Source organism: Myxine glutinosa, chromosome 2 (assembly GCF_964187855.1).
Source record: "Myxine glutinosa chromosome 2, kmMyxGlut1.1, whole genome shotgun sequence".
Classification (NCBI taxonomy): domain Eukaryota; kingdom Metazoa; phylum Chordata; class Myxini; order Myxiniformes; family Myxinidae; genus Myxine; species Myxine glutinosa.
This window is the reverse complement of record NC_136262.1, coordinates 119,050,935-119,119,554: the sequence shown is the minus strand read 5'-3', so window position 1 is coordinate 119,119,554 and position 68,620 is coordinate 119,050,935. Positions and strand designations below refer to the sequence as shown.

General features: G+C 46.0%; 2 protein-coding genes and 1 long non-coding RNA gene across 3 annotated transcripts in view; 2 read left to right on the top strand and 1 right to left on the bottom strand.

The window, feature by feature from the left end:
- LOC137412244 (uncharacterized) overlaps positions 1 to 606 on the top strand; it is a 7,320-nt gene extending 6,714 nt beyond the window's left edge. Inside the window, exon 3 of the mRNA XM_078772628.1 lies at positions 1 to 606. This exon is cut by the window's left edge and continues 1,451 nt beyond it. Within this exon, the coding sequence (XP_078628754.1) occupies positions 1 to 574 (574 nt within the window). The 3' untranslated portion in view covers positions 575 to 606.
- Positions 607 to 29,738: 29,132 nt separating this feature from the next.
- Positions 29,739 to 38,403, top strand: LOC137422573 (zinc finger protein 706). The gene is made up of 2 exons (XM_068109296.2): positions 29,739 to 29,887; positions 38,035 to 38,403. The coding sequence occupies exons 1-2, from the start codon at positions 29,753 to 29,755 to the stop codon at positions 38,128 to 38,130; spliced, it is 231 nt and encodes a 76-aa protein (XP_067965397.1). The 5' UTR covers positions 29,739 to 29,752; the 3' UTR covers positions 38,131 to 38,403.
- Positions 38,404 to 44,384: 5,981 nt separating this feature from the next.
- Positions 44,385 to 48,067, bottom strand: LOC144890649 (uncharacterized). Its single transcript, XR_013622349.1, has 2 exons — positions 47,767 to 48,067; positions 44,385 to 47,734 (listed from the first exon to the last, which is right to left on the bottom strand). It is a non-coding gene; the product is annotated as an uncharacterized LOC144890649 (long non-coding RNA).
- Positions 48,068 to 68,620: the final 20,553 nt, after the last annotated feature.

Here is a 68,620-nt window from a genome sequence, read left to right as displayed (position 1 = left end):
TGGACCCGCTGAGCCCACCTTTCGTGGACATGCCGAGCCCGCCTTTCGTGGACATGCCGAGCCCGCCTTTCGTGGACCCGCTGAGCCCACCTTTCGTGGACATGCCGAGCCCGCCTTTCGTGGACATGCCGAGCCCGCCTTTCGTGGACCCGCTGAGCCCACCTTTCGTGAACATGTCGAGCCCGCCTTTCGTGGACATGCCGAGCCCGCCTTTCGTGGACCCGCGGAGCCCACCTTTCGTGGACATGCCGAGCCCGCCTTTCGTGGACATGACGAGCCCGCCTTTCGTGGACCCGCTGAGCCCACGTTTCGTCGACCCGCTGAGCCCGCCTTTCGTGGACCCGCTGAGCCCACCTTTCGTGGACATGTCGAGCCCGCCTTTCCTGGACCCGCTGAGCCCACCTTTCGTGGACATGCCGAGCCCGCCTTTCGTGGACACACCAAACCCGTCGTTCAGCAACCCAACTATTTGCCGTCCCAGTTACAAGACACATGGAATTCTGAAATTGCTCTGGACAGCCATAACCAGGGAGATGATTTTGAAGACATTCCAGTTGTTGACTATGTTGTTTAAATGAATGTAGTGAAGTAAAACAGACATACACCATTATGGTTGTTGTTCTGTTTTTTGCAAACCCAAACTCATCAATGATTCTTATGGCAGATCCTGGGCTAAGTCTTGGTTACAATATCTACAATAAGTTCAGGTCACAAGAAAAATCATCTTTAATATCTGCTGGTTCACAGCTTTAGTTTCCAAAATCTAATTTCTCACAAGTTAAATAATTCAACTATACATATACATTTTGCAAAGTCACATAAATATATAAATACAACACATGTGCAGAGTCCTGGATAAAAATGAATGAAAGGAAACCGCAGTGAAGCAAATACACCATCCTGGACTTCAAAACATCAATCTGCTTAGGGAAAGCGCCAAAGTCAAAATGGCTCTTTCTGTTCATGTGTGCTGCACTGAGGACATCTTCAGTTGGGCCTGCCCATAGTTCTTTCTCATTGTTACTGAATCTTCATGTGGATCATCATATCATGTCCTCAGGACCCAAGGGAGTTATCCTGTTCATTGCAAACTCCTACTGGATCGCAAAAGGGTCAGTGATCAAAGTTAGGGTTCAAACCGTTCAAAGTTTGTTCAAACAAACCCATCATATCCTTTTTTTTTTTTTTTTTTTTGTATACAAGATCGAGGCTCGTGAAAGAGCGAACATTAATCACACAGAAAGACAAACCGACACATAAAACATATAACATCAGGAGCGGTAGACAAGATGGGGAGAGAGGGGGAAGGACACAAACACAACATTTGAGAGCAGGGACCGAGAGACATGGAGACATCGAGAGATCTTTGGGAGGGAGAGGGCTTTGGGGGGCGGAGGCATGGGAAGGGGGGGGGGTGGGAGAGGTATAAAACATATGGACACTGCCAGGACTTCCAGGAAAGAAGTTGGAATTTCAAACAAGGTGGATCTGGGGTGAATTAGCGGGGGTAGAAAAGATCAAGGTTTTGGATGGGGGAAGATAAGAGATGGTGGTGAACAGCTGTTTTAAAGACCTGGAGGGAGGAGTGGGATTGAAGGGAGTGTGGGAGTTTGTTCCAGAGGCGGGAGAAAAGAGGAATGAAAGAGTGAAGGTGAGCAGAGAGCTGAGATTTCGGCAGTTTAACCATCAGAGGGTTGCTGGCAGATCTTGTGCGACCTGTAGGAATATTTGGGGGACAGAGCACAGAGAGAGCTGGGGGAGCAAGGCCGGAGTGGAGTCGGTAGAAGACAGAAAGACCACCAACCTGCCTGCGGTGAGTGAGTGAAAGGCCCTCAGAGATAGCTTCATTGCGGGAGATTCCAATGATTCTGAATGCTTTGGTTTCAACAGCGTGAAGCCGAGCTAGGTGTGAGGCAGGAGCACCAACCCAGAGGGGAGAGCAGTATTCCATTGAGCTGCGGATGAAAGCCTTGTATGTGGTGAGGAGCTCAGGTGTGCCTAGGAAGGACTTCGCACGACGGAGGATGCCCAGTCGGTGACTGGCTTTGGAGGCCAGCTTGGAAATGTGGTTTTCCCAAGAATTGCTTCATAGAATCGACAAAAGTATAATCTATAATGACAAAATCAGGGTACAAATACAACTTTGTGTGGGGGGTAAAATAGGATATGTGGCTGTGGCCTCACGCAGGGATGTTGGCAGAGGGAGGGGGCGGGGCATAAATTTTCTATGTATGGCTAAATGTGTACCAGGTAGCGCCACCTGGTTGTGGCAGAGGGTATCACAATTTCCTCCAAACCCGGGCAACGCTGAGGTTAAAGCACACTTTGCATGGGTAATTTGTTCTTCCTTCCCCTCCTTCCCCTTCCCCCTCCCTCACTTGCCTCCACCTCTCCCTACCACCCCTACCTTCTCCCCCACTTGCCCTATCCCTACCCCACCCCAGCCCCTCTCCCTCCCTATGACAATGCCAGGTACTTCAGCTAGTTGTGAATAAAAATGGAAAGAGAAAGTCAGACATCCGGCAGGGTCTGAATTTTAGAACCGCCACTCAGTGGAGGCACAAACTCGGTGAATAAACCACACAGTGGAAGGACCAATATGCATTTTTTGAGAAGGACCAACGTGCATTTTTTGAGAAGGACCAACGTGCATTTTTTGAGAAGGACCAATATGCATTTTTTGAGAAGGACCAACGTGCATTTTTTGAGAAGGGCCAATGTGCATTTTTTGAGAAGGACCAACGTGCATTTTTTGAGAAGGACCAACGTGCATTTTTTGAGAAGGACCAATGTGCATTTTTTGAGAAGGACCAATGTGCATTTTTTGAGAAGGACCAATGTGCATTTTTTGAGAAGGACCAATGTGCATTTTTTGAGAAGGACCAATGTACATTTTTTGAGAAGGGCCAACGTGCATTTTTTGAGAAGAACCAATATGCATTTTTTGACAAGGACCAATATGCATTTTTTGAGAAGGACCAACGTGCATTTTTTGAGAAGGACCAATGTGAACGAATACATCCTGGATAACAAACTGGACTTTCTCTGTCTAACCGAAACCTGGCAACAACCTCTGGACTACTACACACTCAACCTCACCACACCCAATGGATATTCCTACGTCAATAAACCACGCTCGGGGGGCCGAGGTGGTGGAATTGCCGTTATCCACCGTCAAGACATCAGGACCAGCCTCATCCCCATCGCCTCATCCTCATCATTTGAACACCTGGCTTTTAAACTCTCTGGTCGCACGCAGTCAGTCATGGCTGTCGTCTACCGCCCTCCCAAACCACACCCATCATTCCTGTCTGACTTCTCCTACTTTCTGACCCAGCTATGTTCCCTCTCCCCCTCAATCCTCCTCCTTGGTGATTTCAATATCCACATGGACTCCACTGACTCCACAATAACCACTGACTTCACTGATTTACTCACCTGCTTTAACCTCACTCAACATGTCGACTTTCCTACCCATATCCGTGGTCACATTTTGGACCTTGTCTGCTCCACTGGATTAATCTTGCACCATCTCTCTGGCTCCGACCTCACCCTCTCTGACCACTTAGCCATCACTATGACCATCAACATCCCCACCCCAGCACCAAGGCATTATCGCACTATCAACTTCCGTAAGCTAAACGCTCTTTCACCTACCTCATTCTCATCCACCCTCTCTGACAAAATGTCCACTTCTCCCTTCGTTGACCTCCACACCCCTTCCGACCTCACTGACTACTACAACCACACTCTCTCCTCCTGCCTTGACCAGCTTGCGCCTGTAAAAACCAAAACAGTTTCTTTCACCCATTCTGCTCCCTGGTTTACCCCTGAACTCCGCCTGATGAAAACTCGTGCTCGCCAACTTGAAAGACTCCGCAATAAAACAGGTCTCACAGTTCACTCCCAAGCCTACAAGGACCACCTACAACACTACAAAGATGCCCTCTCCCACGCCCGCTCCGCCTACTACTCTCAAATTATCCACTCTGGCTCCGGAAACCCAAAAGCACTCTTCTCGACAATAAACAAACTCCTCCGCCCCCTGAACACCACCACCCAGTCATTCACAGTAGACAACTGCATCTCCTTCCTCTCTTTCTTCCAACGCAAAATTGACAACATCTACAACAGCTTGACCACCGCCGCACCCGCTCCCCCTCCAACCACCTGCCCCCCCTTGTCCTGCCACCCCCTGTCTCGGTTCTCCCCAATCTCCCCTACTGACCTCTCTGAACTCCTCATAGGAATGAAAACTGCCACCTGCACTCTTGACCCCATCCCCTCCAGCTTTGTCAAGGCCTCCCTCCCTGCTCTCTCTCCACTTATCATTGCAACAATAAACTCCTCCCTGTCTACAGGCATCGTCCCACCTTCCCTCAAAATTGCTGCTGTTACCCCCATTCTAAAAAAACCTGGACTAAACCCTGACACCCTAAACAACTTCAGACCCATCTCCAACCTACCCTTTCTGTCAAAAGTTTTGGAACACGCTGTAGCCACTCAACTCAAACATCACCTCTCTGCCAATAACCTGTATGAAACATTCCAATCCGGATTCCGCTCCAACCACAGTACTGAAACTGCTCTCCTCAAAATCACCAATGACCTTCTCCTCTCCTCTGACGCTGGCAACCTCAACATTCTCGTCCTCCTCGACCTCAGCGCTGCCTTTGACACCATCGATCACACTATCCTCCTCACCCGACTTGAATCCACCTTTAACGTTACCGGCACTGCCCTCTCTTGGATTAAATCATACCTCTCTGACAGACGCCAGTTCATCTACATCAATAACTGCAAATCCCCCACTGCTCCCCTCCCCCAAGGTGTCCCCCAAGGTTCAGTTCTTGGCCCCCTCCTCTTCGTCCTTTACCTGTCCCCCCTCGGTCACTTAATCCGCCGTCATGGTCTCCAATTCCACTGCTTCGCCGATGACATCCAGCTTTTCATCTCCACCAAGTCCGTCTCCACCGACACCCACTCTATCCTGACAAACTGCATCACTGAAATAAAATCCTGGCTTCAAATCAACTTCCTCAAGCTTAACTGTGATAAATCTGAAAGAATCATCATTGGCCCAAAAACGCTCACAAAATCCACCCATAACTTTGCCCACAACATCGACGGTATCCCAGTATCCACCTCCCCTCACATCCGGAATCTTGGCGTCATCTTTGACCAAACCCTCTCCTTCGACAAATACACTAAACAGATCACAAAGTCAGCCTTCTTTCACCTGAAAAACATTGCCCGTCTCCGCTCATCCCTCTCCTCCACGGCTGCAGAAACCCTCATCCACGCCTTCATCACCTCCCGTCTGGACTACTGCAATAGCCTCCTCTATGGTTCACCCTCAAAAATCACCAATAAACTCCAATACATTCAGAACTCCGCTGCCCGTCTACTCACCCATTCCCGGATCCGTGACCACATCACCCCCGTCCTTTACAAGCTTCACTGGCTCCCCATCCCCCAGAGAATCCAGTACAAAATCCTCCTCTTGACATACAAAGCCCTCCATAGCCTAGCCCCATCCTACCTGGCTGACCTCCTCTCCAGACACACTCCCACCCGCAACCTCCGCTCTGCTGGTACCAACCTCCTGACCCCCCCCCCCCCATGCGGACCAAATTCAGATCCTGGGGGGACAGGGCCTTCTCCATCGCTGCTCCCACCCTCTGGAACTCACTACCTCACACCATCAGAGACTCCTCCTCACTCACCACATTCAAAACATCACTAAAGACCCACCTGTTCAACACTGCATTCAACATTCAACCCACAGCATTTAACCCTTGACTATCTCTTCTCCTTCTCCCTCCTTTTGCTTTCAATATTTCCCTATTGATTCTTGTCTTTTTGCAATTGTTGTTTTCATGTATTGTTATGCATTATGTTTTCCACTCTGTCAAAGCGCCTTTGGGCTTCTGAAAAGCGCTATACAAAATAAATGAATTATTATTATTATTTATTATTATTAATGTGCATTTTTTGAGAAGGACCAATGTGCATTTTTTGAGAAGGACCAATGTGCATTTTTTGAGAAGGACCAATGTGCATTTTTTGAGAAGGACCAATGTGCATTTTTTGAGAAGGACCAATGTGCATTTTCTGAGAAGGACCAATGTGCATTTTTTGAGAAGGACCAATGTGCATTTTTTGAGAAGGACCAATGTGCATTTTTTGAGAAGGACCAATGTGCATTTTTTGAGAAGGACCAATATGCATTTTTTGAGGAGGACCAATGTGCATTTTTTGAGAAGGACCAATGTGCATTTTTTGAGAAGGACCAATGTGCATTTTTTGAGAAGGGCCAATGTGCATTTTTTGAGAAGGACCAATGTGCATTTTTTGAGAAGGGCCAATGTGCGTTTTTTGAGAAGGACCAATGTGTATTTTTTCAGAAGGACCATCGTGCATTTTTTGAGAAGGACCAACGTGCATTTTTTCAGAAGGACCATCGTGCATTTTTTCAGAAGGACCATCGTGCATTTTTTCAGGACCATCGTGCATTTTTTGAGAAGGGCCAATGTGCATTTTTTGAGAAGGACCAATGTGCATTTTTTGAGAAGGACCAATGTGCATTTTTTGAGAAGGGCCAATGTGCATTTTTTGAGAAGGACCAATGTGCATTTTTTGAGAAGGACCAATGTGCATTTTTTGAGACGGGCCAATGTGCATTTTTTGAGAAGGTCCAACGTGCATTTTTTCAGAAGGACCATCGTGCATTTTTTGAGAAGGACCAACGTGCATTTTTTGAGAAGGGCCAATGTGCATTTTTTGAGAAGGACCAATGTGCATTTTTTGAGAAGGACCAATGTGCATTTTTTGAGACGGGCCAATGTGCATTTTTTGAGAAGGTCCAACGTGCATTTTTTCAGAAGGACCATCGTGCATTTTTTGAGAAGGACCAACGTGCATTTTTTGAGAAGGACCAATGTGCATTTTTTGAGAAGGACCAGCATTTTTTGAGAAGGGCCAATGTGCATTTTTTGAGTTTCACCATGAGGTGGTGATGGTAATTAGTGGTGATGTAGGCTTGTGGAATAAATAATAAATATATAACACACGCACACACACACACACACACACACACACACACACACACACACACACACACACACACACACACACACACACACACACTAAGGTGATAGAAAACGAACTGAGGGAAATTGGTATCATACTAAAATACCTAATTTGGTGTCTGTTAGTCTGACTGCGATACATTCAGTTGTTACTTATCCAATCTCAACCAAACTTTACATGAGGACTAAGGGTCACACGATGGAGGTTGTAGCGACTTCATTTGCCCCCCTCCCAAAGGAGGTTTTCTGCCTTGGGTGAAATCCATTTTAAGGTGTATATCTGTCTTAAGATAGCTAATCTTGGCGTTTTTCCAAAGCCGCTTCTAAGAACAAAGGCAATAAGAACACTCATGACAACAGCATAATATTAATGTTATTGAGGAGAGGAGACATTATTAAAAGTAATAATATCCCCTCTCCCCAAGGGGTTTTTCCTTCTTGGACAAAAGACGTGCAAACGTGTGTAAATAGCTTATCATGGCGTATCGTGGGGCAAGCCTACCAGAAGTTAAAAAAAAAAATTTTTTTTAAATTTGCAAGGGGGTAGTTAGTTTGCAAGGTTACCTTAGTACAGTTAGAAATGTATAGAGTAGTTTGGTCTGTGTACGAGTAGTTGGCCAATCTCGATGTAATAAGCAGGGACTTGTAGCGTAAGAATTGTCTGTTTTAAAGTACACTACCGGTCAAAAGTTTTAGAACACCTTAATTTTTCCAGTTTTTATTGAAATTTACGCAGTTTAATGTCCAGTGAATAACCTGAAATGGTACAAAGGTGAGCAGTAAACTGCTCGAGGTTAAAAAAAAAAGTTTAGGTTAGCAAAAACGGGAAAATAATATAAATTGCACAGTTATATTGTAAAAAAAGGCCTTTTTCAGGGAACAAGTAATGGGTCAACAACTTACAGTTGTTCTGCAGCAATGTAAGTAAATTAAGCCTTGAAAGTTGATGCAAACAATTCCTACAGGTGTCCCAACCTCTGCTGATTACTTGATTACAAACCCCCTGTCTGTATAAAAGCAGTATTGGAACAGACTGTTATTACACCCTCTGAAGCATTATTTGGACAATATTGCACTGCAGGAAGTAGTATATTGGAAACTGGAGGAAACTCTGACAGGAAGAGGTCTGGCAGACCCAAAGCCACAACAGAATCAGAAGACAAGTTTCTGAGAGTCAACAGCTTGCGTGATAGGCGGCTCACAGGACAACAGCTTCAAGCACAGCTTAACACTGGTCGAAGTAAGCAAGTCTCAGTTTCAACTGTGAAGAGAAGACTTCGAGCTGCAGGTTTGACAGGTCGAGTGGCGGTAAGAAAGCCATTGCGAAGATGGCAAAATAAGAAAAAGAGGCTTGCCTGGGCCATGAAGCACCACTAGTGGACTACTGAAGACTGGAAGAAGGTCTTATGGACCGATGAATCTAAATTTGAAATCTTTGGTTCATCACGCAGGGTTTTTGTACGCCGTCGAGTAGGCGAAAGGATGGTTCCTCAGTGTGTGATACCAACTGTTAAACATGGAGGAGGAAGCGTGATGGTCTGGGGCTCTTTTGCTGGATCCAGAGTCAGCGACTTGCACAGAGTGACTGGCACCCTGAAGCAAAAGGGCTACCACAGCATTTTGTAGCGCCATGCAATACCCTGTGGTATACGCCTAGTTGGTCAGGGGTTCTACTACACGTTCCTATGGTAGATTCAGAATGCAAAGGGTTGACATCAGCCCTCCACCACAGATGCCCACTGTCATCCTGGTGCTTTTATTTGGGTTCTTTTGTATGTGAGGCAAAAGGGGTGACTGGGTACGCCAACACTTCTCCAGAATACGCGTGAAGTTATTGGTGCAACGTTACAATGTCCAAATAAATTTATCAGAACCCCTTTGGGATTTGGGAATTGCACGTTGTATCTTCTCAGATTCATCACACGATCATGGCCAAGCAAAGCTCATTGCATGGCATTCTTGTTCTTTATCCATTTCTATTCGACCTTTTCCTTTGGGGTAACACAACTGTCTGAAGATTAGACGCAGTATTAAACTTTGCAGGAATGGCAAGTCTTGTTTCTCGTTTCTACAATCTTTTGTTTCTACAATTTGAGCACATCCTTGACTTTGCCATTGTTGATGACCAAATGGCATGTTGACATTTGCTGGATAAAACGAGTTTGTAATTAGCATTTTCTTTTTGGCAGGGGGGGGGGGGGTGGTGAAGTTGCCAATTTTATGGCAAAAAAATTTTGGGGGGGGGGGGGGGGGGGAGGGTCTGTATAATAAATAAATTTTTATCGTGACGGGGATTTCAAAAGCCAATCCTTATGGAGTAACAATGAGCATTTTTCTTCAATGAAACACAAAATTAGGTTAAAGTCAGGCTCAAAAAAAGCTTATTTCTCCATTAATTATTCCAAGTTTGTTTGGCATCAATGTGGAGGAGGAAACTCCTTAGGAAATGCACCATGAGGGTGGTGAGAAAGACTGTGCAATTGTTGCAACGTTGCTGGTACCCAGAGCGTCTCCCTTGTCTGTCTTTCTCTACTCTGATCTGTCCTTGTCTCACAGCCGTGAGAGCACACCACCTTAATCACTGCCCCAGAGATTTGGACATCGGCCCTCCTCACCAATCATGGGCTGCCCCACGCCTTGCGACAGTAACTCTTGACCCAATCGGCATTATGGATGTCGAGTAGTGCGGTGAAGTAGCTTCCTCTTTCCCAGGTTGTTGAGGTAGGATGAGGGAAAATGGCAGGTGCAGTGTGGACTGTACCATGTCCCAAACGTCCCTCTTGCACAGCCATGGCTCAGTATGACACGAGAGAACGAATGGACAAGACGCCTTAAGCTTTCTAGACACTAAAGGTTACAACACTCTCCTAGCAGTGCACAAATACAGGGTGATTTATTCCTATCCATGTTTCCTTAATACAAGGTAAAATGCTCTCAGCTATGTGAACACAAACTGTGGTTTGTATAATCTTAATTCCAACAAATGATCCCCCACCACAAACTTAACTAACTTTTCACCACCACAAACTTAGCTTTAAAAAAAATCAGTTGTTAAATGAGACTAAAACAAGTACAAAAAGTTTTAATTAAAACAAAAGCCGCGTCGATGTTACACAATGCCTAGATGCAGCTGTGCCTATAACGTCGATGTTATAGGCACAGGACATTCCTATTGATTCGATTACTTGATGTTATTTTTGTGCAAAGTGAAAATATATCTCGGCAATTTCCCGTGTGTGGCGACGAATTTTTAATATATCTCGGCATTTTCCCGTCTGTTATTTCAGGCGGTGTATGACTGACCATGCCGCGATTAAAAAAAAAAAATCTCGGCAATTTCCCGTGTGTGGCGACACGTGAACGAAGCTATGCTCCTCTCTCCACATTATTGTGACGACGTATAAATTAAATATTTAATCGTGACGATTGTCATCAAATGGACGAATTTTTAATATATCTCGGCATTTTCCCGTCTGTTATTTCAGGCGGTGTATGACTAAGCATGCCGCGATTTAATCAAAATATATATATATCTCGGCATTTTCCCGTCTGTTATTTCAGGCGGTGTATGACTGACAATGCCGCGATTTAAACAAAATATATATATCTCGGCAATTTCCCGTATGTGGCGACACGTGAACGACGCTATGCTCCTCTCTCCACATTATTGTGACGACGTATAAACTAAATATTTCATCGTGACGATTGTCATCAAATGGACGAATTTTTAATATATCTCGGCATTTTCCCGTCTGTTATTTCGGGCGGTGTATGACTGACCATGCCACGATTTAAACAAAATATATATATCTCGGCATTTTCCCGTCTCTTATTTCGGGCGGTGTATGACTGACCATGCCGCGATTTAAAAAAAAAATCTCTCAAAGGACTTGAAGTTACAGGCCTTTGAGAATTCATTTCGTTCTATAAAGGGCAACTTTCATCGGATTTTCTTCCCGTTTTTTTTCAACCGAGTCTAAAACGATGTTAGCGACTGTGAAAAATGAAATGATATATCGAATTTGATTTGAAATAAAACTGTGTGAGAGAGGAAGACACCACGGGCCTACAAAACAGGCCTCAAAGCTATGCGAGTTAATAAAATGGTGGATATTTGTTTATATGAAGCCTCACCCAGAATGGGTGGAGCTATGGTTCCCAGAATGGGTGGAGCTTTGAGGTTTTGTCTTCTCTGCAAGAACAAGAAGAAGAAGAACAAGAAGAACAACAACAACAACAGCAGAGGGCACTCTATGACCAGCGTCTGTGACACGGCTAAAAACACTCATTACATCTTTTCATGCCCACTCTAACGAGCATTACTATTAGCCACAGTTTTTCTTCTCAATGTCCAGAAATGAACTTACGATGGCCTGGGGATGAGGTATTGTGGCATGTCATTGTTGGCAGTCAGCTAAACCATTTGTCGCAATGTCCAAATTTGATTTGTGCATTTTAAAGCCATGACCATGCGATTAAATTGTATTTGTAAAGTATTTTTTAAACAATTGTATCAGAGAATATACTAATGCAAAAGTGTTGATAAAGAACTAGAATGACACTCGGTCGAGAGTCTCCCACTGCTAGGCCTGATCTGGATCCGGACCTGGACCAAGATTCTAATTTGCTTGTTCTTGTCACGTAACCATCTCATCGAACTAGTCTTGTCCAAATCCATCCATAACTGTTTGAGATATTGTTTTTAGCACCATCTCTCAATGGTGACTAATCACCTTTAAAAAGTCTAGTATCCGGATCTGGATCTTCACGAAAATATGATAAATTTGGCCTTGTCACACATCCAACCAGTCCACCAAGTTTCCTCCGAATCCGTCCACAACTTTTTGAGACATCCTGCTCACAGACAGAGGTGAAAATATAACCTCCGTCCACCTATGGTGGCGGAAGTTAAAACTTGATGTTGATGTATTTAAGTGCCATCTGCCCACTCGGGAACTTGTGGATTTGCACCTGGTGTGAAGAATGAGAGAATGTTACCACCAATGTGGCATTGTTTTAAGGCAACCATCAATTCTGGGAATCATATTACAACAAGTACAAAAAGTTTTAATGAAAACAAAATCCGCGTCGATGTTACACAATGCCTAGATGCAGCTGTGCCTATAACGTCGATGTTATAGGCACAGGACATTCCTATTGATTCGATTACTTGATGTTATTTTTGTGCAAAGTGAAAATATATCTCGGCAATTTCCCGTGTGTGGCGACGAATTTTTAATATATCTCGGCATTTTCCCGTCTGTTATTTCAGGCGGTGTATGACTGACCATGCGCGATTTAAAAAAAATATATCTCTGCAATTTCCCGTATGTGGCGACACGTGAACGAAGCTATGCTCCTCTCTCCACATTATTGTGACGACGTATAAATTAAATATTTCATCGTGACGATTGTCATCAAATGGACGAATTTTAAATATATCTCGGCATTTTCCCGTCTGTTATTTCAGGCGGTGTATGACTGACCATGCTGCGATTTAAACAAAATATATATATCTCGGCATTTTCCCGTCTCTTATTTCGGGCGGTGTATGACTGACCATGCCGCGATTTAAAAAAAAAAATCTCAATGGACTTGACGTTACAGGCCTTTGAGAATTCATTTCGTTCTATAAAGGGCAACTTTCATCGGATTTTCTTCCCGTTTTTTTTCAACCGAGTCTAAAACTATGTTAGCGACTGTGAAAATGAAATGATATATCGAATTTGATTTGAAATAAAACTGTGTGAGAGAGGAAGACACCACGGGCCTACAAAACAGGCCTCAAAGCTATGCGAGTTAATAAAATGGTGGATATTTGTTTATATGAAGGCTCTCCCAGAATGGGTGGAGCTATGGTTCCCAGAATGGGTGGAGCTTTGAGGTTTTGTCTTCTCTGCAAGAACAAGAAGAAGAACAAGAAGAACAACAACAACAACAGCAGAGGGCACTCTATGACCAGCGTCTGCGACGCGGCTAAAAAGTGTATGACTGAAATATCGTTTGTTTGGCTCTTCACATGGCTGTCAGGATGGCCTCGAGGTACGCACACTCACCTCTGGGCCGTGTAGCCTGAGTTTGAATAGCTGACCAGCTACAAACTGTCATCCTGGTGTTTCACAGGCGAGATGATTCATCATTGTGTCTGCTGCCCCTCAGATGAACGTTAGACTGGGCGTCTGCTGGATTAGTTGGTGGACGTTTAAGATCCTACCATATGTTTCATGAAGAGTAGGTGAGCAATCTACGGCACCATGAACAAATGACAAAGTTTCCGCTCTAACCTCCAGCAGGCACCGCAACAGCAGCTTAGCCGCTCTCTCAGCAACGATGACACCAGCAGCGAGAGGCTGCGTACAAAATGAAGATTACTCCTGTCAGTCGTGCAATGAGTGGCTCCGCTAAAAGGTGGTCTTGCACCTTGCCCATGTATCCAGATGTATCCAGATTTGAGTGATCACACACTTGGAATGCAGAGGTGGAACCTATAGCAGGAAAAGTAAGTTGCTTTGTTTTCCAGTCTTTCTAATGTGAAAACTTCAAAACTCCTCTGGAGTATAAAACGGTGTCCTTTTATTGGCTTTCTCCTGTTAGTGTCAATTGTTCCAACGTACAAAGTTGATACAAATTGCTCTCGTACAAAGTCACTTTTTAAAATATATTTCAAAACGATGTTTCATCCATCGTTTGAGAGATGGTTTGCTAGCTACGTACAGATGCCCTTTTGTCATATTCAGCAAGTTGTGTTAAATATTTAGGCTTTGTTTTAAAGATTTGCTATTATTACGAGCTGAAGTAGCTGGTGTTGCCCGGGGAAATTCAATGAAACACTATAATAACCACCTTTAGAGGCCATTTTTCCCCAACGCGGGGGTTGGCCTTTTTCGGGAACCGTGGTTGTTGTTGTTTTTGTTGGTCCCCTTTTTGAAGCAATGTTTTACGGCCGGATGCCCTTCCTGACGCCAACCCTTTTTGCCGCCTTTAACGACAAACAGGGAATTACCAGTGAACTGGTCCTCAATTAGCCGACCTCGGAAGGATGACAGGCTGAGTCAACCCCCCTGGCGTTAATTCAGTGATTGACCGGGATTCGAACCCAGGATCCTAGGTAATCCTAAGCCGGCACCCTAGCCGCTAGCCCAACACCAGGGCATCACACTATAATAATTACATTTTTGTTGTTCACAACAAATCACTACAAACTCAACATATGATCTTCACAATACACTCGATCTCGATTACTCGATTACTCCATTGCTCCTGGGGTAATCCAATCCCAGGCAACCCTTTTTCAGTACAAGGCCTAATCAAGGTACAAGTACAAGGCCTAATCAAGGCCTAATCAAGTATCAGTGCAAGGCCCAATCAAGGCGCACAGGCCAATTATCTGGTTTTATCTGGGTTCATTTTTTATCCAAACATAGCCCTCAATTTTCGTCTGAAGGAAAGGAGGCCATGTAAAGTGTAGTTGCGTTGATTCCTGCAGGGTCCGAATGCGTAAACGAACAAACAAACAAACTTTCTTCTTTATTTAAACTTTAGATAGCGGAGTACCTACCCTCTGGGTGGGTCGAGTTTACATATCACTTGCTGAAAATAGTTTTTTTTTTTTTTTTTTTTTTTTTGTATACTGAATCGAGGCTTGTGAAAGAGCTAACATTTACTTCACAAACAAATCAACCAGACAAACAAAATATATAAAAAGAGGGAGCGGAAAACAAGATGGGGAGAGAATGGGAAGCACACAAACACAACATTTGAGAGCAGGGAGATGTGTGGAAGGGAGAGGGCTTGGGGGGAGGAGGCGTGGGAAGGGGGGGGGGGAGGGAGAAGTATAAAATACAAGGACACCAAGGACTTCCAGGACAGAAGTTGGTATTTCAAAAAAGTGGAATTTGGGTGAAATTAGCGGGGGTAGAAAAGATCAAGGTTTTGGATGGGGGAAGATAAGAGATGGTGGTGAACAGCTGTTTTAAAGACCTGGAGGGTGGAGTGGGATTGATGAGAGTGAGGGAGTTTGTTCCAGAGGTGGGAGAAAAGAGGAATGAAGGAGTGAAGGTGAGCAGAGAGTCTTGATTTTGGCAGTTTGACCATAAGAGGGTTGCAGGCAGATCTTGTGCGACCTGTAGGAATATTTGCGGGACAGAGCCCAGAGAGAGCTGGGGGGGGCAAGGCCAGAGAGGAGTCGGTAGAAGACGGAAAGACCACCAACCTGCCTGCGGTGAGTGAGTGAGAGGCCCTTGGAGTTAGCTTCATCGTGGGAGATTCCAATGATTCTGAATGCTTTGGTTTCAACAGCGTGAAGACGAGCTAGGTGTGAGGCAGGAGCACCAGCCCAGAGGGGAGAGCAGTATTCCATTGAGCTGCGGATGAAAGCCTTGTATGTGGTGAGGAGCTCAGGTGTGCCAAGGAAGGACTTCGCACGACGGAGGATGCCCAGTCGGCGACTGGCTTTGGAGGCCAGATTTGAAATGTGGTTTTCCCAGGAAAGATCATGGCAGATAGTGAGACCCAAAAGCTTGAGTGACAGAACTTCTTGGAGAGGATTATTCAGAAAGTGGATGGGAGGGTTGTCCAGTCGGTCTTTTCGGAGAGACATCGTAAGAGTGTGAGATTTGTCAGGATTGAAAGACATGTTCCACTTGTTTGCCCAGTCTGTGATTTTGTCCAGGTCTGCAGAGAGTGAGGAGGCTGCAGACTGCCGATCTGAGGGATGAAGAATGGAGCGACAGAGAGTAGAGTCATCAGCAAAGAGATACAGAGGATTTTCAAGAGAGTCAGAGAGATCATTGATGAAGACCAGACAAAGCACAGGGCCCAGAACACTGCCTTGTGGAACTCCAGCCTGAACAGGAAGAGGAGATGAGAGAAACCCATTCAGGGCCACACGTTGACTACGACTAGAGAGGAAGTCCGCCAGCCATGCGTGGAGATTTCCATGGATGCCAAAAGAGGAGAGTTTGGTGAGCAGAGCGGGGTGCCAGACCGTATCGAAGGCACGTGATATGTCAAGGGAGACTGCTCTAATTTCCTGTTTGGCATTGAGGACCTCCATCCATTGTTGAGAAAGCAGAAGCAGCATGTCCAGAGTAGAGTGTCCAGGTCTGAAACCAAAGATTAGTCTGTTTTGCAAGAATACTAGAGATGTTTGTGTGGTGTGTGTGCTTCAGAGGTTCAAGATGGTCTAAAGGGTATGTTCCTATAGTAGTTGGTGTCAAAGGGGTTGAAAGGGTCTAATCTCTCAAGCATGTGAATGGGGTCTGAAAAGGTCTAAGTGGTCTAATGCTCGAAATGGTCAAGGGTCTAAGCTGTCTAATCTGTCTGAGAGGTGTAAGGGTTCTAAATGGTGTTAAGGTCTAAAGGTTCTAGGGGCCTAAAGGGTATAAAAGGTCTAAAGGTCGAAGCGATCTAAAATGTCGAAAGGATCGTGAAGGTAAAAATGGGTCTTTTGGGTCTTAAAGGCTATTTGGCTCTTAAAAGGTCTTGGGGGGGGAGGGGTGTTCTTAAAGGATCAGGGTCTTCAATGGTCTAAGGGGTCTCAACAGGCTAAAGGGTCGAAAGGTTTGAAAGGTACATTGCAATAATATTGTTGCGGTTTTGAGAACCCACACTTGTAAATATGACATCATTAAAAGGTTGAAGGTAGCACCCCATAGTTAGGCCACAAGCAACAAGTAGGTCACCATAAGACTTCAGTTATTTCATTAGTATGTGTATAGATAAGGCCATGTTCCCAATAGTTGAATCTGCATTGTGTCAATCAAATAAGAAGTACCGGTAGGCCCCATTCCATTCATTTTGCCAGCCTCCCTCTCCAAGCGACGCCATTAAGCGCGCCCTCCTGTCTGTGCCCCATGGCCCTCACAAATTGTTACGCGCCTTGCCAGCAGCGTTCGCAGCCTCGCTGGGCTTCCGCCCAAACGCCGCCATAAGCCACGAGGTGAGGCCCAGAAAAAGGGGGCGGAGCGCCAGGAAGAAGGTGTGGCCACGTCACCCAGCCGTCAAGGGCGGGGCCGGTAAGCCTTAACCAGCCAACCAGGGCTGAGGTAAGATCGCCTGACAGGCGTGGCTTTTGGGCTCGCGGAGCGATCGCTGCTTGACGTATAAAAGCGCGAGCGCAAAGCCCTTTTACAGGACTCTCGCGAAGGACTGATATGGCAGTGCTCGTGAAAGAGGACTTACTCGCTGGTGCTGATTAAACAAGGACTTGGAGGACTACTGTGATTTGAAGGACTTACTCGCTGGCGCTGATTAAAGAAGGACTTATACGGCAGCGCTCGTGAAAGAGGACTTGGAGGACTACTGTGATTTGAAGGACTTACTCGCTGGCGCTGATTAAAGAAGGACTTGGAGGACTACTGTGATTTGAAGGACTGACTAGAAGAGCGCGCTTGTGAAAGGACTCTGGTTGGAACCTTGTGTTAAAGCAGGACATTGGAGAGTGGGGGCGTTTGGCACGAGCGTGCACTTATTACATCCGCCACTAGGACACCAGCCTTCCCCCCGTTATATAATTGTCCGTTCGCGTTCCACTACACGCGGAGCTGCCTGCCGGGTTTTGCCCGCTTGACCGGAGCCTGGACCGGAGCCTGGACCGGAGCCGGGCTGGAGCCTGGACGCGCTGGTGACCATCAACCATCTACAATCCCCATGTGAGTGTGTATGTGAGACGGTCCCGTTTGTCCTGGGGTATTAAGAATAAGACTGTTTAAGGCTGCCCTGTGTGCTTCTTCTTCCTCTTCCTATCCTGTACATTTCTTTCGTTTCCTCTTCTTCTTGTAAATTGTTAATAAATTGCCCTGTTCTTTCTGGTTTCCTCTTATCCGATCGCATCCGTCTTTTCTCTCATTGGGTAAACGTGGCACGATCGGAACCGCCATATTCGGGTCCAGTCATTGTTAACGGCCCGAAACGCGGCTCGCTTCGCTCGGCGTGTCCACTAAGGCTGTGGTTCGGATGGGAGTTATTTCCCTGCTTCGCGGTCGGTGTTAGTAATTAGGTATTAGGATTAAGTTGACCAATAACCCTACCTAATACCGACCGGAAGGAGCGTATAACTTCCAGGACTCGCGTCGGCCAGATAAAAGGACAAGGGGATTAACCCCCCCTTGATAAGGGGAGAGCCGACGTCCGAGATCCGCAACAATTTGTGTCAGGAGTGGGATTTGGGACCCGAACCAAATTTTTTTATATCTGTGAAAAAAATTGGTCAAAATTACGAGCGGCCGAAATTTTATATAACATCTAAATTTTGAATCATGCCATGGATAGCCAAGGCGATCGGATGCCAGTGGGGGTAGATGAAGAGGAGTTAGAGGCAACCCAGGACCCTCGGGAAGAAGGGGGACAATTGGGAGAGATGGAGGAGGAAAGGAATGAGGGTGCGGCAGTGGGGGTTGCAGGCGCACAAAATGGCGGCGCCTCGCACATGGCGACGAGGGCCGCACCCGCTGCGCAAGCGGGAGGGATGGATCTGCAGGCCCTCATGGTGCAGCTGCAGCCAGCCATACAAATGGGATTGAAAGACGGGTTAAGTAATATGGAAAACCAAATGGGGGGATTGAGAAATGATATGGGAAACCAAATTGGGGGATTAGATAGGAAAATTGGGGGATTGAGTAAGGAGATGGGAGAAATGAGGGCCAATAGTGAGCAAGTGGGAAATCAAATTGGGGGATTAGACAGCAAATTTGGGGGATTAGACAGCAAATTGGGGGGATTAGAAAGCAAATTGGGAGGATTCGGAAGCAAATTAGGGGGCCAGTTGAAGGACGTGGGTGACCAAGCCCGAGAAATCAACGAGGGATTAGCGAGGGAGGAAGCCAAGTATGAAATAAGAGCATCGGGGAAGGACAGAGACCGCAGGTCAAGCGGGAAAGGCACACGGGTATGCGACGGTGTAGCGCGGCTTGAGGAGCGTGGGTTAAGCGAGCTGGAGCAAAGCACGGCTGGGTGTACCGGGGTAGAAATCGCGAGCCGGGGAATAGAAAAGCCGACGACCGCTGAATTGGAAAATTTGATGTTATGTGCGCCAGCGGGTCATTGAGCTGAGAAAGGAAAATGAAATAATCATCATGGAAATTGGGTTTGAAGAGACAGCGGACTTAGAAAAGCAATCGCGGAAGGAAGAGATGGAAAATGTGCAAAGTCTGTGTTCGCATCATGATGCCGTACTTGCTAATCCCAATAAAGATTTGCAGATGCGTGTGGAGAGGAGGATCCCAAAGGTAAGCCGGGCTGTATATGGCGCGAAAGGATTTTTCGCGCGCTTGGGATCCCGGCAGCACCCGGGCGCTTGTGGAAGGTCCGTGGTGCGCTGTGTGAATGGAAATGACGCGCGAGTGAGAAAAAAATGTGCGCCGAAGCGCGAGTGTGTTACAGAGTGTGAAAGTGGGAGTGAGAGCGACACAGAGAGTAAAATTGATGGAGAGAGTGTGTGAGGATGCACACCGGAGATGGATGAGGAGCGTGTGCGAGGATGCACACCGGAGATGGATGAGGAGCGTGTGCGGGGATGCACACCGGAGCGGGTGAGTGGGTATGTGCAAGAGTGCACCCCCATGAGTGGTACGGAGTACGTACCGGAGGAGAGTGCGCAAGAAGGTGCACGAGAGAGGTGTGTAACAGAGGAGTGGGGTGTAACAGAGTGTGCGGGAGAAGAGTGTGCACGAGAGCGTGCGGTGGCAGCGTTAACGGAGTGTATGGGATGTACGAGAGGCGTTGGTGCGCCGGGATGTGTGAGTAAGAAACGGAACGCGTGGTGTGAGCATGCGACTCGAGCATCGACGCTGACCGGGGCAACGGTTAGGCTGACGTACAGCCGACGCGAGCTCTCGGGGCGTGGTGTTCTTTGTGTGCTGCGGGGGCCGGCGGGGATCATTGCCATGGCACTCTGGCAAGGAGCGCCGTGCACGATTCGGGCCGGGCCCCGCCCTGTATGGTCGGTGCCGCGTCGTAGCGGCGAGCGGCACGATTCCGGGGGAGAAAGGCCAGGTCGGACCTTCGCCCCCTGGCGGGCGCGGTGTTCCGACCGGGTGAGGTTGGGTCATCGGGCCGGAGACCGAAAGGGTCCACGCCGGGATGGACCTTGGAACCTTGGCCCGAGTATGCCTCCTCCCCAGAGTCGAAAATGCCGGACGGACCCAACCTACAGGAGACTGACCATCCGCACGCATTGCTCGGCTTTGCGAAGCCGAGCTGCGGAAGTGTATTTCCCGCACGAGAGGCTCATACGATAGTGGACGATTAATGATAGCAGTAGTAATGGATGGTAGTTTTACCATTCACTACACGTGGGGCCGAGGAGCTATAGATTTATGGGGTTTGGTGGTGAAAAACTAGCCAGGGAGGGTTAGGATAATGGTTAGGGACCTAGAAATGACTTTAGGTGACTTGAGATTTAAGTAGTGATATTGTACAGGTAGTGGGGACGTAGAGTAGAGTAGTTGGATGATAATGACAAGGGATGTCCATAGTATAAAGGGATGACGGGGAAAGCACAAGGATTAGAGGGGTAGTAATTAGTCAGATGATGCAGTGTGTTTGTGGTGTAGTTTATTAAATAAGGAATTGAATGAGAGTCTTGCTGGTGAGCATGTTGAAATGAGGAATTGGAGCATGGGAAAATCTGAGCGAATGAGGCAATGCTCGTGAAGGATGTGTGTGTGTGTAAAAGTGTATGAATGGAGTATTGAGGACATGTGTAAGTGTATTGAGTGATTGACTTGCATGGTGTGCAAGTGGGGAATGGTTGTGTGGAATAAATGGTGTGGAGTAGATGGAGTATGCAAGGATTGAAGTGGAGTGCATGGTGCGAAGGAGTGGATGGGGGAAGGATGGACCCCTTCACGACTACCCGAGGAGGGTAGTTTAAAAGTAGGTAGAGGGAGTAGGTAAATTTTGGTTGGATATTGATATCTGTGGTGCGAGTAGTTGTAAAGTAGTGTTTGGTTGGGTGCATGAGTAAAGTGGAATGGCTGGGCGTGTGGCCTGTTAGTGCGTATGGTTAGATGAGCACTCCGCCACTGGTAGTCTGTCGGCCAGGTGAGGCCGCAGGTAGGCTCTGGGAGCCAGGTTAGAGTGTTCAGTAGAGTTCAGCGGGGCCCGGGGATCCTAAGGAGAGGACCTGGGTAGCCCAGTGCAATGGAGGGCAGTAGTGGGGTGAGAGAGCCAGGAGGGCCTTCCCCAAGTTAGGGTAGTGTGAGGAGCTAGGCAAGCTCGGGTGGCGACGTTCAGTGGCGGAGGTGCGCAGGTAAGTAGGACCTGCTAGGAGAGCCACACGAATTTGTGCGAGGGCACAGTAGAGAAAAATCGGGGGAGTGAGACCCCAAATTGGAGAGCACCACAGGATGGTCAATGGGAATTGGTTTCTAGAACCGCATAGTGTAATGATGGCCAATGGATTGGCAGGGCAAGACCCCGGTTAGTTTAACTGTGTTGATGTCATTTAGAAGATAGTTAGGAGAAAATCTCTTCGCACCATCCGCATCCACTCACCGAGGTGATAGGACTCCACACCAGATTTTTGCAGATGTTTGGATGGTAAAGACGCATCATGACGGAATTTGACATTGCGGTATTCCATCCCTTCCTCCTTAGGAGGGATTGATGACGAATTTGGTTTAGGGGAGATATGGGAGACAAGACGGGTAGAGACGAATTAGTAAATTTGTAAAATTGTGTAAATACGGGGTAGGGGCAAGGGTAGTGTAGGCTGACATGGGGGGTGACGTACGGCTAGGGACGAGCTTTCTCAGCTCGCTCTCCCACGCCCTTCATGTCGCATTGCCTTGTATTGATGTGTACCCTTGCGCCCTTTCCCCCTGCTAACCTCTGCTTTGTCGTCCTTCCCCACTCATGGACCATGGTCTTTTGTCCGAGGGGAGTGTGCAGGTGCCCTGAATCTTGCTGCCTGCACCCTTGCTGCCTGCATGCCTGCCTGCATCGGTACACCCTATGGACCACACGTTCTGTGTCCTGGCACCTCTGCTGGGACAGACCTTTGCTGCCAGCAGTATCTGGCTTGCAGACCACTGTTTTAAGTGGCATCAATGCCATGCAGGTGGACCACCTACGTTGGCCCTGCTGGCCATAAATAAAAAAGCGGACGCGGTTTGTGCCCTTTTTATTAAGTAACATCAAGTAGGAAGATGAAGCCAGAAGCCAAGATACATCGGCCCAGCAGAGGAGCGCAAGAAGACGTCATCCTTTATTATTTTTGAAATGTGATGACTGTGCATATTGGTGCTGGTGCTGTTCGTGCATTTTTTTCTTAGGGTGCATTTTTTTGGGTACATATGGGTATGGTGTATCGGTGCAGTGCATTGCAATGGCATTTTCCTATTTTCAAATTCTCTCTGCTTTTTCCCACAAAAGACAGGTCCTGGGTTCTAGTTTTGTAAATAATCAAATAGTAGTAGTCTTGTAAATAATGCTCCCCCACCGGCTCCATGTGTAGTTTGAAAACCATTCCGTAATTCGGTTAATTATGGGCGTGAGTCAGTTAGATAGGACGCAACGCAGCAGGGGGGACATATCTAGTGTTAAAACTGTCGCACTCAGGGTAGTAGGTTAAAAGTAGAGGGTAACCACACCTAAGTGTCACACTAATTAAAAGATAGTCCTATTGTTTCGGCACGGGACAAGCCTAGGAAAAAGGGGGGGGGGGTGCAGTGTTGCGGTTTTGAGAACCCACACTTGTAAATATGACATCATTAAAAGGTTAAAGGTAGCACCCCATAGTTAGGCTACAAGCAACACGTAGGCCTCCATAAGACTTCAGTTATTTCATTAGTATGTGTATCGATGAGGCCATGTTCCCAATAGTTGAATCTGCGTTGTGTCAATCAAATAAGAAGTCGGCCCCATTCCATTCATTTTGCCAGCCTCCCTCTCCAAGCGACGCCATTAAGCGCGCCCTCCTGTCTGTGCCCCGTGGCCCTCCCAAATTGTTACGCGCCTTGCCAGCAGCGTTCGCAGCCTCGCTGGGCTTCCGCCCAAACGCCGCCATAAGCCACGAGGTGAGGCCCGGTAAAAAGGGGCGGAGTGCCAGGAAGAAGGTGTGGCCACGTCACCCAGCCGTCAAGGGCGGGGCCGGTAAGCCTTAACCAGCCAACCAGGGCTGAGGTAAGATCGCCTGACAGGCGTGGCTTTTGGGCTCGCGGAGCGATCGCTGCTTGACTTATAAAAGCGCGAGCGCAAAGCCCTTTTACAGGACTCTCGTGAAGGACTGACACGGCAGCGTTCGTGAAAGAGGACTTACTCGCTGGCGCTAATTAAAGAAGGACTTGGAGGACTGCTGTGATTTGAAGGACTTACTCGCTGGTGCTGATTAAAGAAGGACTATTACGGCAGCGCTCATGAAAGAGGACTTGGAGGACTACTGTGATTTGAAGGACTTACTCGCTGGCGCTGATTAAAGAAGGACTTGGAGGACTACTGTGATTTGAAGGACTGACTAGAAGAGCGTGCTTGTGAAAGGACTCTGGTTGGAACCTTGTGTTAAAGCAGGACATTGGAGAGAGGGGGCGTTTGGCACGAGCGTGCACTTATTACATCCGCCGCTAGGACACCAGCCTCCCCCCCCCCGTTATATAATTTTCCGTTCGCGTTCCACTACACGCGGAGCTCCCTGCCGGGTTTCGCCCACTGGACCGGAGCCTGGACCGGAGCCGGGCTGGAGCCTGGACGCGCTGGTGACGATCAGCCATCCACAATCCCCGTGTGAGTGTGTATGTGAGACGGGCCCGTTTGTCCTGGGGTATTAAGAATAAGACTGTTTAAGGCTGCCCTGTGTGCTTCTTCTTCCTCTTCCTGTCCTGTACATTTCTTTCGTTTCCTCTTCTCCTTCTTGTAAATTGTTAATAAATTGCCCTGTTCTTTCTGGTTTCCTCTTATCCGATCGCATCCGTCTTTTCTCTCATTGGGTAAACGTGGCACGATCGGAACCGCCATAATCGGGTCTAGTCATTGTTAATGGCCCGAATCGCGGCTCGCTTCGCTCGGCGTGTCCACTAACGCCGTGGTTCGGGCGGGAGTTATTTCCCTGCTTCGCGGTCGGTGTTAGTAATTAGGTATTAGGACTAAGTTGACCAATAACCCTACCTAATACCGACCGGAAGGAGCGTATATACTTCCAGGACTCACGTCGGCCAGATAAAAGGACAAGGGGATTAACCCCCCCCTTGATAAGGGGAGAGCCGACGTCCGAGATCCGCAACAATATGTAATTAATAGACGTGGGTGCAACCGACATTCAAACAGTACATAATTAAGACATATAGTCACATGGCTTCAGGGATGGGGTCTTGAGGGACGAAAACATCTGAGGTGGTGGATGAAAATGCCCTTAGGACAAGCCCTGGGTCAGACCTGGTCTTTGTGCTAAGCATAGACAGAGACATGCAGACAGACAGATACCCACTTTTATTAATTGGATTATTATTTTCTTTTCTTTTTTAACACAATTTCATTTGGTTTGCATTAGATGATTACCATATATGTTTTGCATGTGAGCTACTTGTATTTCACCTGCTGTTTTTCAAGAACTACACAGTCTCAGCATCTACTCACCATTTCCTGTTCAATTTTTAAAAGGGGGGAGATAGGGTTTCATACATATGAGTTTTATTTTGTTCTTCTTCCTTGCTAGTTCTGGCACACCAGCATTGGATAAACGCCTTTCTAAATGAGAGGGGGGGGGGGGGGGGGGGTTAGGAATGAACTTAGAGGAGCATTACCTTTAAACTTGGGGAAGCAAAGGTGAGGGTTTCAGCTAAAATCTCAAAACGAGCCTTGGATGCTTGACACTGGTTGTCCAAGTATGGCCTAGTACTCCATTTTTACCATGATAACAATTTGTTGACTTTCTCTTATGCAATGTTTGCTATTGTTGTTTCGTATGCAGCCTGAGGCTGCTGGTTGCATCATTTTTCTGGAAGCGTGTTTGTGCCGCTGATGCAGTGCCCCAATTACCAGTGAGCTGGTACTCAATTTGCCGACCCCGAAAGGATGACAGGCTGAGTCAATCCCCCTGGTGTTATTTCAACGATCGACCGGGATTTGAACTCAGGATCCCAGGATCCCAAGACGGCACCCTAACCACTAAGCCAACACTAGGCTGTTTGCTATTGATAATTAGAATTATTCATTAGTCGGGAAATGTTTGAGGACAATCCCTGGGTTTGCTTAATCCCCCTGTGTACATTTCCCCTTAATTGGCTGTTAATTGAAATGAGTGCACCTTGGTTAGTCCACATTGCAACACGTAGCAAATCATAGGCCTTTCTAACAGTTATTTCATTGTTATGTGTGTCAGCCGTCAGGTAAGGATGTGTTTCCAGTAGTTGACCTTGCGTTGCATCAAATCAAATAAGATAGGATCCCCTACAATATCGCCGTGGCCTCCAAAGCGCCAGTACGGCGGCGTTCGCCACCGTTGCATTGGGTGGTTGTTATTGGCATCATCTTCACCCCAAGACTCCATTGCACACGAGACCAGCAGGAGGGGAGGAGCCGTGGGATCACAGGCGTGGCCCACCTCGTCACCCAAGGTGGAGCCAAAGAGCCCTCGCCAGCCAACCAGCGCCGAGGTGAGGAAAAACCAGTAGGCGTGGCATCGGAGTTGGCGGCTTCATCGCACGACGCGCAATATAAGCGCGCGCGCAAGCCTTTTCACGAGGACAGGAGATGCGTGATCCAGCTGAACGTGAAAGAGAACGCACGAGGCAGAGGATGCAGGAGGCAGAGGACGCATGAGAAAGCTGCCGGTGTAAAGCCGAGTACGTGGAGTCACCGGCTGCTCACTTCCAGCCCAGAGCTGGAGCAGACGTCGTTGCCGCGTTTTCCCGCCGCACCTTCCAGCCCTGCCGTTCTGCACAGACCCTTCTTCTCCTTTCAGCCATTCATTCCTGCCTGAGAATTCCCTTTTGTGTACATGAGTTTGTTCTGTTCTGTCTTGTCCCTGGGGTATAAGTTAAGCTTGTTATAAGGATTGCACTGTGTCTTCTGTAAATTACCTTCGTTCTTCCTCTTCTTTAGTCTTGTATAGTAGTGAATAAATCCCTGTTATTTCTTACCCGTTTGATTTCTTTCTCATCCGATCGCTTTCGTCCCTTCTGTCAATTGAGTTCCTGTGGCGCGATTTCTGCCAACGCTTTAGAATCGGGGTTAGTCCCTTGTTAAACGGCTCAGATGCCGCAGCGCGCTTCGCTCGGCGTAATCCATAATTACACTGCGGTCCGGGCGGGAGTATTTCCTTGCGTACCGGAAGGCGCTGGTACTTAGGTCATAGGACGGATAGGCCTAATACCCTATTCAGCGCTGACCGGGCATGACGTCATACCCCCAGGACTGGGGGAAGCGGCCAGTGTAAAAGACAAGGGGATTGAACCCCCCTTGGTAAGGGGAGCGCCGACCCCAGATCCGTACCAATTGGTGTCGGGGAGTGGGATTTGGACCCGAAGTGCGCATAACGCACTCAAAATTACGAGCGGCCGAAATTTTATTAAAACATCTAAATTTTAAAATAGTGCCATGGATGATCAAGGTGATCGGATGCCGGTAGGGGAGCTAGAAGAAGAAGGGGTAGAAGCAGCCCAGGACCTCAGGGAGGAATGAGAGGAGGGCAATACGAATGCGGTAGCGGAGGTTTCAGGCGCACGAGATGGCGGCGCCTCACATGAGATTGCGGCAGCACAAAATGGCGGCGGCTCGCACGTGGCCGCGGTAGCTGCGCCCGCTGCACAAATCTGAGGAATAGATGTGGATTCATGGCGCAGATTCATGCGGCCATGCTAATGGGGAATATAGGATTGGAAAACAGAATGGGGGAGCGATTGGGAAGCCAAATCGGGGAATTGAGAAATGACATGGGAAATCAAATCGGGGAATTGAGAAATGACATGGGAAATCAAATCGGGGGGCTAGAAGCCAAATTTGAGGGTTTAGACAACAAATTTGAGGGGTTGGACAACGGGATGAAAGGGGTGAAGAATGGGTTAATGGGGCTAGAAGACAAGATGGAAGGCAAATTGAGGGAAATAGGGGAGCAATCCGCCTGGGAAATTAAGCAGATGGGGAATCAGATAGAGGAGGTAAAAATCGGGTTGGAAACCAAATTGGATGCCCAGAGGAATGATTTGGAACAGATGAGGGCGGCATCTACCAAAGAGATGGGAGAGATGGGGGAGGAGATAAGGCGTGGAGTGGGCGAAGAGGTCGCGGGGGTACGTGAGGAGGTAAAGCGGGGTGAGGAGCGCATGGAGAAAGAGGTGAGGAATAGTACGGCTAGGGTACAGGGGGGCATAGAAGACCTGACGCGGGGAGTAGAGCAGCTGACGGTGGGACAAAAGGAGTTGGGGGAGCAAGTGGAAAAGAACACGGCGGTAATCGGGGGGTTGAAGGCGACACAGAAAGAAATAAAAAAAGAACTGATAGCGACGAAGAAGGAATGTCAGATGGTACACGAGGGGTTGACAAAGAGGTTGGACGAGGTGACAGAGGCAATGGAGACAAAAGAACGGGAAGTCAGGACACAAATAGAAACGACCAAGGTGGCCTTAGAGGAAGAAATTGAAGGGGCGCACCGGGAAATAAAAGAGGTGAGACAGACATTAGAGGAAGTGGAAGAGGGGGTAAGTGAAATTAAAAAGAGACGGAGGGAAACTAAGAAGGAGCTGAAGGAGGAAGTGATGGATTATGTACAAGGTCTGTGCTCAAATCGTGATGATGTACTTGCTGACCAAATAAAGAGTTTGCAGGTGGCGGAGGAGGAGCGAAGAAGAGGTGCCGAGGTGAGTGGCGATATACTCGGAAATGTATATGGTGTGAGAGGAGATCCAGTGAGCTTGTGTGTTGGTTTGGACCCGGGCATTCGTGAGAGGCCGCTGATGAGGTGTGCGACAGGTGCAGAGTGTGTGGAAAGAGGAGGTGTGCGAGGATGTCCGACTATGGGGTGTGTGAGGAAAAAGTGTGCGCCCAGGAGTGAGTGTGCTGTCGAGGGTGAGGGTAAATGCACGACAGAGTGTGGTGGTGAGAGTGACACGGAGTACGAGTTGGTTGTGGCAGGTGAGAAGGAATGCACACTCTGGAATGGAAGAATGCACACCTGGAATGGTTGAGCGCGTGTGGGAATGTACACCTGAGTTGGTGGTGGCGCGGGTGCGAGAGGGCACATTGAAGCGCATGATCCGGTGTGCAGAAGAGTGCACACCCATGGTTGTCGCAGAAGATGTGACCGAGGAGTGGGCACGAGGAAGTATGTTGATGAAGTGTGTGAACGACGAGTGTGTGTCAAGGTGTGCGGTGGTCAGGTGTGTAACGAAGTCTGTGAGCGGAATGAGTGTACCTGGGTGGTGTGTAGGAGAAGGTACAATAACGTAGTGTATGGAGACGCCGGGCTTGGTGAGTGTGAAAGGGGTCACGTATGCGTGTGAGCCTGCAAGTGAAGCATCGACGTGGACCGGGGCAGCGTTTAGGGTGACGGATAGCCGACGCGAGCACTCGGTACGCGGTGCGCTTTGTTGGCTGCGAGAACCGGCAGGGATCGGTGCAACGTGGCTCCTGTTCGGAGCACCGCGCACGATCCGGGCCGGACCTCGCCCTGCACGGTCGCGTCCGCGCTCCGCTAAGCGGAGCGGGCGGCCCGGTTCGAGGGCAGGTAGGAAGGGTCGGGACGGCGACCCCTTGTGGTTGCGGCGTTCCGGCCGGGCGAGATTGGGGCACCGGGCAGGGGACCGGACGGCTCCGCGCCGAGGTGGACCTTGGAATCTCGGCCCGAGTAAACCTCCTTCCTGGAACCGAATGCCGGACGGACCCAACCGAGGTAGACAAACCACCCGCATTCATCGCTCGGCTTGGCGAAGCCGAGCTTTGAGCATGTAAAGGCGCACCGAGGCTCAAGTTAATGGACATTTGGTAGGGATAGGGAATTGGTGATTGGCAAAATTGATGAGCAAAATTTGATTGGCAGATGATTGGCAAATTTGATGGGCAGAATTGGAATTTGATGGCAAAATTAATAGTGAGAGATGTCCGATGTTGGGGGGATGGAAACTCTGCCATCCCTCACATCCTCGGGCACATGAGCATTAGTTATGGGGTTGTGGTGGTGAAAACCAAGCCAGGGAGGGTTTGGATAATGTATAGGGATCTAGAGATAATGTATAGAGGATAATGTATAGGTATTGGTTTCTTTCTCATCCGATCGCTTTCGTCCCTTCTGTCAATTGAGGTCCTGTGGCGCGATTTCGGCCAACGCTTTAGAATCGGGGTTAGTCCCTTGTTAAACGGCTCAGATTCCGCAGCGCGCTTCGCTCGGCGTAATCCATAATTACACTGCGGTCCGGGCGGGAGTATTTCCTTGCGTACCGGAAGGCGCTGGTACTTAGGTCATAGGACGGTTAAGCCTAATACCCTATTCAGCGCTGACCGGGCATGACGTCATACCCCCAGGACTGGGGGAATCGGCCAGTGTAAAAGACAAGGGGATTGACCCCCCCCCTTGGTAGGGGGAGCGCCGACCCCAGATCCGTAACAATATACATATGTATTGTTTAAGTTGTGTGTGAACTCCGGTGTTTCTGTTCTGAAATTTTCACTGTTTTATTTATTTTTGCCCTCAGTCCCTCGTGAAAGCCTGTGGGGGGAGGGGGGAAAACGTCATGGCACGTGGACGGCAAAAGATCCAATCTCAACAGAAGTCTGCAAAGAAACAAGCTGACAAGAAGAAGCAGCAATGCCATGATCAAAAGACAGCTGCCATGGCTGCATTAGTTCATACATGTACAGTGTGCAAGGTATGTTACTAGGCTTGTTTGTGTGCCTTGATTTGACTACAATAGTTTACAAGGAGACCTGTGATTTAAGGTATTTTTATTTGCAAGGCCCCCACCCAAAACGGCAACCGACGCTGTGTGGAAATCGCACAAGCCATGGTTGTTCGCCTCGAAGATGGCCTAATTTGGCACGAGACACCCTGAGCTTCTGTAGGTGCTCCATAATCTAATGAGCATGTCTAAATATGCTTGTTATCCTCTAACTCATTTCCCCTCCAGGGATACTCAATAAAGCCAAAACAGTTTTTGCGGGAAGGATGGCAGGCAGACACGGACACAGGCGAGAAGGATAACAGGCAGACACGAAGTGTTCTAAGCCCCCGTACTGTTACAAGTTACTGCCGTCAGGGCATTTCCAGGAATCTTGCGATTACTGTTAACCAACGATAGCCGGCGTCTGCGTTTGCAGATCCCTGATCCCTGACCGATGGAGATGGAGCCATCTCCCCATGTCGGCAGCTGGTACTCGTGTTCCGCTGACCTGAGACCGGAAGACATACCCCAGTCCATGCCCCGGTTTCCAACTGGTTCCATACAAGGGTGACAATCTGACATGACATACTAACTAAAATGACTCCACATCCACCAGGGTGGGCCACATAAGATTATTTAGCCCTAACCACATGTACTTATTCCAGGCAAAAAGAATCACAAACAATGCAAACATAAATGTGAGTCCATGCCTTAATGTATGTATGTATGTATCACAGTGCCTATAGAAAGTCTATACCCCCTTTTCAAATTTTTCACCTTTTGTTGCTTTATTGCCTGGAATTAAATTGCATTAAATCAGACTTTTTCCACCTTTATTTACACATCGAAACCCACAACTTCCAAGTGAGAAACAAATTCTACACATTTCAAAAAAAATAATTAAATACGAAGCTAGAATATCTTGATTGGATAAGTGTCCACCACCCTTATAATCGCAATTTTAAATTGGCTCAGATGTAACCAATCACCTTCAAAATCACACCAACTTAATTGGCCTCCACCTGTGTTAAATTGTAGTGATTTTGATTATTTCAGAATAAAATCAGTTCCTGTAGGTTTCCTCTGCTGGGTAGTGCATTTCACAACAAAGTCTCAACCATGAGCACCAAGGAGCTTTCAGAAGATGTCCGGGATAAAGTTGTGGAAAGGCACAGATCCGAGGATGGGTGTAAAAATATTTCAAAGGCCTTGAATATCCCTTGGAGCACAGTCAAGATAATCATTAAGAAGTGGAATGCGTATGGTACCACCAAGACCCTGCCTAGGTCAGGCCATCCCTCCAAACTAGATAACCATGCAAGGAGAAGACTGATCATAGAGGTCACCAAGAGGCCAATGGCAACTTTGAAAGACCTACGGGCCTTTGTGGAAAAGACCGGTCACTGTGTGCATGTGACAACAATATCCCAAGCACTCCACAGGTCTGGCCTATACGGTAGGGTGGCAAGAAGGAAGCCATTACTCAGAAAAGCCCACCTTGATTTCAGTTTGAGATCTGCAAAAAAAACACTCCGGAGATTCTGGAGCCATGTGGCAAAAAGTTTTGTGATCTGATGGAACGTTTTGGCCAAAATGCAAAACGCTATGTTTGACATAAATCCAACACAGCATATCACCCAAATAACACTATACCTACAGTGAATCATGGTGGGGGCAGCATCATGTTATGGGGATGCTTCTCATCAGCAGGGACTGGGGCACTTGGCAAGATAGAAGGGAAATTGATGGAGAAAAATACAGAAAAATCCCACAGGAAAATCTGCTACCCTCTGCAAGAAAGCTGAAATTGGGACGGAAGTTCACCTTTCAGCATGACAATGACCCGAAGCACACAGCCAAAGCTACACTGGAACGGCTAAGTAACAAAAACATAAATGTCCTTGAGTGGCCCAGTCAGAACCCAGACCTAAATCCGATCGAAAATCTGTGGCATGATTTGAAGATTGCTGTCCATCAATGCTCCCTCCAACTTGACTGAGTTTGAATAGTTTTGTACAGAAGAATGGGGGACAAATATTGCCCAATTAAGGTGTGCAAAGTTGGTAGAGACCTATCCCAGCAGACTTAAGGTGTGCAAAGTTGGTAGAGACCTATCCCAGTAGACTTGCAGCTGTAATTGCTGTCAAAGGTGCTTCCACCGAGTATTAACTTGGAGGGGTGGGGGAGGGGAGGGGGGACACTTATCCAACCAAGATATTTTAGTTTTTTATTTTTAATTAATTTCTGAAATTTTTAGAATTTGTTTTACACTTGGAAGTTGTGGGTTACAATGTGTAGATGAAGGTGCAAAAAGTCTGGTTTAATGCAATTTAATTCCAGGCTATAAGTATAAGGTAACAAAAGGTGAAGATTTTGAAAGGTGGTGTTGATCTTCTATGGGCACTGCATGTGTGTATGTCGCTCACAACCACCAATCAGAGCTGAGGATCTGTTCACATGACGGGTGATGTGATTATGTCTGATGTCATTATACTGCATACGACGCTGACTACACACACGGCCATTTTGATTCCAATGCTGTTTAGGCCGAACATATCGTCGAATCTGCCATATAATAATAATAATAATACATTTAATTTATATAGCGCTTTTCAAGAAGCCCAAAGGCGCTTTGACAGAGTACAAAAAACAAGTGCAAAAAGACAAAAATCAGTAGGTAAATAATCAAAGCAAAAGGAAGGAGAAGGAGAAGAGATAGTCAGGGGTTAAATGCTGTGGGTTAAATGTTGAATGCAGTGTTGAACAGGTGGGTCTTGAGTGATGTTTTGAATGTGGTGAGTAAGGAGGAGTCTCTGATGGTGTGGGAGCAGCGATGGAGAAGGCCCTGTCCCCCCAGGATCTGAATTTCGTCCGGATGGAGGGGGTCAGGAGGTTGGTACCAGCAGAGCGGAGGTTGCGGGTGGGAGAGTGTCTGGAGAGGAGGTCAGTCAGGTAGGATGGGGCCAGGTTATGGAGGGCTTTGTAGGTCAAGAGGAGGATTTTGTACTGGATTCTCTGGGGGATGGGGAGCCAGTGAAGCTTATAAAGGACGGGGGTGATGTGGTCACGGGTCCGGGAATGGGTGAGTAGACGGGCAGCGGAGTTCTGAATGTATTGGAGTTTATTGGTGATTATTGAGGGTGAACCATAGAGGAGGCTGTTGCAGTAGTCCAGACGGGAGGTGATGAAGGCGTGGATGAGGGTTTCTGCAGCCGTGGAGGAGAGGGATGGACGGAGACGGGCGATGTTTTTCAGGTCATATCATATATCACAATCGCCATGCTCTACCTTTATGTTTTTCATTCAGTGTGAAACGCAAACAAACCAATTGTTAAAATGACCATTAAATATCAAAAACATAGGTGTTACTGGTCTTCCAGCGACACAGTACGTATAGGCCTTAGGCTTTATGCCTTTATGTCTCACCTTCAGGCCGCTTCGGACAAATTAGCCCAGGTTTCTTAATACAGTAGTATCGTTTTCCTAATAATAATAATAATAATAATAATAATATAGTAAATATAATCGTAACTGCAATCCCTTTATTGTGACTGCAAAGCTACTGGATTGAAGCGGTGTATGGTTGGTTCATTGTTGACTCTAAACATAGAGAATAACAAGTGTCTCAATGCAATCTCTTCACTTCCATGGTGACAGACAGCTTAGAGACTTACAGTACTTCAAAAAAAATATTCTTACATTATTTGTTAACTGGTATCCACACCCAGGTCATACTATCCTCTTCAACTAAAGTATCAAACGAGCCCGGCTATGCAGATGTTGGACTTTCTGTCTTGTTTCATTATTAAAGACCTCCCGTGGGCACTGGTAGACCTCCCGTGGACACTGGTAGAATCCAATTGCGTGTGCGCCAACTGGCAAATGTGCAGTGATCTTTCACTTTTATTTCTTTATTTTTTCATACTGTGCAGTGGTGTACAGGCAGGTACTTTTTTGGACTTTGAGTCCTAATTGTATGGGTTTAATGGCCCCAATTAGTGCCACCTTTTTGGATCGGCTAGGGGCAATGCCTCTGGAACTGCCTGGCTCGGCCTGACATTCAACTGTGGCAGGAATTGGAATTTTTATTTTAGAGTTGGGTGATAACTCACCTACTCTTCGCGAATGACACCATGAGATCTTTAATGTCTACCAACATCCCCAGTGCTGGCGGGTAGTTCCAACAGCTTAATGTCCTTCTGATGGATGGCACATGCATTCTGCCAACCTTTATGGGTGTGTATACATTTATGAAAATACTATTATTACCTCCACCACCGCAGGTGGACGCAGGTTGTGTTTTCACCCCTGTCTGTCTGTCTGTCTGTCTGTGAGCAGGATATCTCAAAATGTTATGGACAGACTCAAGCAATTTGGTGGACAGATTGGGTGTGTGACAAAGAATAATTGATCAGATTTTAGTGAATATATGGAACTGACACCTTTATTTAATTTTTTTAATACATTTTTTTATGATTCTTCACCATTGAGAGATAGGGCTAAAAACAATATTTAGCGTGATATCTCAAAATGTTGTGGCTGGTTATGACAAAACTAGGTGGATGATTTGGGTAGATGACGAGAATAAGCCGATTTACATTTTGTTTCAGGTCCGGATGTAGATTGTAGATCCGGCCTATGGGCAGTTATTTTGCTGGACTTTGACTGTTTAAAATGAGCCTGCTAATGTTTTGTTTTGCCTCTTGTGCAGTTAAATCTATTTAGCTTCTGATCAGTTATAATTTCTCGCCCCATTTAAATGCCTCACGAAAGGTTACATGAATTTTGTGGTGATATCCATGCCCAAAAGAAAAAGGTAAAGATCGTTGTGGACCAACTCGATGATTGCGGCTTTCTAAGCTCTGCTCGGCTTACACAACAAGCTGGTTTGCATTAGAGTCCCTGTATAAAGAGAGTTGCGCCATGCGCTGACCCAAGATTTCTGGTCACGTGATTTCGTGGCGCCATTTTGTGTCTAACTTCACCGTGCGTGAACGTCAGCTTGGTACGGGAATGTTGTTTATTGCCAAACAAAATGACTGGTTGTTCTGCTTTTGGTTGTTCAAACCAATCTGGGAAATATAAGATGTATAGATTCTGTACTGAATGTATGAACCAAGTTTTGTACTGAATGTTTACTGTGTTGGCCTCATCGTGTTCCTGGTGAAATTAAACAAGTTATGGTGAATACGACGTCTTATCTGTGCTTTTCCATATCTGTTCGACTAGACGAACCGTGCACACTGCAGGTATTTTTTAAAGTTTTTTCTCTGTTTAATTACGGCTTGGCGCAGTCGAAAATTAAGTGTTAATTAAGTCGCCAGCTATGAAACATATTAATCGATCAGGCAATATCCATCAGAGTTCTGGGCAAGGGTGTAGTAATAAATGAACGTTTCAATCTTACTAGATGCCGATGACGTTTTCCTTATGTCAGAGACAGAAGCTGACTTGCAGCTTGTTAAATCATTACAATGGAAATTGAATATAAATGTCGATAAAACTAAAGTTGTACAGTATAGAAATATGGCAATACCACGTACAGAATTTGTTTTAAGTGTGTTAGACTATATGTCGGCTGGAAGTCCTACACCGGAATTGCTCTCGGCACCCTTTAAAAAATATTGGATATTTCCACACTCCTTTCTAAAAGTTATTAAAATTCAGAGAACGACAGCATTGGTTTGTCTTACTTATAATGTTAGCTCTTATATGCAGTGTTGGCTTGTAATATGCATTGCCATACCACTTTTAATATCACCACACAGCTCTTTTTCACGGCAATAGCTGAGTTTTTGACAAAACAAATATCACCTGTATGTAATAATAAGACTAAATATGTGTAGTAAATTTTTTTTTAGCGGGTTTAGAATATATCACCCCATATCGCGAATGTACATGTATATCTAATCCGACACACTTAGACACAAAATGGCGTCCAAATTTGAGTTGACACAACTCTCTATATACAGGGACTCTAGTTTGCATGTCGAATATTTTCTTATTTGAAAAGGTTGGCACATTTTACACTATCTCATTGACATATGTGTATTAAGGTTACTGGAGTTGCATTTCAATGTGTTGGCAGGTAATTGTATCATGGTTTGCTTGTGCTTTTTAAATCGCTCTCTGCTCGCACTGACCAGATTTAAATACTGCTGGGTGGACGGTCCTTGCTTTTGGTATTGTCTATTTAGCTGGGAACCGATGACACAACTGAAGAACGCTCCGAGCGGTGTATAATGTGCACGAATTGATGCCTAAGTGGATGCCGTCATTCCTTTTCCATGGTTATCAAACTTGGAATTATCACCAATTTAATCTTCCCAGGGATCCCAATTTAACCAAAACGTTGGCGTGGGAATGAAGACACACCAGGTCTCTTTAGAAATACTTCATTAATTTATTGATACACAAGATGCCACAAAATTCCGGACATAAGGATAGACACAATGCAATTAAGCTAGCTTGACAAAGAAATTAACCTCTTGCGATGGACCCACACATAAACCGTTATGCATACCGAACTGGGCAAGCGAAAGAGGTTGCATGGGGATAGAAAGCTCCAGGCTGTTGCAAATATAGCTGGCCCGAGGAAGAACAGCAGGAGAGTGTGCTTTGAGGGAATGCAGGCAGACTCATGAAGGTAGGTCATCTCAGTGTGGAGAGGGAGAGGACTGCGAAGGGCAGGAACACACCTTTTCTTGTAACTCCTCCCTCTCCTCCTCCCACCCCCCTTCCACCTGGTCAAGCTTGGGCTCACCCCCTCACCCCTTCCCCCAATCTCACCCTGAACCAGCCTTGCCTCTGTCCTCCCCCACCTCCTCCCCCCCTCCCCCCAATATGAGGCTAACTTAACTAATGACTAGCCACAGAGGGTCTCTTCCACTCTTCCAAGAGGGGTCCATCAAACATTCATACAGTTGAAAAATTTTTTTTTTTTAACTGTTTGAATATAAAAGGTGGTTAAAGCCTTACAACTATTGACTATCCCCTCCCTCACTCCTTGTAAACATGACATTTTAATCTCCCTTCGATTTCTCCAACCTCCATCACAGCATTATTACTCCCGCCAGGGAGTAATGCATTCGATCGTGTGTGTGTGTGTGTGTGTGTGTGTGTGTGTGTGTGTTCGTGTGTTTGTGAACAAGATATCTGGAAAAGTTCTGAACGGATTTGGATGAAAGTTGGTGGGATGATTGCCCTTGGGATAAGGAAGAATCTATTCGTTTTTGGTGAAGCTCTGGATATTATTCCGGATCCAGGAATTTTTTGAAGGATTTTTTTTACCATTGGAAGATAGGGCTCATTTTTTAAAACTTTATCTTCTATATATTCTATATTTAACATTGTGATATGAAAATAGTTTTCATATTTGTTGTAAATGTAGTTTAAACTCGTGGTTATGTGTTAGAGCGGTGTATTTTGTTAGCAGCGTCGTCTTCAAGGTTCTTTTTTAAAAATCTAATAAAGACATATTCTGTAATTTTAAAACCATCAAAGTGTGTATTAAGTTTCCCCGTTTCATAAAATGTATCGTTTGATACGTATAATGCTTTAAAACTGTTTTGTTTTTTTTTGGGGGGGGGGGGGGGGGGGTTTTAACCTCAGAAGAGATCAACGACAACATTTACCTCAGCGAATGTCAATCGCGGTGTCAGTATTTGATGAACTTATAAAGACTTAGGTGACTTATAAGTGCGACCAGCATGTGCACGGGATTCTTCCCAGAAGAATGAGTGGTCGCATTAGCTTGTGCGACCTAAAATGAGCGAGTTTTGTTTTCACGTTTGGGCCAGTTTTACATGTTGTATCCCTAAGGAATGAAACGAACGTTTTCCTGGCTTACAATTTTATTTGAAGTCACACACGCCTCAAAATACACTCACTTATATAGAATTGAACGCTGAATCCGAAAATGTAAGTGAAATTGTCTTGTTTTTTTTTTACATTATCTTCTATATATTCTAAATATATATCTGTGCAGTGTCTGTCTTGTGTTGTCTTGTCTTGTGTTGTCACTGAACTACTCCCTCAAACTTTTGTGAAATCGTACTATTCCAACTTGACCCACGACGGGAGTATGCGCTCTACTGAGTGGCGTTCTAGTTCCTCTTGTTCCATCTCCATTTCAGGCACAAATGCCAGACCCGAAGACTTATCGGCAGCACTTTGAAAGCAAACATCCGAAGGTTCCCCTACCATCTGATTTAGCTGAGGTTCAGGCCTAGCCGTTGCATCTCTGAGGTTGCTCATGACGCCGATTCATTTCTCCCACATCCTCCGCCAAATACCTTTCTAATTTTGCAGCAGATGCCACTGATAATATATTAAAATTGGGTTTTCATTTTGCTTTGGTTTACAGGTTCCCAGTAACTTAGTGTTGCCTCATTGCTCTGAAAACGAAAACAGAACTTTGTCACAGCCATATTAATTTTGATGGAATATTGTGCGGTTTTCATTCTGTTGTCTGGTTTTTCTAATAAAGTGTGCTTGCATTTGAAGCTTTGTTTTCTGGAATTGTATTGAGCTCATTCGAACGAAGGTTTGGATTTGCCTGTGCTTATTTCATCAATTTATCTTTTTAATATTGCAAGTGCTCTTGGCATCAAAATCCACTACTGAAACACTCGGCCGCATCTTTTATTATTATTATTATTATTTTCTTGGAACTGAAACCCTGTGAAGATTATTTGAGTTGCTTCCCATTCCCCTCTCCAACTTTTCCACTTTTCCAGCTGGCATTATATGCCACATTGCTGACTAATATACATCTCAGCAAGTGTCCAAGAGGAAGTTGCCCAGGTAGTGCACTTACCCTTGCACTGGTTAGTCCGGGTTTCATCCCCAACTACAAACGTGGATAAATGCTTCATTCTGGGCTCAAATGGATCAGATCAGATGGATCATCAATGAGAATGAGTCTCTCAGATGGATTTATTTTTTATTTTTTATTTTTTTTGTATACTGAATCGAGGCTCGTGAAAGAGCTAACATTTATTTCACAAACAAATCAACCAGACAAACAAAATATACAAAAAGAGGGAGCGGAAGACAAGATGGGGAGAGAAGGGGAAGCACACAACCACAACATTTGAGAGCAGGGAGAAGTGTGGGAGGGAGAGGGCTTGGGGGCAGGAGCCGTGGGAAGGGGGGGGTGGGGTGTGGGGGGGGGGGAGAGGTATAAAACACAAGGGGACCGAAATTAGCGGGGGGTAGAAAAGATCAAGGTTTTGGATGGGGGAGGATAAGAGATGGTGGTGAACAGCTGTTTTAAAGACCTGGAGGGTGGAGTGGGATTGAAGAGAGTGAGGGAGTTTGTTCCAGAGGCGGGAGAAAAGAGGAATGAAGGAGTGAAGGTGAGCAGAAAGTCTTGATTTTGGCAGTTTAACCATAAGAGGGTTGCAGGCAGATCTTGTGCGACCTGTAGGAATATTTGGGGGACAGAGCCCAGAGAGAGCTGGGGGGGAAAGGCCAGAGAGGAGTCAGTAGAAGACGGAAAGACCACCAACCTGCCTGCGGTGAGTGAGTGAAAGGCCCTTGGAGTTAGCTTCATCGCGGGAGATTCCAATGATTCTGAACGCTTTGGTTTCAACAGCGTGAAGACGAGCTAGGTGTGAGGCAGGAGCACCAGACCAGAGGGGAGAGCAGTATTCCATAGAGCTGCGGATGAAAGCCTTGTATGTGGTGAGGAGCTCAGGTGTGCCAAGGAAGGACTTCGCACGATGGAGGATGCCCAGTCGGCGACTGGCTTTGGAGGCCAGATTTGAAATGTGGTTTTCCCAGGAAAGATCATGGCAAATAGTGAGACCCAAAAGCTTGAGTGACAGAACTTCTTGGAGAGGATTTTTCAGAAAGTGGATGGGAGGGTTTTCCAGTCGGTCTTTTCGGAGAGACATCGTAAGAGTGTGAGATTTATCAGGATTGAAAGACATGTTCCATTTGTTTGCCCAGTCTGTGATTTTGTCCAGGTCTGCAGAGAGTGAGGAGGCTGCAGACTGCCGATCTGAGGGATGAGGAATGGAGCGACAGAGAGTAGAGTCGTCAGCAAAGAGATAGAGAGGATTTTCAAGAGAGTCAGAGAGATCATTGATGAAGACCAGAAAAAGCACAGGGCCCAGAACACTACCTTGGGGAACTCCAGCCTGAACAGGAAGAGGGTATCTCGTCTACTAGCCATAGTTGGTGGACGTTGATACCATGGTGTCTTTCTTGAAGAGTATATCACTAGTCACTGCATCCTGAACAAATTCCAAATTCCTGCTGGACCAGAGCTCATTGCATCAGCCGTGTTCCGCTAACCGGCATCTACATGCTGCTCAGGAATTGATGAATCTGTGAGTCATCATTCCCAGATGAACTCTTTCTTTCAACAATTACGCATGTGATGAATTTATTGAATGTTTTCCTCTGATTTTTTTTGATTTTTTTTAATTCTTACTGTCTATGCTCATGTTTATTCTTACCCGGTTGTTTAAAATTAATAAATTCAGTCATGTGGGAAATGACATGCTGTTCATGCCACTCAACATGTTGGTGTACCTTTGCTTCTCTGCATGTCTTTCATTCTCAGTTGCTCTTTCATGAGCATTTTAAAGTTTTTAACTTTGAAAAGAAACTTGTATTCCCATAACTTCTGAAGGTAATGCATGTAAATTGTTCTGGAACCTATTTTTGTATCTTTTTTTTTTTTTACTTGCAAAATCGAAGATTTTTCAAGTATATTGGTCGGTTGCGTTTGTGGTTCTGTTTGTCTCTGTCTGTCTGTTTGTTTGTTTGTCGCCGGCCTACAGGTCACAATTTTCAACTGATCTTCACGAAACTTCACCAAATGGTAGAGTTGGTCATAAGCAAGAAGCCTATTGTTTTTGGGTTCAAAAGGTCAAAAGGTCAACATCAGCCAAAGGTCACCAACTTTGCCAAATTTCTAAAATCCTCAATTTTCATCTGATTGACTAGAAATTTGAAGAGGACTTGCATATCTGGTCACTGAATTCAACCACCAAGTATATTTGAGGTCAACATAGGCCAAGTTTCAAAAATCCTCGATTTTCATCCGATTGACTTGAAAGTTGAACAGCATTTGCACATTGAGCCACTAAATAGGAAACTAACTATTTTTGAGGTCAAAAGGTCAAAGGTCAATTCAAGGTCAACCTTCCAAAATCATCATTTTTCATCTGAATCGTCACTTTTCTTCCTATTGACCCGATCTTTGATCAAGATCGTAAATTTTAATCTTCATGAAATGGACAATTTGTTGTATCAATGGAAAAGTTTTTTTGGGGGGTGGGGGGGGGGGTATTTTGCAAGTATCGTGCTCCGCATGATGTCTTCTTGTTTGTTCATTTATGCATTCGGACTCTGCAGGAACCAGTGTGACCCAACTTTGCATGGACTACTCTTTCATCCGTTTTTTCTCCAGGAGCAATCGAGTAATATATTTTGTGAAGACTGTATGTTGAGGTTGTAGTGATTGGCTGTCATCAACACAAATTTAATTTCATAGTGTTTCACGTGTACCTGTTATTAAAAAGATTGCTTTACACAAGTTTATTATAACACTTCCGTGTTCAGGCTTTGATCGGGTCTTGTGCTCATACATTGCCTAGGGTTTTTCCCAATGATGAACCACTTTGACTGTGAAACATCGATGTGACAGTTAACGAGAATGCATTATTATATATCGGCCAATATTACCGAGATGGCGTTATTATATATTGGCCAATATTAACAAGAAAGCATTATTATTATTATGATATTGACCAATATTAATGAGAAGACATTATTATTATTATAATATTGACCAATATTAACGAGAAGGCATTATTATTATTATGATATTGACCAATATTAACGAGAAGGCATTATTATTATTATTATTTTTATTTTATATATTGACCAATATTAACAAGAAGGCATTATTATTTTTATAATATTATTATTATCTATCGGCCAATATTAACGAGAAGGCATTATTATTATTGTAATTATTATTACTAGGGCATGCCCGTACTATATATATATCTAAAATTATATCCCCCCCCTCTATTTACATGAAATGGTTTGGTCCATTCGCAAAGCCAAAGCGAACGGCTTGCGAGTACGGTGACAATCCCCCCCCTCTATTTACATGAAATGGTTTGGTCCATTCGCAAAGCCAAAGCGAACGGCTTGCGAGTACGGTGACAATCCCCCCCCTCTATTTACATGAAATGGTTTGGTCCATTCGCAAAGCCAAAGCGAACGGCTTGCGGAGTTTGGTAAATAAATCGCCATAGCTCGGTAACTACTTCTCCGATTAATATGAAACCTTGAAAAGGCACATCCTCAGGTCCCCAGCAATATACCTGGCAAGTTTCAAGTATATCGGACCCGTGGTTGTCGAGAAACAGCGGTCACAGACAAACACACACACATATGTGAAGAAGCGGCTCTTCGTTTGCAAAAGAAGTCCACAAACAGTTTGAAAATGACGCAGCTTTATTAAAAACCAACTTATACAGATCCGGAGGAGACAGACATCTACAGCAAGAACCAGCTTCATGCCACGTCTAGCCTTCCTGGAGCACATTGATTCGCAGTCCGTATAAATAGGGACAAGTTTATCAGAAAATCTCCGAGAGAACAAAGGAACTAGCGAGAGTCCCCCACCGTCATCCCTAGCCCCCACCGTCATCCGTCCCTTATCTGGACCAGATGTTTCTCTGGGCTCCGAGGAGACAGAAAATGTAACTCATTAAAGGGAGGGTGCATTCTTGGCTTCGATAAACCCATAAAATATATGGGTTTGTTCAACTGAGTAATTCAAAACATGTTTATACAGATTCAAGCGTCGCTGTGATTAATACAAAATATATAGTTTTAACGATAGGTTTATGTCTGCAATCTAATCATTCTACCGGCGTTACACATCCGCGCGCATGTGAGCGTTCTCCTGCCCGCGGCTCGAGGCGCCGTCTGCGAATCAAAGAGGGTTTTTACGACCGGACTTATCTAGGTGAAAGGGCACACGTATACGAAAAACCATTTGCCCAGCACGACCGAAGCGAGCATTTCTCATTTATACTAAAGCGAATACAAAAGCCCTTTATTCACTTATGAAAATAGCATATAAGCAACATTAAAATCATAACATATTATTCAAGACGTCTTATACAGAATTCTTAGCAATAACGAATCTACGACTTGACATTCCTTCCTCTTGTCTCGTCGAGACAAAGTATCTTAAGAGACAACGTGCCACATCGGGCTTTATTGAAAAATAATTGTGTAATGCGGGTATCTCCCAAGGGCATATCGTGCGCCCAAAGCGCCTCGCCCGTGCATTTGGCGAACGTGTCGTGTGGTGCGTGCTTGGAGCCTGAGGGCTCAGAACATGAAAGTCCATTAACGTTTCGGATCCACAACGAAGGCGTCTGGTCCAGATGAGGTTCTGCCCCGCCAGGGGGCCAGTCACCTCCCCTGCGGAACTTGCTCCCCCCACCCTTTGCAGACTCAGTCCTTGCAGATCTTCGAAGTTAATCAACGATCATGCCCATGAGATCCCTCACGTGCTGCTGTTCTGGGGAATACATAATATTGTCAGTATCTTGTGTCTCAATTTCCTGGTCAGGGTACAGAGCGTAAAAATCCGATTCACTTGAAGCATTTGAACTTAATACATATGAAGCAAAGAGAGGAACTTCCTTTATGTCAAAGTCTCCCTTGGGCGCCTGGTCGGCTTGCGGGTCTAAGATATCCACGTCGGGTCCCTCGACCGCCAGACCCAGCGTCGCAATCAGATCCATAGTTGGGTCGGAAGGGGGCGTGCAGCTGTCAGCTTGTAATACATAAGCAGCGTTAGCCAGTACACGCAAGGGGTTTATAGCACAAGTATCACAGTCATCACATACACCGTTACAGGCAGCAGCCAGTTCCCACATGGGATCCACACAAGTATCACAGTCATCACAAAAATCAATGCAATTTTCTGGAGCGCTGGTCGCAACTGCCTTGTTGAAGGACCCATTCAGGTCGACGGCCTCTGTGGTCAGAACCATAGTCGTTGTCGGCGGCTTCTTCACTTTCCATCCTGTAAAATACTTTCTCATACAGAGGAGGACTAGAGATTTCATTAGTGCCCCCCAAATTACTACCCCGATTATCACAGCCAGTGCGGTCAATAACCACTTCACTATGGTGCCCGTCCATCCCCGGAACCAGTCAGTGAGCCAGCTAAATGTATAAGAATTTTCGCGCGCGATCCGATCGATCGTCAGGGCGTGGCTAGTTTCCCTTAGTCTCACTATTGCGGCTGACACTCCTTCAGATGGATCGGGTATGTAAGTGCAACATTTTCCCTCTATAATTCCGCATACCCCTCCTTTCTCTGCCAAGAGCATGTCCAAAGCCACCCGATTCTGCATCACCATTGTACGCATGTGAATCACCGTATCCAATAGTATGTCATGAGCCGTAGCGGTGTCGTTTGCCACCTTTTCTAGGGCCAAAGCCAATTTATCTATCCGGAAGCTATCCATGACTGTGCCCGCTCCTGGGAAGAAGAAACCAAACACCTTTTCCCATAGACTCCCGTGTAGTTTAGTGGTTCCATCTTCGTTCATGACTGACCTCTTATAACGCCTGTCCAAGGACTTTGGGTCTAGCTCATCCAGTATCTCAACGTCAGGAAGGACTGAACCCAAATAACATGTGCCCCCCCAATTATTTGGTAAATAGGGGTAAGCCTTGTCGCCGCATATAAACATTGTCCCATGGGGTGGGACCAGGTGGGTGGATAAGCACTGGAGTCCCTTTACCACCCCATTAATCCTACTAACCCCCCTAGAGAATGTTATGGCCGTTATGTTGTGGTTGTGTTTATCTTGCAGTACTATTCGTAATGTAATCCCCGAGCTCCCTTGTCCCAGCTTCCCGGGGAGAGTGTAGGCGCATTCTGATTCTCCCATACGCAAGTGGCCGGAACCCTGGAGGCAGACCGTCCCTTTCTGTGGTTTGACCCAGACGGGGGCAGGCCTCTCGGCCACATGGGCAATCATTGACGGGCGATAATTAAATTGTCGATTGCAACTCTTGCCGTTGTCAACCCCTTCTCTTTCCAGCGTGGTGACTAAACATGGGGAATCGATAGGTTGTGAGCAGAGGTCATTGAGGGACAGAGGTAGCACTATCATGTGTATTCCTGTGGTGCCTGCTTGGGGAAAGTGCATGCACGACCAGCAGTGTGTCCTATTTTGAATTGTTGCCACCTCCCTGGCCACTTTCCAATATGTGTTTTCCCCCCTCTTTGGGGCCTTATCCTGGGGGTGTGGCGTGAGTATGTATTCGATGCATGGTGTGTATTTAGTTTCGCCACTGGCCGCTCCTGGGGTCCAGACGCTGCACCGGACCTGCATAGTCATGCCTTTCTCTAGGCGCGTGCGTGTTTGTAGCTTAAAATCAGGGGTTCCCCATTTGTATCCTGGTTGGGCCAAGGTCTCAATGCTAGCTTGCCCGTTTTCCCGGAACTCTCGTTGCTTTTGTAGTACCATGCCAACGCGTCCAGGCCCTGCCGACAGTGCTAGCCAATTTATGTTCACCCAATTTGTGTGCAGGGCTTTCTGTTCGAAACATGGTAGTGATACTCTTTGTCCCCATGTTACGGTGAGGTGTCGGGTTTCGTTTTCGCATCTATTGGAATCGGAGTTTCCCCTAGCTGCTGTCGCTATCAATAGTATTGTACCTATGATTAGGCCCATCCTTACTGTGGTTGCTGTGGTGTAGTGTCTGGTGCTTGTATGGCCAACTTACAGTGCGTGGCGTGGATCCACGAAGTCTTGTCCTCGCAAAAGACTGCCGTTGGTGTAGTCAGCAACACCTGGACTGGTCCCTTCCACCTTGGTTCCAAGGCGTTCTTGCAGGTGAAGTGCTCCACGAACACCTGGTCTTTTTCCTCTGGTGGAACACCTGGTCCACAAGTCTCCTGGGAACGCCTGGTCTACAGGTCTCCAATTCATAGATTCGATTCATTCAATTCATAGTTTCATAGAACACCTTTTCTCCAATTTCCTAATCCACTTTTTTCAAGTGGATCCAATTTTATCCAATATTCAATTTTTAAATTCAATCCCATTTAATCCAGTCCAATTCAAATTAAATTCAATCCTTCTCTCAGCATCCCATTACCTGTTTCCAACATCAATAAAAATAAAATTATAAAATTAATAAAAATCAATCATCTCAAATCTCAAATCAAATCAAAAAATCAATCAAAATCATAAAAAATCAATAAAATAATAAAAATAAACGAAAATTACTTCAGCTAGAGTTTCAACTAGAATTAACACAAACAAACCACCATTAACCTCCATTAACACAAACAAACCACCATTAACCTCCATTAACCTCCCCCTATTATTTATTTATTTTCACGAATAAACAAATAATAGAAATAACCTGGTCTACTTCCAATTTCAATTCTGGTCAGTTCTGGTGTCTGGTCACACACAATGTTTTCCTCACCCACTGTGATTCGCTCAAAATAGATTCTCACTGTTATGTCTGAAATTCGTCTCATGAAAACCCATTCAAGAGTCCGGTGTAACAGACAGCCAAACACATAGACACGCCGAAGACCCCAGGGTACCCATCAAACTAGCTTGTCCCCAGATCCACAACACAGCGAAACATGTAACTTTACTAAAACTAGAACGGGCACTCGGTAGAGCGCATACCTTCGCCGCAGCTACTTTTGTTGCCAAAATAAAAGACTACAAGATCTGTGTAGCAAAGCCACACCTACGTTGTCATGCGGGAAGATTTGTTTCAAATTAAACCATTCTATCCCGCCAAAAGTTTGATATTGTAATCACATCCATGACCTTTTCATGACCTTGACCTTGACCTTTGACCCGATCGATTCCAAAATCTAATCAAATGGTTCCCGGATAATAACCTATCATCCCACCAAATTTCATGCGAATCGGTTGAATACCTTTTGAGTTATGCGAATAACATACACATACACACACACACACACACAGACATACAAATAAATACACAGCGATCAAAACATAACCTTCCGCTTTTGCGAAGGTAATAATCACTTACTCATAACTAATACTCATAATAACTCATAATTACTTATGTAATTACTCATGCCAATACTTACTTAAAATAATGTAATATCCCAATCTTCACCCCCTATGCAAATCGAAGCACCCCGGACAATCCACAACCAATATCAACCACTGTAGCCGCCTTCCCGACTCCAGGCAGCCACACGCAGCCACATACATCTCCATCCACGTCACACAAGACAACAGCCAACGAGTGTGTCCACCACACAGAAACCTTTGGCAATGCAACAACCGAACTCCCAGACAACCAACAACAAAACCCAATCCATCTCCATGGCTCATCAAGCAGTTCCAACTTAATCCAGCTTCACATACCGATTTCCCCAAAAACTCGTGAAACTTCACCCCCATTCTGGAAAAACCCTGGACTAAACCCTGACACCCTAAATAACTTCAGACCCATCTCCAACCTACCCTTTCTGTCAAAAGTTTTGGAACGTGCTGTGGCCACTCAACTCAAACATCACCACTCTGCCAATAACCTGTATGAAACATCCCAATCCGGATTCTGCTCCAGCCACAGTACTGAAACTGCTCTCCTCAAAATCACCAGCGACCTTCTCTCTCCTCTGACGCCGGCAACCTCAACATTTTCATCCTCCTCACCTCAACGCCTCCTTTGACATTATCAATCACACCATCCTCCTCACCCTGTTTAGACCAGCTTGTGCCTATTAAACCCAAATCAGTTCACTCCCAAGCCTACAAGGACCACCTACAGCACTGCAAAGAAGTCCTCTACTCCACCTACTACTCTCAAATTATCCACTCTGGCTCCGGAATCCCAAAAGCACTCTTCTCTACAATAAACAAACTAAATAAACAAACTTTACAACGTGAACAAACTCCTCAGCGCCCTGGATACCACCACCTGTCATTCAGAGTAGACAACAGCATCTCCTTTCTGGCTTTCAGCATCTCCTTTCTCCTTTCTGGCATCCAAATAAAATTCTGGCTTCAAATCAACTTCCTCGAACTTAACTATGATAAATCTAAATTAATCTTCGTTTGCCCAAAACCACTCACCAAATCCACCCATAACTTTGCCCCCAACATTGTTCATCGTTTAAGTATCATCCAGAACTAAATTTTTTTTATAAACCATCAACTTGTAGATGCATTTATTTATATCCCATTAACCCAAGAACTCTCAATTGCTTGGTTATATTTTAGTAATGTCATATATCCATATTTCTTTTCCAAAATGTTCCTGATATACACATTAATCCCATCTGTCTTTGTTTCCAGATCAACTCAAATCAAGAAATCGACACAAATCCTTATTACCTCCAATCAACTCAAAATTAAATCAAACAATTCAAAACCAGATCGGATCAGCGATCAGAAATCACTTTTCCCTGATTCATTGACCTTATATCCCATCCCAGGTCCAAATTTTGTGACTCACAGTACCTGCCTCCATGGAACAATGACGCCTGAGCACTCAATTAGCCCTCCCAGTACCAAAGACTTACAATCAGACCGACAGACAGACAAATAACAGAGGCATGTCGCCAGCCCCAGCACAGGACATCACCTTTCCGGGCAGGCACAATATAATCCACAGTATCGAAATGCCAATTTCTATCCGGAGCCTCGCAAAGCCAAAATCGGGCATGTTCACTGCATTTCAACCTCCAACCACACGGGGTGTTCCACCCTGCGCCTGCTCCACCATGCAACCCGATCTGTACTTGGTGCGCCCGGCGCCCCCTATAATCAGCGAGTTATAATAACCACAATATACTTACTTGGTGTACCAATATACCAATATACAGCACCCACCTCTTGATACCACAACTTAATTCATGTTACTTGCATCTCTTTGCATCTTCCCAATTGTCCTCCATTTACCATGACTATCCCCATTGCTCGGTCACACACGTCACTGTGCTCGGCCCGGTTAAATTAAACTCAAGCGTACTGTACCTGACGCTTCCGGTCGGCACCGGAAGTCTGTTTATTTCTTGAGACCCCTGAATCGGGACATCAACGACAATTACAACGACAAACAGAACTCGATATTCTCTGTTCACTAATTACGTACGTGATTTCAGTTTTAACCCACAATATAATGTCCCGATATTCTCCAGATTTAAGTCCTATATATCCTGCCGTTAAATCAACCTCCAGTAGACTGACAGCCTGTCGTTCTTCCAAGGTTAGTGAATTATCTCCGACCTCTTTCTCTTACAAATCTCGAACAAAGGTCAAATGAACTTTAAAAGGTCAAACTTCAAACGGAGAAAGGTGGTACCAGTTCTCATTCCACAACTAATACAAGTCCGGCGACATTCCCGTTCCTTGCAAGAACTCCACATCCGGACAGACAAACGACCACTATCGTGGCTCCACATCGCAAAATGCTAGCTTCTACGAATCCAACAACCGTATAACTCCACAGACAGACAAACACAACCACATCCTCCTCGCGCCCACACCTTGGCACAAGCCACACCACATACCGACAGTTGAAACTGAACGTCCGACATCCAGCAAAGTCGAAATGACCCACAATGCATTTGGGCACACATCCTCCTCTGAGAGTGGGCGAGTTATCGCCGGCACTCTGAGCAAATCTCATGCTCTGAACCCAATTCAACAAACTCAACAACAACTGCCCAAAACCGAGAGCCCCCATTCAGCGCACACGTGACTCGCGGTTCGCTCGGCTCCTGCCCGAACGCACAATAACTCTACCCAAACTTCCACGGAGCCGCACGGCGGAAACACAGGTTTGTACCACACTTTAATTAAACGAACATCGCCAGGATTCTCGGATAGACGTTAATTTCACAACACACATGACAAAAATCCGATTTAAATTCAGAGATCGCCGATCGACCTGGCACAACCATCTCAACGCGACGACGCCACGCCGCCCTCCGTCCTGGCGCGCACCCTCGTGCCTCCACACGAATCCCAACACTCCCAAACAGATGAAAATCCGGACTCAGTTCAGGACCTCACCTGTTCCCTCGGATAGTCGCTAGGGAATGTCAAGTAGACCACTTACAAAGCTTCACACCGAAACCCTCTGCTTTGCATATGTCATACAGACAAATACATTGGCCAGATACACACGTCAATTAACATCCCAATATACATTCATTCCTCATTCATGTTACGTCTCTCATTCAAGGAAAAGGATTTTTGGGACGGGTTGGACGGGGTGGGTTGAGGTGAAAAAGGGAAGGCAGGGCGGGGTGTTGGGGTGTTGCCTAGAGCCCCGGGACTGAGCTCAGGTCTTGGGGGGGGGGGGGTGGGGGGTCCTTTTGCACGGCCCAATTCTGCGGCTGTGGAGGGGGCCCTTGTATGTTCCAGTTTTGGGGAGGGGGCCCTTGTGGGTTCCAAATTTTGGGGAGGGGGCCCTTATGGATTCCTGGGCAAGCATTTGCAACATGTCGTCCTTTACATCGGCCTTCTTATCGTCGCCCATGTCCCACTGCTCGGCCGCTTCATCTAATTGGTCGGTTAGCCTTAGTGCAATGTGTACCCCGGCCAACAACAGGTCGACCAGGGCCCCCCAATCGTCGAGGGTCTGGGCCGGGGTTGGTGCTACATTCGGCCAGCGTGCGTGTACTTTGGCCTGGTCCCACACCCGCGCGGGCAATACAGCCTTCCCCATGTGGCAGACGTCCCGCCAATCTGCGCCTGTATTTTGTATCCACAACCGCATAAATTCCGGTATCTGACCGGGATGTTCAGCCAGCAGGGTTCTCACCCGCTCCTGCATAGACGCCAAATCTGATTCCCTCCAGGGTATCCTGATGTTAATGGGTGCCCCCCTGTTCAGTCCTATTGTTTTTAAAGGACACATCCCAATTGCAGGTTGTGGGTTCTCTGATTCCGTGCACCCTTCCAATGAGGGGTACAGTTCTCCTGGCCCCTCTGGGGCCGCGAACCCGCTGTCCGCCCCATTAATTTCTTGTCCTCTAAAAGGATTGCCCGGGCTAAGGTGAACCTGAGGGGCGGCTGGTCTAGTTTTCTGGGGGTCTAACCCCTGGGGGAACAGGGGCGGGGGTGGGAGAGGTGGCGCCTGTAGCCCGGGGACAGGGCTCAGGGCTTGGGGGGGGGTAGAGGCATGGTGGCTACCTCCCCTGTCGCGGGGTCTTGGTCCGGATTATGGACGAGTGGCATTAGCCGCTGATTTGCTTGCTTAACTACCTCCTTAATTGTTTTGTCCTGAACCTTGTCTGCTTGTTTCTTTTGGCCCTGAAGCTTCAGTACTTCCCCTGCCAAGCTAGCCTGTCTTGAGGCTGCCAGTCGCTTCATTCCTTCTTTTTCCCACCAGCCATACACTTTCCAGTAATCGGGTGGGAAGTGTTTCCTTTCCCTTTCTAGCTTATCCAAAGCTCCGTACAACACTTCCAACTTGTCAAGTGCAAACGACCCCTCCTCTGGCCAGGGATTATTTAAATCTTTAGTTAACACAGCCCAGTCCTTTACTGGTCTTACCGCGGCAAAATGATGCCTCTTAAACATGAAAGATGCCGGGGTTCCCTTAAGGGGTTCCCCTTCTTTCATTAGCTTGCTTCCCATCTTATTGCTCTGGGCTGATCCTTCCTGGAAAGTTCTCGGCCTGGCTCAACCTTTACGGCTGTCCGACCTCACTTTTCCCCTTTCCCTTGTTAACTATAACGTTACCCTTATCGAACGTTATCTTTACCGATATCCTGCGCAAATCCTTTTACTGGCCATGTTCTTATGGCCCTCTAAGTTAGCCACAGCCCTTCGTTCCCTGGCATGCAATGGCATACCCCATCTTGTCTCTGGGCTGTTCCTTCCTGGAAAAATCTTGGCCACCTGGCTTCAACCTATATGGCTGTCCGACCTCATTTTCCCCTCCTGGTGCTAACTGTAACTTTAAGCTTACTGTTAAGTCCTTACTGGTATCCTGCGCAAAATCTATTCTTAGCTTTACCCTTAATGTTTATCCTGGCTTTAACAAAGCCACGTCATTCTGAGGCCTAAAATGAGCCTTTACTTACAATTTCTGTTCGAGTGCAGGCAGCGCGGAGACAGGGAGACTGGATCCGCTCGAGGGAGGAAGGTACGAATTTGGAATAATAGCCCTCTGATATAAAACAACTCTCACCTTTAATCAAATCAGCGTGCCGGCGCCGGCCTCAGGCAGCCTTCCTCCTGTCCCTCGGGCTCCGTTTCCCGTCGTCCGGTGCTGCAACCCACTCCTGGTACCATCTGTGAAGAAGCGGCTCTTCGTTTGCAAAAGAAGTCCACAAACAGTTTGAAAATGACGCAGCTTTATTAAAAACCAACTTATACAGATCCGGAGGAGACAGACATCTACAGCAAGAACCAGCTTCATGCCACGTCTAGCCTTCCTGGAGCACATTGATTCGCAGTCCGTATAAATAGGGACAAGTTTATCAGAAAATCTCCGAGAGAACAAAGGAACTAGCGAGAGTCCCCCACCGTCATCCCTAGCCCCCACCGTCATCCGTCCCTTATCTGGACCAGATGTTTCTCTGGGCTCCGAGGATACAGAAAATGTAACTCATTAAAGGGAGGGTGCATTCTTGGCTTCGATAAACCCATAAAATATATGGGTTTGTTCAACTGAGTAATTCAAAACATGTTTATACAGATTCAAGCGTCGCTGTGATTAATACAAAATATATAGTTTTAACGATAGGTTTATGTCTGCAATCTAATCATTCTACCGGCGTTACACATCCGCGCGCATGTGAGCGTTCTCCTGCCCGCGGCTCGAGGCGCCGTCTGCGAATCAAAGAGGGTTTTTACGACCGGACTTATCTAGGTGAAAGGGCACACGTATACGAAAAACCATTTGCCCAGCACGACCGAAGCGAGCATTTCTCATTTATACTAAAGCGAATACAAAAGCCCTTTATTCACTTATGAAAATAGCATATAAGCAACATTAAAATCATAACATATTATTCAAGACGTCTTATACAGAATTCTTAGCAATAACGAATCTACGACTTGACACATATACACACACATACACACAGAGATTACTGGAATTATAGATAGATATATCGACCAATAGCAACGAGAAGGTGTTATTATCTTTCGGCCAATATTAATGATAAGGTATTATTACATATCGGCCAATATTAACAAGAAGGTATTATTATTATTATTATTATTATTATTATTACTAGGGCATGCCCGTACTATATATAAGCTAGGACGTGCCCGTACGTGGGTGCCCGTTCCTTGCCAAAAAAAAAGAAAAAAAAAATTTGTGTAGGGGTGTGTGTGTGTAAACATCCTAGGGCGTGCCCGTACGTGGGTGCAAAAAAACATGCGTGCAAACAACAACAACAAAAAAAAACTTTGAAACCACGTGGCAGTAACGACCACAGAACCCCCCCCTCTATTTACATGAATGGTTTGGTCCATTCGCAACGACCACAGAACCCCCCCCTCTATTTACATGAAATGGTTTGGTCCAAAGCGAACGGCTTGCGGTGTTTGGTAAAGAAATCGCCATAGCTCGGTAAGTACTTGTCCGATTAATATGAAACCTTGAAAAGGCACATCCTCGGGTCCCCAGCAATATACCTGGCAAGTTTCAAGTATATCGGACCCGTGGTTGTCGAGAAACAGCGGTCACAGACAAACATACAAACACACATACACACATACACACATACACACATACACACATACACACAGAGATTAATGGAATTATAGATAGACTAGGGCATGCCCGTACTATATATAAGCTAGGACGTGCCCGTACGTGGGTGCCCGTTCCTTGCCAAAAAAAAAAAAAAAAAAAAATTTGTGTAGGGGTGTGTGTGTGTAAACATCCTAGGGCGTGCCCGTACGTGGGTGCAAAAAAACATGCGTGCAAACAACAACAACAAAAAAAAACTTTGAAACCACGTGGCAGTAACGACCACAGAACCCCCCCCCCCTCTATTTACATGAATGGTTTGGTCCATTCGCAACGACCACAGAACCCCCCCCTCTATTTACATGCAATGGTTTGGTCCATTCGCAACGCCAAAGCGAACGGCGAACGGCTAAATCGCCATAGCTCGGTAAGTACTTGTCCGATTAATTTCAAACCTTGAAAAGGCACATCCTCGGGTCCCCAGCAATATACCTGGCAAGTTTAAAGTATATCGGACCCGTGGTTGTCGAGAAACAGCGGTCACAGACAAAGATACAAACACACATACACACATACACACATACACACATACACACAGAGATTAATGGAATTATAGATAGACTAGGGCATGCCCGTACTATATATAAGCTAGGACGTGCCCGTACGTGGGTGCCCGTTCCTTGCCAAAAAAAAAAAAAAAAAAAAATTTGTGTAGGGGTGTGTGTGTGTAAACATCCTAGGGCGTGCCCGTACGTGGGTGCAAAAAAACATGCGTGCAAACAACAACAACAAAAAAAAACTTTGAAACCACGTGGCAGTAACGACCACAGAACCCCCCCCCCCCCTCTATTTACATGAATGGTTTGGTCCATTCGCAACGACCACAGAACCCCCCCCTCTATTTACATGCAATGGTTTGGTCCATTCGCAACGCCAAAGCGAACGGCGAACGGCTAAATCGCCATAGCTCGGTAAGTACTTGTCCGATTAATTTCAAACCTTGAAAAGGCACATCCTCGGGTCCCCAGCAATATACCTGGCAAGTTTAAAGTATATCGGACCCGTGGTTGTCGAGAAACAGCGGTCACAGACAAACATACAAACACACATACACACATACACACATACACACATACACACATACACACATACACACATACACACAGAGATTAATGGAATTATAGATTATTATTATTATATCGACCAATAGTAACAAGAAGGTGTTATTATCTATCGGGCCAATATTAATGAGAAGGCATTCTTATTATTGAAAAAAAAAAAAAAAAAAAAAAAAATAAACCAACAACCACGGTCCCCCAAAAAGGCCAACCCCCGCTTGCGGGGAAAAATGGCCTCTAAAGGTGGTTATATATTATATGATCAATATTAATGACAAGGTATTATTATTATTGTTATTGTTATTATTTTTATTTTATATCGACCAATATTAACGAAGAAGGTGTTCTTATATATCGGCCAATATTAGCGACAAGACGTTATTATATATCGGCGAATATTAACGAGAAGGTGCTATTATATATCGCCCAATATTAACGAGAAGGTGTTAATATATATCGCCCAATATTAACGAGAAGGTGTTATTATATATCGGCGAATATTAACGAGAAGGTGTTATTATATATCTGCGAATATTAACGAGAAGGCGTTATTATATATCGGGGAATATTAACGAGAAGGTGTTATTATATATCGGGGAATATTAACGAGAAGGCGTTATTATATATCGGCCAATATTAACGAGAAGGTGCTATTATATATCGCCCAATATTAACGAGAAGGTGTTAATATATATCGCCCAATATTAACGAGAAGGTGTTATTATATATCGGCGAATATTAACGAGAAGGTGTTATTATATATCTGCGAATATTAACGAGAAGGCGTTATTATATATCGGGGAATATTAACGAGAAGGTGTTATTATATATCGGCGAATATTAACGAGAAGGTGTTATTATATATCGGGGAATATTAACGAGAAGGCGTTATTATATATCGGCCAATATTAACGACAAGACGTTATTATATATCGGCGAATATTAACGAGGCGTTATTATATATCGGCCAATATTAGCGACAAGACGTTATTATATATCGGCAATAGCGACAAGACGTTATTATATATCGGCGAATATGAACGAGAAGGTGCTATTATATATCGCCCAATATTAACGAGAAGGTGTTATTATATATCGCCCAATATCAACGAGAAGGTGTTATTATATACCGGCCATATTAGCGAGAAGGTGTTATTATATATCGGCCAATATGAACGAGAAGGTGTTATTATATATCAGCCAATATTAACGAGAAGGCGTTATTATATATCGGCCAATATGAACGAGGTGTTATTATATATCGGCCAATATGAACGAGAACGTGTTATTATATATCGGCCAATATGAACGAGAAGGTGTTATTATATATCGGTCAATATGAACGAGAAGGTGTTATTATATATCGGCCAATATGAACGAGGTGTTATTATATATCGGCCAATATGAACGAGAACGTGTTATTATATATCAGCCAATATTAACGAGAAGGCGTTATTATATATCGGCCAATATGAACGAGGTGTTATTATATATCGGCCAATATGAACGAGAACGTGTTATTATATATCGGCCAATATGAACGAGAAGGTGTTATTATATATCGGCCAATGTGAACGAGAAGGTGTTATTATATATCGGCCAATATTAGCGACAAGACGTGCATCTCAGATGTGAAAAAGATGTTTGTAAGACAATGTTATGAAACGGAAAACCATATACTACATTGGAGTCATCAGAAGGAACCTGGACAGGATTGGGGTTTCAGCCGCTACTCGTCAACCCTCAGACCCATCCAGGCGCAGGTAAGTCAGTCACTTGGCGTCATTAACCACAAGTCAAACATTAAGTGTCACGTGGTATATCTTGATCGATTAGTGTTTCTATATCAGATCCGTTAGATTATCTCTCCTCCTCCATTCATAATTCACACCTGAGGCATTTTCACTGTGAAGTTTAACGCTTCATAATCAATTTTTTGCGAATAATTCAGGTAAGCATTAAATTATATCTCGGCACGCGCCGTTCCCATGACCACCGTTGGCCTCGGCCGTTACAGCACGAGACGAGTTCGTTCGTGTTGAGTTCGTTTATTCGGACCGTTTGGCGGATCGATTACCGAGGTTATCGGTGAATATTAACGAGAAATAGCGGCGACCATAAGCTCAGGACAAGCGTCGCTGGCGGTGAACGAGGAGCGTAAGCAGTGGAGACGGAATCGAATGACGAAAGGTTATAAAAGGGTTAATGTGCGCAAACTTTGCTCCATGAGAGTTTGAGTGGTCGAGGAACGTTGGGATCTGCATATCGAGCGGTTGATATCGGTGATACTTGTGAGGATGAGCGACCCGGAGCGCACCTTCCCGCTAAAACAGATCATGTTCGCCACCATTGACCCTCAGGTCTCCTCACTCGAGTCGGTGGTTAAACGCGCACATCGTGACCTTCCTGACGCAGGTAAAAGTCAGGTGAGCACTTCCTCCGAATTAGACGATCTCAAGATCATGGTGCTGGACAACGAACCGGATCTGCATGAGATGACCACGGTGTGTCATCTCAACATGGAGGGAAAGGCGTCGGAAGAAGCTGCGCTCATGGAAGGTCATGGCTGTTGTCAGGGCAACACAGAGCACCGGGAAGCTTCGTTTCATGACGTTTCTGATCACAACAAGTGAGTTGGACGTGACGTTCAAATATTTCATTGGACATAATTAATGTTGTTGCTATGACGTATTCCTTATTGCTCAGGTGCACGGAATTCGGTCGACGTTTCCATGGTAATGAGGGATGTGCACCGAATTGACAGAATGAGTTGAAAACTGCTGGTTGTACCCGTTCGAGTTGTGTGCAGGAAGCTTTTAGGAGTTTTACCAATTAACCAAGCACGTTTTATTATAAACACACTGGCAAGGTACCTGGCCTTGCCTTGGGCAACACATTTCGCAAAGGGAATATTGAGAGAAGGGGAGAGAGGGACAGGGGAGGGGACGAGAGAAGAGTGGAGGGAGGAAGGTGAGGAGAGGAGGAGAGGGGAAGGATAGGGGGAATGAAAGGCAGGGGAGAAGGTAAATCTAAGGTTTGGCAACATGAGTGGAAGACAAGGCAGCATGAGGGGAGGGGAAGGGAAGGCAGCATGAGGGAAGGGGAAGGGAAGGCAGCATGAGGGGAGGGAAAGGAAGGCAGCATGCAGGAGGGGAATTGAAGGCAGCATGAAGGGAGGGGAAGGGAAGGCAGCGTGAGGGGAGGGAAGCAAAGGCAGCATGAAGGGAGGAGAGGGGAAGGCAGCATGAGGGGAAGGAAAGGCAGTCCAGGGGAAGGGAAGGCAGTGTGAGGGGAGGGGAAGTGAAGGCAGCATAAAGGGAGGAGAAGGGAAGGCAGTGTGAAGGGGAAGGGAAGGCAGCATGAGGGGAGGGGAAGGGAAGGCAGTGTAAGGGGAGCGGAAGGGAAGGCAGCATGAAGGGAGGGGAAGGGAAGGCAGCTTGAGGGGAGGTGGAGGGAAGGCAGCATGAGGGGAGGGAAGCAAAGGCAGCGTGAATGGAGGAGATGGGAAGGCAGCGTGAGGGGAAGGAAAGGCATCCAGGGGAAGGGAAGGCAGTGTGAGGGGAGGGGAAGTGAAGGCAGCATAAAGGGAGGAGAAGGGAAGGCAGTGTGAGGGGAAGGGAAGGCAGCATGAGGGTAGGGGAAGGGAAGGCAGCATAAAGGGAGGAGAATGGAAGGCAGTGTGAGGGGAAGGGAAGGCAGCATGAGGGTAGGGGAAGGGAAGGCAGCATGAGGGGATGGGAAGCGAAGGCAGTATGAGGGGAGGGGATGCGAAGCCAGCGTGAATGGAGGGGAAACACAGGCAGCATGAGGGGAGGGGAACACAACGTGAGGAGAGGGGAAGGGAAGGCAGCGTGAGCAGAGGAGAAGGGGAAGGCAGTGTGAGAGGAGGACTGTTCCATTACCAAGCACATTGTGGAGCGCTCGCCAAGCGGCTTAAGCACTCAAGGTAGCACTCCAACGAAACGGTTGATAAGGAATGGCTAGCTTGTCAAGCGATAGAAAGCAAATTGCTTCTGGTTTAAATGGCCGAAAAGGTTCGGTAGATCTGACCCACCAATCTCTACTTCTTCCACACTTTAAAATAGATACAATCTGGGTCCATCATATCGAGGGAATTAAAAAAAAAAGATGGTTCAAATATTCAGGTTTTCCTGCACAAGTATCGCAGGTCCTAGTACAGTAGAATAACACCCTATCCTATGGAGGTATGAATTAAGATGACAGAGCAGAAGGAGGGTTGAGAGCCTTGCTTAAATAAATAAATAAATACCCTTAGTTATAAGAACCACTAATGTCTTAAATTTTTCAAATTTCACTCAAGATTTCGTAACTTATTTAGTGTATGGGATCCGATTCTCAAATCGATTATATGCTTCAATTAGTCTGTGAGAGGTCATCCTGGTTGCAAGGCAAGGCATGTTCGAATAGGCCAAAAGAAAATGGTGGTGTAAAATAACCCAGCGGTGTGACAGAGGGCTAATCAAGATGGTGCGAAGGTTTATTTTGTTTGTTTTGTTGTTATGAGCACCCGGTTAATCATCTTCAAATGGGGGTGTTTAAACACACACAAACACCCCAGTTTTCATTCATGCACTCCTTTGGTATTAGTTAAGTATACCTGAAAAGTTTGGGGGCACTAGGTTTCATGGTTTTGGAGTTATTGAGGAGACACACACACATACACTGCTTTTTGTTATTATATTGTTTCGTTTGTACGGGGTAGGCAGTGATTACCTTAGTCCAGGTAGAATTGCATAGGTAGTGTGCTCCGAATGTCGTGTAGCCATCCTGATGTACATAAGTCAGACCGTATGTCGTGGAAGAGCGTATCTTCGTTCCCATCATGAGGGGTGGGGTTATGTTAATTAGTTAGGGATTATGGGTACTTAATCTGCTGTATGTAATGGCCTCTGTTATTTTTCCTCTGTTCCTTATGAAGCCCACAACACACACACCTAGCCAGGAAATCACGCATTTACCACACTAAATAAAAAAACCAACCGGAAGCAGGCCATTGAGCACCACCGCAGATAACACTGACCTAGTGAGCACACAGGCACAGGGAGGGCCATGGAGCCATGCCCCGAAGAGCAGTGATTGGTCTGGGATTGATTGGCGCAAGAACGGCTAAGATGGGACTGTGGGATTGGTGGAGCAGGCACGGATGACGTCAGAGCCCCGAGTATAAAAGAAATCTCTCCCCGACATTTGCTCCACTTGGCTTGCTCTCTTCTTCTTTGTCTCTCGAGTCCTGGCTTTGACAACGAACGGTCGTGTCCCGACATCGCTCCTCTTCATCTTCTTGTGGCTGGCTCTGGTTTTCTGGGTTTGGTGGCGAACGGTCATCTCCCCAACATTTTGTCCTCTCTTGACTTCCTCACATATTCTGGCTTTGGTGGTGAACGGTGACGAGTTCATATCTCGCTCTGCTTCGGGATTTCACGGCGAATGGTCGGATTTCATAGCGTTCCGGCACGAGGGGAATTCATTGACTAGCAGTCTAGCACGTGAACATTTTGTAGCGCTCTTGCGCTGGGCACATCGGTGTTGGTGAACAAGATCAACATTGACGAGCAGACAGACAGCGAGTGGACGAGCACGGCCTGCTCGCTTGAGCTCGGGGGCTGGAAGAGCGAGCTGTGCGCCAAGGCCGTTCCCGCGCACAGACTTCGTGCCAACGAGTGATTTCCCGCCAAGTACGCGGGGGTTCTGGACGATTCCTGACAAGATTCAAGAGCAGCTCGGAGCTAAGTGCCCACCAAAATAACGCAATTATTTTCACCTTTATATTTCCCTTTGTCTGTGTTCGAGTCTGTATGGGGGCGCTCCAATTAGGAATTTACTTTTACCGTGCATTCTTTTGTTACCGGAATTTTCTTCAATAAAGCCGGTATTTTTGTAAATATTAATTCCGTGTCGGTTTGAGTTAATTGATTATCCAGGTGCGAAGACTTCGGGTGGAAGCCGTCCAGGTAAGTTTGTTATCCTCCTGTCCCCCACGTGTAATAAAGGTCCGCGATTGGATTGAAAGCCTTGGAGTTAAAGTTCGTTTGGTCATCGCGTCACCCTGCGGTGTTCACTACAAGGCAGACACACGACAATATGCTCCAGGTATTTGTGCTCTTTCAGAGACACTTGCGGTACCCCATGTATAACTTGGCTGATCACCCCAGGATGATTTTCAATGCTGCCATAAAACATCACTGATGAAGCAGATGTCACATCTTTCATTTGTGTCTTTATTCAATGACTTTTCTTCCACACAGATTCACTACGACAAAACAAAATGCACTACCAAGTTCCACACACGAGACACACAAGTCAGGATGGCTTATGGCGATACATGTTAATCATAAAGATATAGGCACCAAATTCTTCTTCTTCTTCTTCCAAATTACTCATTAATAAATTCACATACAGACGTATGAGACCAGCCTGGTGTTTGCTTCACGGTTAAGGTGGCTGGCTTGAGATCTAAGGGTCCTGAGTTCAAGCCTTTGTCACGCTGTTGAATTAACACCAGGTGGGTTGACTCAGCCTGTCATCCTTTCAACAACAACAACAACATGCATTTTAAAGGCCATTTTCCCTGCTAGAGCGGGGGTTAGCCTTGCGGTCCCCATGACAATCTTCTCCATTTTGCCCTATTTTCTGCATCTCTCCTTGTTAACCCCCTTGCCCGCATTTCTTCTTCCACCATCTTTAGCCAAGTCTTTCTCGGTCTTCCCCGTCTTCTACTTCCTTCTACATTCATTTCCATCACTCTTCTCAACCAGTCACTTTCATCCTTCCTCAACACATGACCAAACCATCTCAACCTGTTCCTCTTCACAGCATCAATCACAGGCTCTATTCCCATCATCTTTCGCAATTCATCATTTGTCTTCCTCTCTCTCAACGATACTCCGCACATCCGTCGAACCATTCGCATTTCCACCCTTTCCAACCTTCGTTGCTGCACTACATTCATTACCCATGTCTCGCTCCCATAAATCATAACACTTCTCACACATGCAGCATACACCTTTCCCTTCAGCTTCAACGACACTCCCCTCATCATCAGCACGCCACTCAATTCCCGAAACTTCTTCCATGCACATCTCACTCGAGCAACCGTTGCCGAGTCTGATCCACCTTCTCCATTCAGCATGTCTCCGAGGTAGCAAAATGTTTTCACACCTTCCAGCTTCACGCCGTCTCCAAGATCCAACTCAACATTTCCTCCATCTGCAGCTCCCTCTGTGCACACCTTACATTTGAATGTAGCTGCCACACTGGTTAATGACCCTCTCAGACCACTACATTTTTGATGAACCCACTCAGCGCACATTGTACACTGAATGGAGTTCACTCCGACACCCTTCCGACACACAGCACAGGGCCACTTCCCAGTTCTTTCCACCTCACCACATGCTTTACCACTTGCCATCACCTTCGTCTTTCCGATATTCACCTTCAGACCTTTTGTCTCCATACATTCCTTCCACGTGTTCATCTTTTCCTTCAGTCCATCCATACTTTCCGCAATCAACACCAGATCATCTGCATACAACTCCCACGGTAAACCCTCCTTTACGTTCTGAGCCAGCACCTCCATCACAGCTACAAATAGTAGTGGACTTATTACCGACCCCTGATGCACTCCCACCTTCACCTCAAACTCACCACTGTTCCCGTCCTTCGTCCTTACAGCTGTGCGCGCTCTTTTGTACATTGCCATCACTACTCTGATCAACCATTCTTCCACTCCTAACTTCCTCAATGCCCATGTCAATACTTTGCGTGGAACCCGATCGAATGCTTTCTCCAGATCAACAAACCCAAGAAACAACTTCTTCCTCTTCTCCATGTACTTCTCCTGCAACTGCCTCACAATGAAAAGCGCGTCTGTCGTTCCTCTTCCTGGCATAAATCCAAACTGCATTTCGTCGATCTTCACTTTCTTCCTTATCCTCCTCTCCAACACTCTTTCCAATACCTTCATTCCATGCTCCAATAACTTTATCGCTCGGTACGAGCCACACTCCAGAGGGTCACCTTTCCCCTTGTATAGAGGGACGAGGGTACTCAGTTCCCAATCCACTGGAATGCGGCCTTCTTTCACCACCAGATTACAGATCTCTGTCATTCTCTTCACACCCCAACTTCCTGCTGCCTTCAACATATCTCCCACAACTCCCGTCGGCCCTCCCGCTTTTCTACCCTTCATTGCTTTTATCGCTTCCTCAACTTCCTTCTCAGTTATCTTCTCTGCCGGTCCTAAAACTGGGTTACTCTCTATGTTGCCATCCCATTCATTCTCTGTATTCAACAGCATTTCCATATATCTTTTCCATCTTCCTTTAATTCCATCTGGGTCGACAACGATTTGTCCCACTTCATCCTTCAAGCAGCTCACCCCCATCACATCACACCTATCTTTCGCTATCTGCTTTGCAATCCTGAATACTGCTTTCTGACCCTCTTCCGAATCCAAGTGTTCTCCGAACATTTTCCTACATGCCTCCTGCGCCTTTGCTACCTCTTTCATTGCAGCCTTCCTGGCTGCCTTATAACTTTCATGCTCTGCTGTTTCTGCTCCCGTACCCTTCGCCTTCTGCCACTCCTTGAACTTCTTCCTCTTCTCGTCAATCCTCTTTCCAACTTCATCATCCCACCACCATGTTTCCGAGTGCCTCGGTGGTCCTTTTGTCCATCCACATACCTCACCAACGGCTCCCAACAGACTAGCTTTCATTGACATCCAACCACTTTCAAGCTCAACCACATCATCCTCGACCCTACTCAGCCTCTCTTTTAATGCCTCCCTTACTGTCACCTCTTTCAACCTCCACACCTTCATTCTCGGTTGGTACTTCACCCGCCGAGCTCTCCTCGCACCTTTCACCCTTACGTCGCAGACAACCAAGTGGTGCTGTGAAACAGCCTCCTCCCCCGGGATCACCTTTGTGTCTCGGAGGTGCCCCCTATCTCGCCTACGCACCATCAGGTAGTCAACGGTTGTCGTCGACCCACCTGACGTGTATGTAACAAGCTTATTATCCTCTTTCTGGAACTGAGTATTACAAATCAACAAATCAGCTCCATCAGCAAACTCCAAAATCCTTTCACCTTCTCCATTTCTCACACCATATCCGTAACCCCCATGAACTCCGTCAAAACCATCCATACTCCTTCCCACATGTCCATTTAGGTCTCCTCCTACCACAACAACTTCCTCATCTTTCACGTTTTCCATCAGCTTCTCTATCGCACACCAGAACTTGTCTTTCTCTTCATCGCTCCGACCAACCTGCGGAGCATATCCCGAGATGACGTTCACCAAGAGCTTTCCAATCATCATTTTCACCATCATCAACCTATCACTCACTCTCGTCACACTCACCACACTGTCTACAAACTCCTCAGAAAACAGGACACCAACACCATTCACGCCCTCCAGGCACCCTTGCCACACAAACTTGTATTTCTGTCCCTGCCTACCCTTCACCATTCTCACACCACTTCCCTTCCATCTCGCCTCTTGCACACAACATATGTCCACTCTTCTTCTGACCAATACTTCCACCACTTCTCCTGATCTCCCTGTCATTGTCCCTACATTCCATGTCCCAAACCTCAGAAACCGATCTCCACTTCGGGCTGTACCCTGCCCACATGTAGTTGTAATTGTCATCGTTCTCTTTTTGAGGCAATGTTTTTTTTGTTTTTTTTTTATGGCCGGATGCTCTTCCTGACGCCAACCCTCTTAGTCGCCTCCCACGACACGCAGGGATACGGCGTACCTATTCTTATCCAGGGTACACACTGGGAAACGTTTAAAACATGGAAATCCTGGGGGAGGGGGGGGGGGGGGAGGATCACCGCTGCGGTTTAAACATATTTAAATAAATATTTAAACAAAACCATGAAAACAATCTGGGAAAAGTCTCTAAGTGAGAACGTGGATTTGAGAAAGCAGGAGCAGAGGTGAAAGAACAAACGAGAATATAGGGGGCGGGGCACAAGTCGAGACGAGGAGGCCGGACGAGACCCCAGGCCGCACGAGGCGCGGACAAAGAAACGACTAATTACACACAAATTTGCAACAACTACAAAACCAAAACCAAATAGAAACACACAATAACACATACACAACAAAATACGCAGCGGAAATTTGACAAAGAAACGAACGGGAAAACACTCAAACTTTGATGCCGTGGAGAGATCAAAGCAAGCCCGGTCGCTCGAGGGACCGGAAGCGGAAGCATCCTTTCGAGGTCGGCAAAATGGGTACCAGCTTATTGGGATGAATGAGCCATTAGCGTATCCTGTGTCGGAGTGGCGACTTATCCAGGATTGTGGCCAATAGCCAAGAAACTGCTTTCAGAATCATTGGAATCTCCCGCGATGAAGCTAACTCCAAGGACCTCTCACTCACTCACCGCAGGCAGGTTGGTGGTCTTTCCGTCTTCTACCGACTCCTCTCTGGCCTTGCCCCCCCAGCTCTCTCTGGGCTCTGTCCCGCAAATATTCCTACAGGCCGCACAAGATCTGCCTGCAACCCTCTTATGGTCAAACTGCCAAAATCAAGACTCTCTACTCACCTTCACTCCTTCATTCCTCTTTTCTCCCGCCTCTGGAACAAACTCCCTCACTCTCTTCAATCCCACTCCACCCTCCAGGTCTTTAAAACAGCTGTTCACCACCATCTCTTATCTTCCCCCATCCAAAACCTTGATCTTTTCTACCCCCGCTAATTTCACCCCAATTCCACTTTTTTGAAATACCAACTTCTGTCCTGGAAGTCCTTGGTGTCCTTGTGTTTTATACTTCTCCCTCCCCCCACCCCTTCCCACGGCTCCTCCCCCCAAGCCCTCTCCCTTCCACACATCTCCCTGCTCTCAAATGTTGTGTTTGTGTGCTTCCCCTTCTCTCCCCATATTGTTTTCCGCTCCCTCTTTTTATATATTTTGTTTGTCTGGTTGATTTGTTTGTGAAGTAAATGTTAGCTCTTTCACGAGCCTCGATTCAGTATACAAAAAACAAACAAAAAAAAACAAAACAAAAAAAACAGCCCTACATATCTGAAGATGCAAAAAGGAGTGGACATCATCATCATCACCATCATCATCAGCATCATCATCAGCATCAGCATCATCATTATCATCATCATCATCGACCATTGAGCCCAGAGGGGGCGATACACACAATGGCAATGCACAAAACCTTGTAATAATGCTCTGCAAATATTAACAGACTCGGTATAATAAAGAACATCTACCCTATAAAACACAACGTCAGTTTATGTGTTTGTACAGACGTCTGTCCCCTTTCATAAGGGTAGGTTTTAAACAGGGCCGGCCCGAGGATTTTGATGGCCCTAAACAAGATTTTGTTTGTGGCCCCAAAACACTCCCAGCGCAGCAACCACCAAATCACACACTGCTCAAAAGTGACTGGACACACACACACACACACACCTCTTACTTTATTTGAAAACAATGTATATTAAAAATACATAAAAATTTGAGAAGTTAAGAAACAATTAAGTAGACAATGACAAATGAGCACCAATAAAAACAAAAATATTTTGACAATTAAATAGCAATGAACAATCAATATGAGTGCAAAATATTCAAAATAAACAAGCATTCTGAGTATTGCGCTGCAATACATGTCCCCTACCAAAGTTCAAAGTGCCATAACTTTGTCAAAAATGATCGAATATGCAAATTTATGCACGGTTGATGCTTGTTTTCAAACTTGATCTGAGGTATGCTGAGACACGTGTGTCACGCCTCGCCTCGTTGATAAGCCCGCAAGGTCGCTCCGTGGAGCGGCCTGCACGTATTGCACTGTGTGAATTATATAAATTATTACCAACTCACGGTCTGAGGTACTAGCGATTCAAGAGATATCCATTTTTTTTCATATTTTCGTTTAATTAACGATATCTGCCAAACCACGTGCCCTATCGCAAATTCCAAAAGGACATTTTTGTAGACTGACATGCTGAACAGATTTTTAAGTTTCCCCTCGATTGGATCAAAAATGAGGGAGGGGCTCGGTTTTAAAGGTTCATGCTTAAAAACGTCATAACTCTGAAACCATCAGTAATTTATTATATTTTCCGGTTCACGATCAATGATCGATGTGTATATATATGTTGCTCGACTTGGCTCCGCCCCTCCGGAAAGCGTGCGCTGTGTCGCGCTGTTGACGTTCGCGGGACGAGGCTGAGGACGCGCAGTGCGGTTTGAGGAGAACTCGAGAATAAACAAGATATCCATTTTTAAAAATATTTTCGTTTAATAAACGATATCTGCCAAACCACGTGCCCTATCGCAAATTCCAAAAGGACATTTTAGTGTTGAACAGATCTGTGAAGTTTCCCCTCAATTGGATCAAAAATGATGGAGGAGCTCGGTTTTAAAGGTTCATGCTTAAAAACGTCATAACTCTGAAACCATGTGACGCATGACGTCATGCTCGCTGACTTTTTTGTTTGTCATGGGCATGCGATTCTGCCTGCAAAGTTTGGCCTCGATCTGTTCAGCCGTTGCAGAGAAAAAGGGGTTTTCGTGTTTCACGGAAAACAATATGGCGGCCGAACCACGTGACCTGTGACGTCATAATTACCATTAAAATATTCTGCAGACCGAGTCCATCATATGGTGAAAATTTTTATCTCAATCGGTTCTATTATTGCAGAGAAATTGGTTTTTAAAGGAAATTAAAACTTAAAATGGCACTGAGTTAAGGATCATCAGAATTACCAAAGTTCAAAGTGCCATAACTTTGTTAAAAATGATCCAAACGTCGTGAAGTTCGAACTTGACCTGTACCTTATCATGAGGAAACCATGCACCAAGTTTGAAATCATTAGCATTAAGCGTTTAGAAAAAAAGTTCGGAAAACTGTTCTTTGCGTGACGGACTGACAGACTGACGGACGGAAGGACGGCGTGCAAACCTATAGTCCCCTCCGGTGTGCACCGGTAGGGGACTAATAAAGTGAACACTACAAAAGTGTTAACTATTGTACAAAACAACAGCTATAGGCGAGTGTAGAAACTATAGCTATCCATCCTTTCACCACCATCCAACATCAGTGAGAAAGTCCTCAAAATCTTTGCCTCCTTGATTTTCTTAAAGCAAAATCGTGAATGACATCATCGTAAGACACCTGCCTGCCAACCTCATGGTTAATACCAAGGATGGCAAGTCCAGTGAGGCGGTCTTGTGCCATAGATGATCGCAGGTATGTCTTTATCAGCTTCAGCTTTGAAAAGCTTATTTCAGCTAATGCCACTGTCACTGGCAGGGTACAGGCAATCCACAGGGATATCCAAAGATTTGGATACAACTCTGTCAGTTCCTTCTTGTGAACAAAGTCCAGCAGTTCAAATGCAGTCATCCTGTTTGTGGGTAACTGAGGAAGGTTCCTGATTTCCATGGCCAGCTCTCTCCCATCAATGTCAGCTTCCTCTCCACTCCTCAGTGTGTTCTCAAGCTCCTCACATTGTTTCTCCAGTGCTTCATCATCCAAGGTTGGGAAGTTTTGCAGTACCCCAAACTTGCTTTTAACTTGTCCAAGTGTTTCAAACCAATCAAAGCCGTCGTCCAAAGATGCAATGGCAGAGTCGACGACCACATTGAAAAATGTGGTCTCTAGCCTCTTCAGGGCATCCCTGACTGGCTCATGTGGTGCTTCATAGGCAAAATGAGTCTTCGTGCTTCGCAGTCTCTTCTCCTTGAGTACGGTCTCCACATGCATTTCCTCACATGCATCTTTTGCAGAAGCTTGTGCAGCAGCAAAGCCATCATTTCTGTAGCTTAACAGATGGCTCTTAGTACTCTCCAGGAGGTTGACTGCCACATCCAACTGC

Coding starts and splice junctions, on each gene's coding strand:
- LOC137422573 (XM_068109296.2), top strand. CDS start 29,753: ATGGCACGTGGACGGCAAAAGATCCAATCTCAACAGAAGTCTGCAAAG. Junction 29,888..38,034: donor ATACATGTACAGTGTGCAAG/GTATGTTACTAG, acceptor TCTCCATTTCAG/GCACAAATGCCAGACCCGAA.